Here is a 69,677-nt window from a genome sequence, read left to right as displayed (position 1 = left end):
AAAAACAAGGGAAAATATTGGATGATTTTCAGTCCATTCTCTTCTTCTTCAGGCCCGGCCCGCGAGGGATAGCTCGCCTTTTCCACTTTGAGGAGCCTGAGATCGCCGTGCAGAAAAAGCTGCCTCGGCCCTCGCCCGGTCGCTGTCGCCGCCGGCCGCCGTCGTCGTCAGCGTACCTTTTAACCGAAACAAGATAAGCTGCGGCGCCGAGCAGGGGCAGCAGCACGGGCGCCCTGGACGACGAGCTAGGACGCTAGCGCTCCAGCGGAAGCGCTCGACTGTTTGGAGATCTTGGCACCGAGCGAATTGTAGTGTCAGCGTGCAGTGGGAAAAAGGAAGGTGACGTAGCGGAGGAGGACAAGCGCGCATGGCGACCGGAGAATCCAAGGGACGATTCGTTGCGGAAGCTAACGCGGGCAAAGAAGAGGACCCCGCGGCTCCTCGTGCGCGGCGCGGCGGCGGGGCCGGTGCGGCTGGCTAACTACGTGCTCCGCCGCCGCATTTGGTTGGTCGTCCAACTACTGCGCACATATGAAGCAAATCTGAGGGCTAGTGAGGCCTAAGTTGGGCCGGATCTCGTCCGAGGCCTGTATTCAGCCCATATTTCTCTCTGCCTTTTGTCGTACCATCCGTTGTCTCTTGGTTTGCTAAAAAAAATCCTCCTTTTTCAAAGCTCATGCAGTCATGCTCATTTTTTTTAAAAAACATGGTCCATAAACTATTAAGGGTCTCTCCAGCTCCGGTTCTCGTGGCAGCTCCTGATGGAGCCCTACCAAATGCTTTGGAGGGGGAGCGGCTCCGGCCTATAGCATATGAAAGCTGCAAAAACGGCTTTGCTTGCGAGGAAGTGGAGCAGGTGGAGAAAAAAACAGCTCCGCCTGCTCCAGACTTTTCTGCAGGAGCCGGAGCTCTCCCAAACGGACCCTAAATCCAGATCGTTAAAGTTTTATAGTAACATAGCAGTAGCAGGCTTTAATTAAACTATTAAAATACTAGATAAATTAATTATGATGGCATACGCTTTACACGAAATGCAATTCTAACTTATTTTACATAGTTTGCACAACACCTACATGGAGGGGCTGCCGTGGTGACAAAATGCACCCGGGCAGCGCCAGTACATACATGGAGACTGTACATTTCTTCTGCTGTAGCCTGCAGTGAGTCCGCAGCTCTTCGCGAGTAAGAATAACAAAATAACCGTGTACGAAACCTGATATGTTGGCGTTCACGGATCCGATCCTAGCGCTGAAAAGATTCAGCAGCAAGCCACGCCATCCCCCAGTGGCCGGCACAAAAAGGATGGGCGAGATGCAGGGACGAGCAGAAGAGACACAGGAGCAGGTTAATTCTCTGACGATCGTGCCGGTGGGTGCTGGTTCCATGCACGCTAGCGTTACATGGCAAGTACAACGCTACACACCCAAGCCATGTGTTCGATCGACCCATCCATCCTCTCTGGAACAAGGGAACAACGGCATCAGCCCAGTGTCCAAACGCAACAGCTGTGATCGATTCGACGGGAGAGCCGGAGAGGCATACGGGGACGAGTGATTTGAAAGAACGGAAGGGATAGAGCCACAAGACACCAACACGCTCCAGTTGGCACTGTCACCTTCATGTCCGTTGCTGGAAAGGATCGCCCCCCCGACACAAACACCAAACCCCGTGATTGATCCTCCGTATACTGCTCAAAAATCTTTTTGTAGGGCTCGATCTTAAAGCTCATAGTAATTGTTAACAATTTTGAATTTTTTTTATCATACTCCATATTATTATTAGCTGCCACCCAAGAAATGAAAGAATAATCATAACGCATTAACCCCTACTAGTCCCTACACCTACCTTTACAACCTGCATCTGCAACGGACACCCCAAAAAGGTAGATCGAATTACAGTCCCGGATCAATTGATCATCTGCAACCATTGTGCCAATAGCTTTCGCAACCCGATCTATTCCTGATTGCTTCTGATCTCAGCTGCTTGCCGCACGTCCCCTGGCGAAGGCGGCGCCGCCGGCCTTGCGTCCCCGGCGGCGGCCACGGGCGCGAGGCCTCATGACGACGGTCTTGGACTCGCCCCAGGCGGAGAAGTTCTCGCGCTCATCGTCCGAGTTGTCGCACTCCGGGAAGGGGCCCGACGCGTACCGCGCGGCGTCGTAGCACACGGTGTACGTCATGTGCCGCGCCCTGAACGCGCGCATGGCGGCGCGCTTCTGCGGCGTCATGACGGCGTAGTCGGCCGTCATGAGCCCCAGCAGGTCCTGGTCGTCGTCCTGGTCACCCGCGCCGCCGCGGCGGGGGACGCGGAGCACCGGGTCGGCGCGGGGGCCGACGACGGCGAGGTCCGAGAACTCGGACGCGAACGGCGCGTACTTGTAGTTGACCTTGTACTTGCCCCCCTCCGTGGCCCACGCGGAGCCGTCCCAGATGGTGGCGTACACCGCCATCGGCTTCGCCGGGAAGTCACCGCCCATGTCCGGGTGCCGGATCACCTCCCGGATCGGTGTGTCATCGATGTAGAAGCTGCACGAGGCAAAGTACGTCCACTGATCAGTTTTTTTCCGGCGATCCCAGCCGGTATCAATCGACACCGGAAAGTACGTCGCGCTATCTACGTGTTCTCGTAGTGTACTAGCCTGATGGTGATTGGTTGCTTACATGATGTGGGTGGGAGCCCAGAGGACGGAGTAGCGGTGGGCCTCGAGGGTGGGGTCGAAGGGGAGGAGGTAGCGCTCCTCGCGCCCGCGGCTGGTGCTGCCGTTGCCGTAGACGTTGGTCTGCACGCGCCACTGGCCGCCCCACCGGCTGCCCAGGAACTCGAAGTCCAGCTCGTCGTGCGTCTTCTCGTACACGTCCCCGTTCGACAGCTGCAGCAGCAGAAGAATTTCACAAACGTCACACACTGATGCTCCTCCATCAAAGACAGTCGCAAGGATGGAAGTCATGGGCTCATGGCAACTGAAAAATGCAGCCGTGTGTTAGTTGGAATTTGTGTACTGTACGTTGCAAGCTCCATCAACAATAGAGCAGTTGAATATTCCATCTACCGCAAGAACATCATCCACAGCAACCCCTGGCGTGTGAACATCATCCACAGCAACCAAACACGGAGTACTAACAAATTCAGCAGCATTAACTATTGGTTTCTGGTGCGCCTAATAATCGATCGGCAATCAGTGCGTGACTGGCTGACTGGAGCGGGAACATTTATTCCCCGGGGCAGGCGGCGCAGCCTTTCTTCTGGGCTCCAAAGTCCAAACAGCCCATGTGGGTCGCGCTGTTGCCTTGCTCTGCGGCGCAGGACATGGGCGCACCCGCAACTTGCGACGGCTCGCCGGTTTCGGCAGCCGCGGCGGCGGTTGCCGAATCCGTGTTGACGCGCCATGTGACCCGGCAAGAACCAACGGCTCGAAAGAGCGGCAGGGATACGCTACGATACTATACTAGTAAAAAGCCTTTCTTTGGGCAGGAATGTTCCGAGATGAAATCGAAATTTCTACAGCATGGATTGCGGGTGCTTACGTAGAAGGCGACGACGACGCCGGCCGTGTAGTCCTTGGGCAGCTTGATGGAGGCGCTGAAGAAGCCGTGGAGGTAGTAGTCCGAGGACATGAACCCGGAACCTGCGAAAAACGAACAGCAGCAGAGCAGGTTGTCTCAGTCAGAGACCGCATGAACGGCAGGAACGGGGGCATGGGGGACTCGTGCGCGAGCGGAGGTTAAACGGAAAAGGGGGCGGGGGAAAGGGTGGGAGGAAGAAGATGCACCGGCGCCAGCGCCACGTACCGGAGCGGCGGTCGAGCAGGAGGCGGACGCTCCTGTCGTCGGAGGAGCGGACGAGGTTGCCGTCGCCGAACAGCGACGAGAACCGCTCGTCGAAGGCTGCGGTCGGCACGTCGTCGAAGGCGGAGGCGGACACAGCCGATAGGCACACCCACGCCGCGGCGGCGAGCAAGAACCCGGCCCTGGCCGCCATGGCTGGCCGTATAGCGGCTGGCTCCCTCTCGGCCCCTGACCTCACCTCCTCCTCCTCCTTCCTCTTCCTCCGCCGCCTCTTCTCTCTCTCTCTTTCTCCTCTCTCTGCCTCTTGCACCGGCGGCGTCCGATCAAGAGCCAAACTCTGACGCGTTTCTTGGCCTGGGGCTCGCTAATAATCTTGGCTTCCTTTATACGCGGTCTCGCTACGCTGGACCTGGAACTGGAAAGGAATGGGAGGCGGTGATCCGATGCGATGCGATGCGATGCGCGGAGCCGCCTTTCCTTTCCGCAGGCCGCGACTCGGTTACTGCCGCGTGCCCCCCCCCCCCCCCCCCCCCCCCCCCCGAACGCCTCCGCTACGCCCCGTCACCAGCCACCAGGTTGACACGGAAAAGGTTGCGCGGACGTGGTGGGTAGTAACGGAAGGGCGGGCGGGCAACAGCTAAGCTTCGCTGGTGACGGGGAGGGGCCTTTGGTCCTTCCTGACGGGCCTGGCCGTTGGTGGCCTCGTCCTGTTTGATTTGTAGCCATCAAAAAGGCTCTACTGCGAAAAAAATGCGCTATTTTCGGGGGGAAATGGCTGGATTTGGAGTTAATGCCCGGAGACTTTCGGGTGGTGATCTATGTGATTGCGTTTGGAGCTGTGGGGGATGGATGGACTCGAGCGGAGGGTGAGGGTGGTTTCGCGCGCAATTACTGGCTTCTGGTGGGATTACTGGCGCCATTACTCGGAGGGTGACGCGCGCGTGGCGAGCTGAGCGGAGCAGGTGGACCGCAACGTCCAGGTGTGATTTGACCGCGTTATTTATTTATTATTACTACCCCGTGTCCTGGCCACCGGTCCGAGCCAACCAATCCTCGATGGCTAGGCTAGTCAGCAGGCGCGCCACTGTGCTGCTGCTTTCCGAGACCGTTTAGTTCCCAAAAAATTTCACCCAAAAATTTTCACCTCCCCTTTAAACACATATATGAAGCACTAAATGTAATTAAATAACAAAACTAATTACACAGTTTGGATGTACATGACGAGACAAATCTTTTAAGCCTAATTAGTGCATGTTTAGTCATAAGTGCTACAGTAACTCGCATGTGCTAATGATGTGGTCAAAGTCCTCAAAAGATTCGTCTCGTGGTTTCCAAGTGAGTTCTGAAATCAGTTTTTTAATTAGTGTCCGAAAAACCCTCCCGACGTCTGATCAAACTATTGACGTGACATAAAAAAAATTTCTGTTTGTAACTAAACGGCCCCTCACCTGCCACCGCCAGGATGGCGCGTAGCGTACCAGCGTGCAACCGCTAGTCTAACGAGGCACCAGCTGTACGCACGTCCGCCGCAACGTCCCCCTCTTCTTCTTCTTTTTTTTTTTGACCGTTCGTCCGCTTGCCCCCTGCACCAGCGCGCCTAAGCTCCTCCCCTCTCGTGGCATCCAAGGCGGCGGTAGCCCTTCGGTTTCCCGACAGTGAACGCGATCAGCCTCCAGCGCATGTACATAACCAAAGACCGTGCGCCATTATCTCGGAGTAGCAAAGCCACTGTAGCCGTAGCGCACAGCTGCCAGCTATGCCAGCAAAAAGGCCATACACGCGTCGACGGATTCATTTAGTTCCCACCATAAACCCTGTAAATAAAAAAAAACATCACATCGAATATTTCGACACATACATGGAGTACTAAATTAAGTTTATTTATAATTTTTTTTGCATAGATTGGCTGTAAATCGCGAGACGAATCTAATGAGCATACTTAATCCATGATTTACAACAGTTATGCTACAGTAACCATCCGCTAATTATTAATTAATCATGGATTAATTAACATCATTAGATTCGTCTCACGATTTACAACTCATCTGTACAAAAAGTTTTATAAATAGATTTCATTTAGTACTTCAAATTAACAAGATTCTAATAAAAAAAATTTTGCATTAACAAGATTCTAATAAAAAAAATTTTGCGCTCCAACTGTAACAGGGCCTCAGCAAAATACTCTCCCCGTCGTCCTCGGCACATGATGATTAGGGTATAGTAGCGGCGGCGCCGGGGCAAGGTGTTTACGCGTAAAGAAAAGATTGGCCCGTGAAGCAGCACATGACGCGACGATTGGGTAATGGCCCGACACGACAGGGCAGGCCCGGCCCCTCCCTTTTTTTTCTCATGTGCGCCGTCCACCCCAGCCAGGAACGACGCACACATGGGTCGCGCTCGCTCGTGCCTGCGCGCGCCGCGCGGCGTCAAAACTCCCGTGCACCCTTCGAAACAGGTACAGGCCGCCGCGCGCTCGCGGACGTGGGGGTCTCACCCGCCCGCCTGTAGGCGGGCAACCCACCGCGGCCGCCGGCCGGCTGTTCCCTTGGCCGTTTGGGCCATTCCGCCGGTAGCTAGCTTGTGGTGGGAAGAGCTTGCGGATGCGCCGGCGGACGGTGGTGGCGCGCTGTTCGCCCTGTGAGTCCGTTTTCGTCCTCGGGCGCGTCTGTGGCCTGTGGCGTCCAGTCGTCTAGACGTACGTGAAGCCATCAGCAGGTCGTGAATCGTGAACTGTTGCGTGGTCAGAGGAGAGCCGAGCGCGTGCGATTTTGGCTTCACGGGCGCGCGTAGGGAGGAGCTAGGAAAGCAGCGCCTGCGCCAGTTCAGCGAGTCAGCACACGCGGCTCGCCATTTTTGTCCGCGCCTCGTTCGTTTTTTGCCCCGGGTTCTGGTCTCCTGGATCTTATCCAATACCGGCCGTCTCAAATCACGCACGCCGTGGCAAAATTTCATCCCGCATGGGCGCCGGAATTTGCTGGCGTCGATCTCAGGCTGATAGCTAGCATCAGTTGGCAAAGGTTTCGTAGACGATTTCTCTTTTCAGTTTCCAACTTTCCATTGCACAGTCTTTTGGAGCCTCTGAAACTCTGAATGGATCGCCTCTCCAACGATCTGGAGCTTACAGCTACCGGGCACGAACGACTGGGACCTGAGCTGCGTCCATCGAGAGGTTTTTTCGCGAGAGGTACCACTAGGCGCAACAATCCTTGTCAGTCCAATAAAGGACCAACGCCATTTGCCCATCCAGGACAGTTTTAACGAGAATTTTATGAAGGGTTTCATGATATTAAATATTATTATTTTTGCTGACATGATAAGAAAAGATAAAAATAGAGTTTCATAGAATATGAGGAGAGTTTCATCACCATAAAACTCATTTGGCACGGTTACCTAGTTCTCAATCTAGGTAACTGTATCCATAAAACTCCCACTGAAACTGGCCTAACGGCCACTGGTCAGCGTTCACTATCCAGCCGCCCCTCCCGTATGCCCATGCTTTGCCCATCGCAGTTTGCATAGCAGGGATAAGAGGATAAGCTTGACCGAGAGCGTGCCCGGATTGGGGACCGGGCACGCAGAACAAAGACAGATCGCATCCTCAAATGTGGAGGCAACCCTACCGCGCCCATCCACGCCCCGGCAAGCTCCCCGCACGGTGCTTTCCCCAAGGCTGCCTAACCTGGGGGCGTCTATTTCGCGCGCGCGGGTGGCCGCGATTGCATCGCACAAGCCACCCGCCGCCGCTCCCACGCCTCCGCCGCTCCCCTGCCTCCGCCGCCGACCACCGACCGCCTCCCACTGCCTCCGGCCGCCTCCGACTCCGACTCCGGCCGCCTCCGACCGTCGCCGCCTCCGCCTCCGCCCCCGGCCGTCCACTCCGGCCGCCTCCGGCCGTCGCCGCCTCCGCCTCCACCTCCGACCGCCTCCGCCTCCGCCTCCGTCCGCTCCGCCTCGCCTCCGCCTCCGGCCGCCTCCATGTGACGGACCCGTCGAGTTAAAACGCTTAATTAAGCGTAACTGCCATTATTTGAACACATCATGCACATTAACCTAATTAAGTGTAACTCGACAGGCTGTTTCCAACCCACAGGCCGATCGAAACACACCAAAAGTCTCACACGAAGGCGAGCACAGAAGGTACCAGCATGATAAAATCTTGCAAAAATTAGTAAATAATATGAAAACTTTTACAAAACAGTTTTAAATTTAAAATTTATAAAAGAAAAAGTAGCAGCGGAAGCGAATCTAACTAGAGGAGCATTATTAATAGAGAACAAATAAAATATACAAAATAAATTGAGAACTACCAAGGCGTGAAGACAGGATGCCACATTGAGCCCACCGATGTGAAACCTAGTTAGCTCCTATACCTGAAATAGGGTAAACAACAAACCCTGAGCAACTAATACTCAGCAAGACCTACCCGAGCAGTGGGTATAACTTAGCCCATATATCTAGACATGCAAGACATCTGGCTGGTGGTTATTTTGCAAAAAAAACAACTAGAGTAATTCCTTACTTTCATCATTTTAGCCCCAGATTCTATATAAATTAACCATAATCTATCATTTGCATAAACTAGCTATAGCAAACATGGTAGAATATTAATCACAATTTAAAGGAGACATCAATATATATAATATAATCCATGTTCATATCATATTACTATGATGTGACGCAGTTGATCAATGTGCTCATATTCGAGAGCGACTGACGGCGAATCGATCCGAACTAACCTTGCTGTCGGTACCCCAGGACTGGGGTACCCCCTCTTGCTGTGTCTAGGCAAGGGCCTTTGTAGTTATCCTTGACTACATCCAAACAGCTGGACCCCTGCGGTCCGAAGTCCTGTTCCCCCGACAACAATCCGGAACTGTTCCACGACTGGGGAAGGTCCGGAGACGCCACGTGTCCCGGGAGAGGCAGGCACTCAAACGCAAGTAGCTGGGGCTCCGGACCTCCTGAGGAGTTCGGACCCCCGCGGAGTCCCGGACCCCTCATGGGGTCCTGGGCCACCTGTATAGTGACCGGACCCCTCTCTGAGGGAAGAAGTCGACGCCCTGCCTTGGGGCGGTCCGGAGCCGACACGTGTCTACAGGCACAAGGCCGCTTACTAAGCCTCACCCACCGCTGCATTCATTGTGGTAGATGGACGTCCGCATTGTTGTAGCAGAAGGCGAGGCGTTTCATTGACCAGGGGACACTATTGATCGCGTATTACCAAGGTAGTGGAGCCGCTGGCGCCGCCCACGCCACGCCTGCCAGTCTGCCATAGCAGATGGATACGACGGCTCGGTTTCGCCCATTATGACGCCTACATAATAGCCTCAGCAGGCCACGCCGCAAGCTACGCTACTCCAACGGGCACCTAGCTGACGGGACAAGGGAAGACCCCCCTGGGTCAGAAGAGCAGCAGTACGCATATCGGAGGAAAAGATTCGTAACCACTGTTGTCTTTTAAGTACTCTGCGCAGTATGCTGCACAGCACGTTGGGCCCACTTGTCGGGGCCCAACGTCCAATGTATCCGCTCCCCCTTGATCTATAAAAGGAGGGGGCGCCGCTAGAAGACCTCAGGCTGGGTGAGTGCCAAGGCCAGCAGAGGATAGGTTCATACACACCACCAAGAACAAAACATCTCCCAGTGGACGTAGGGTATTATGGTCCGGCGGCCCGAACCACTCTAAATCGTGTGTTCTTGAGTCCTTGTCTCAGCATAGATTCAGCCCCATCGCCTAGTACTTCCCCGAGTACTCCCTCACAGAGGAATAGGCGGGTGCGCTCCGCCACCCGGCTGTGGGTACTCCTAGAAACCCCACGACATTTTGGCGCCGTCCGTGGGGAAGAATAGGCGCTGGCTGGATCTTCAGGCTTCTGGGGCCGTGTTCATCCTCGGCAACGACGGACAAGAAGATGAAGAGGGGCATGGTGGCACCCACGCCGCATGCTGTGGCACTAGGGCGCCAGCGCCCTCGGTCCGACGGTGCACGGCAGCTGCGCCTGCTGTGCGTCGCCACTGCGACGCCTCAGAGCCGGCACGGTGGTGCGCGGGGGCGACGCCTGTCGCGTGCTGCCCCGCGCCATCCCAGTGTCGGCTCAAGGTTTTCTCTCAAGCAACGGCCATCCTTCCTCTCCGACGGCATGACGTCGGCTCAAGGCTTTCTCTCAACATGGAGCCTGGAGCCGACGGCCATCCCGGAGGAAGTTGGCCGTGTCGTCCGGCCGTCGCCAGCACCGGAGATCCGCCTCAGCGTAGCTCGGTGCTGCTGCAGACAAGGCCCCGTCACCAGGCGCGGGGACCCCTGGCGCTAGCACCAAGGACAAGCCGGCGAACGACCGCACCTCTCCGCGCTCCACGTCCGGTCCATCTGCTGCGCAAGGGCGTCTGGTTTCCATCGGCAGACGACGGCGACGGCTGGGGGCCTCTCCCACTCAAAGCCAAAGAATTTGTCTCATGCCATATAAGCATGTGACAACTCTTAGGCAAGGAGGGATCCCCCGAGCTCCCGAGGTGATGCTGGATGATGCGGTTCAGGCACATCCAGGGCGCCTTCGCCTCCGACGACTATGAAGAATTCGGGAGTGGTCGCACCACTTCCAACCGGAGAAGGACACGCTGTATAGCATGCAGCCGTAGGTTACTCCTAAGAAAAGACTAAGAGAGAGTTCCTCCTTTGTAAAAACGTGGCGCCTACGTGTGTGTCCAGAGCGGTCAAGGTCCGACCTTGTAAACCCGACCTCTGGCCCTATCACACAAACAAGCAAAAAGCGGTCCGGAGCGGTGGAGGTCCGACCTCGTAATCCCGACCTCTGATGTATACCGTGACAACCACAATAATAAAGGAGATTTTCTTCTCAGTTTTACCTAGGCTCCATCCTGATTACATTTATTCGCCTTGGTTTAACTATTCTTTCCTCTTGAACGGAGTTTCCCTTGTTGCTAACAATCCAAGTTAAGTTGCTGGCTTGTGGTCAGGTGAAGACACCCCTTCTAGCTGGAAGGCAGTCCGGACCCCTAAGGACCTGCTCTGGAGAAGTGGTATTTGTATCCTGGGGTAGAGAAGATCCGCGTAGCTCAGCCTGGTAATGTACCCTAAGTTTACGTACTTCGCTACCCTGATACAAGTGCTCTAGTATCCGAGTCTGCTATCTTTAGGAGTCCCGGGCTCCCTTCTAGTATAAGGCTTGGTTTCTTTGCATCTTACCATGAGGTCCGGTAACATGCTTCATCGGATCGTCAGCAACGACCCAAGTCCACTCCGGTGGCCCGCTCCGGCGGAGACCGCTCGCCACGGTCGCTCCAAGTCCACTCCGGTGCCCCGCTCCGGCGGAGACCGCTCGCCACGGTCGCTCCAAGTCCACTCCGGTGGCCCGCTCCGGCGGAGACCGCTCGCCACGGTCGCTCCAAGTCCACTCCGGTGGCCCGCTCCGGCGGAGACCGCTCGCCACGGTCGACCCAAGTCCACTCCGGCGGCCCGCTCCGGTGGAGACCGCTCGCCACGGTCGCTCCAAGTCCACTCCGGTGGCCCGCTCCGGCGGAGACCGCTCGCCACGGTCGCTCCAAGTCCACTCCGGTGGCCCGCTCCGGCGGAGACCGCTCGCCACGGTCGACCCAAGTCCACTCCGGCGGCCCGCTCCGGTGGAGACCGCTCGCCACGGTCGCTCCAAGTCCACTCCGGTGGCCCGCTTCGGCGGAGACCGCTCGCCACGGTTGCCCCAAGTCCACTCCGGTGGCCCGCTCCGGCGGAGACCGCTCGCCACGGTCGCTCCAAGTCCACTCCGGTGGCCCGCTCCGGCGGAGACCGCTCGCCACGGTCGCTCCAAGTGCCGGGTCCGGAAAGTGGTGCTTGCTCCCTGAGCGATCCGAGGGCTGTGTAGCCGCTTAGCTTGGTTCCGTACCCTAAGCCTACACCCTCGTCGCCCTGAGGAGAGCGCTCTAGTACCTGAACCTGGCAACAGGTGTACCAGCCTCAGGGGTCCGGAGCACCCGCTCTCTGCATGAGCACACCAACGCAATCGAGCTTGCGTGGAAACACATCACGATAGTGGCCCACCCGCGGGTTCGTACCTCTCCCTAGGTGGGCCCGGGGGCCACTGTCGGTACCCCAGGACTGGGGTACCCCCTCTTGCTGTGTCTAGGCAAGGGCCTTTGTAGTTATCCTTGACTACATCCAAACAGCTGGACCCCTGCGGTCCGAAGTCCTGTTCCCCCGACAACAATCCGGAACTGTTCCACGACTGGGGAAGGTCCGGAGACACCACGTGTCCCGGGAGAGGCAGGCACTCAAACGCAAGTAGCTGGGGCTCCGGACCTCCTGAGGAGTCCGGACCCCCGCGGAGTCCCGGACCCATCATGGGGTCCTGGGCCACCTGTATAGTGACCGGACCCCTCTCTGAGGGAAGAAGTCGACGCCCTGCCTCGGGGCGGTCCGGAGCCGACACGTGTCTACAGGCACAAGGCCGCTTACTAAGCCTCACCCACCGCTGCATTCATTGTGGTAGATGGACGTCCGCATTGTTGTAGCAGAAGGCGAGGCGTTTCATTGACCAGGGGACACTATTGATCGCGTATTACCAAGGTAGTGGAGCCGCTGGCGCCGCCCACGCCACGCCTGCCAGTCTGCCATAGCAGATGGATACGACGGCTCGGTTTCGCCCATTATGACGCCTACATAATAGCCTCAGCAGGCCACGCCGCAAGCTACGCTACTCCAACGGGCACCTAGCTGACGGGACAAGGGAAGACCCCCCTGGGTCAGAAGAGCAGCAGTACGCATATCGGAGGAAAAGATTCGTAACCACTGTTGTCTTTTAAGTACTCTGCGCAGTATGCTGCACAGCACGTTGGGCCCACTTGTCGGGGCCCAACGTCCAATGTATCCGCTCCCCCTTGATCTATAAAAGGAGGGGGCGCCGCTAGAAGACCTCAGGCTGGGTGAGTGCCAAGGCCAGCAGAGGATAGGTTCATACACACCACCAAGAACAAAATATCTCCCAGTGGACGTAGGGTATTACGCTCCGGCGGCCTGAACCACTCTAAATCGTGTGTTCTTGAGTCCTTGTCTCAGCATAGATTCAGCCTCATCGCCTAGTACTTCCCCGAGTACTCCCTCACAGGGGAATAGGCGGGTGCGCTCCGCCACCCGGCTGTGGGTACCCCTAGAAACCCCACGACACTTGCAAAATGAACCTAACCAACACGGCATGCGTATGCCCCGTCAGACCATACGCACCAACCATTCCCCTCCCCGCCTCGAACTACAGGAACTAGCCCAACGGCAACAACATATGGTCAGCCGAGCTCAACGTGAGACCACCAAAAGTAAACATATGCATCCCTATATCTCCGCGACTACTCAACTACCCCAGGAGTTGGGTGCGGGTTTCTGTACTTTCGAAGCAAGGCAGTACTCGGCTTACCGGTTTCGACTACCTCCTACCCCTGGCATGCGGCTAGTAGAATTCAAACATGATCAGCAGGGCCAACAACGGTACGGTACTTAACTGACTCAGATGGGACTAAGACAACCAGGAACCCTGTCCTGCTGCCATACCTATATATCATCGTCAATTCCCGTCCGGTCTCAAATTTCCATGCATTCTATTTCAATTTCAACATCTCATGTATTGGAATATAAATATATCTCATAACTCGCGAGTAACCAGAAATTACTCGACTTCTAAATATCCTATATCTCGCGAGTGACATGAAATCACTCGACTTCTACCGAGAACTATTAAGCATAGCATTTCTATCGTCCTATACATACTAGTATAACTCAAGAAAACCTAAGGATCGTGCAACTAGGATTCCAAAGAATTTCTAAACTTAATGCACAAGTAATAGAGACATATATATGTGTCATAATTTGAAATAATAGGACATGCACCGGGGCTTGCCTTCTGGCTGCTGCTCAGTACTATGGTGAACTAGGCCTTGGGCCGGGTGCTCACAAATCTCCTGCTGCGGCGCTTGCTCTTGCGGCTCCTGTGGCTCCGCGATCACCTCATAAACCACCCCCTCCGCTGCGGATGCTGCACGTATGCATATGATATAAGCCAATGTAAATATGATGTGCAACTTTAAAATAAATAACCATTGAACGAGTATACTACTAATGATTTATATTACTTCGAGCAGTTCTGATAAAAAAATCGGTGGCACCGGATTTCCAAAACCGGTGGCACTGGTTTCGGCACCGGTCAGGCTAAAACCGGTGGCACTGGATTTACCAAACTGGTGGCACCGGTTTCAGCCTGTGGCGCACAACTTGGTGCACAGCGCCCAGAACGGAAGAAGGGATTGCTTGGGAAGGTTGAGGGGGACGATGTGATGCTTACCCCATGCTTAGTTTGCACGGCATAGGTCGGAGAATGGAGATCGACGCGTGAGGTGAATCTTCAAGCGGCCACATTGGTGAGGAAGTGGTTTCGGCCGTGGAACGGCTCAAATGAGCTCGGGGATGGGTGGAGGACGAGGCGAGGTAGGTTTGGGTGGGAGGAATCGACGCACGGTGACCGGAGACGGCCGGACGGCGATGGGGGTGGCTCAACCTTGAGCTAGGGCACGGGAGGAGGAGGAGAATTGAGGAGAGAGAGTCATGGCGCCCAAAAGGATAAGCTGAGGCGGGGATAATGCAACGTGGTGCATCCTCGGCGCAGCTCGCCGACGGCGACGCGTGGCACGCCGAGATCCATGCTCTGCCCCTGACCCGCGGAAAAACCGGTGGCACTGGTTTTCAAACCGGTGGCACCGATTTTGGTCCAATCAGACAGAAAAATGCTTAGCTAAGGGTTTTGGTCGTGTAAGTTTAACTAATGGTCGTAATTAGCTTATTCTAGGTGATTAACACCTGAGGTGTTACACTCCACCTCCGCCTCCGGCCGCTGAATCTCGCCGGATCCTGCCAGCGTCGCCGCTTCTGCGACGCGCGCGATTATAATCGCGCGCGCGATGAATAGATGTGCCCGCCAATCGCGCGCGCGATGAATAGACGTGCCCGCCTAACCTCCCCGTCATCGCGCCTGAAAGATGTCATGTGGTGACGCTCCCTCTCGACCTCGGTCATTACTGACGTCTGATTGCCAACTGCCTAGTGCCTACACCATCCATGCATGATTGCTGATGGTTCCCCGGCCCTGCTCGTTTCGTTCTCTCAACAGGTAGATGTAACAATCCTAAAATTAGAATTCAAATAAACAAATTTTCTTACACGTGGCCCCCACGTGTCAGTCTCTCCCTCCCCTCTCCCATACTTCTTCCTGTTCTGCACGTCGCAGTAATGGCCCGAGCTCTCCCGAAGCTCCCCACCGCTGTGCTTGCCGTCGTGGACGCCGATCCCGGTTTCCCGACCGTCGGTGACGCCGCCAAGTCGCCCACGACGTCTCCCGAGCTCGCCACCTGCCCTCACTCCCGTTTACGCCTCGCTCCCCTCCCCTTCTCCTTCCCTGGTCGCCATGAACGGCGAGTGAGCAAGCTCACTGTTTCCCGCCGATTCGCGAGCTCCGCTCCACGGATTTCAAATCCACCGCAACCAAAGCTCGACAACCTTCCTAGCTTCCTCCTCGACCCCTCCTTCGTGAGCCTCATCGACCAAATCGCCGGGAACCGAAGCTTTTCCGGCCGCCAGCCATTAAAGCCGCCCGAGCTCCACTCCGCCGTCGAACTCCCATCTCCGGTCACTGTTTTCTTCGCCCCATAGCTCAAATCGACCCTAGGTGAGCCACTGATTCTCGTGCTCTCCACGTTCCTTCACGTTCGCATTGTTTCCGCACTCGTTCCACGCCATGTCGCCGCCGGCCGTCGTGCTTGCCGCCGCCGCCCGTTGCGCGCCATGCTCGCGCCGCCCCCTGCCACCCTTGCACGCGCACCAAAGCCGCCTGGGGGCGCTGATGCTCGAGCCGCCCCGCCCCGCCGTCGCCTGAGCCCGCCGCCGCCGGCCCAAGCCACGCCGCCGCCGCCTCTGTCTAGCGCCGCCGCCGCTAGGGTTCGCCGAGCCGGCCGCCCTGCTGCCTAGGGCTGTGCGCGCGCGCGGGCCCCACCACCGCGCAGCCGCCGCTGCGCCACCGCGCGGGCCGCCGCCGGTCGCCGCCACCGCGGGCCGCTTGGCCCTGCGCCTGGGCGTTGCGCACGCTGCGGTTTGCGTGGTTGAACGGGGAAGAAGCCCCTCCCACTGACCAGTGGGGCCCGCTGGTCAGTGGGGTAAGGGGGGATTTTAATTATTTTGTGTTTTATTTCGGCTATGAATTGTAAATTCCATATAAATTCGAGGAAAAATGCGAAAAATATGAAATAAATTTTGTTGGATTTGTTAGAGTAAGATCTGTGGAGGAAAAATATCCACAGTGGCAAAATGACCTTTTTACCCCTGCAAGAATTTAGGTTGTGTTTAGTCTTGCTTAATTAGTTTCTATAGATTTGTTAATCTAAAAATTATGAAATTTTTGCAGTAGCCTACTTTAAACATGAGTGATCCACCATAAAATTTTCATACACATAGGACCTAGTTTAGTATATGAATATAATATGTGACCAAACTTAATTATGTGTATAGGTATAATGATATTTATTTTACATGTAGATTTTTATGCAAATTATAAGAGGCAAATAATAATGTCTTTGCTGGTCATATTTTGTTTTATAATAAATCATGCTCTAATTGATAATTTAGCTTCTAATTGTTCCTAGCACTTACGGTTAAAGTTATTTATCACTATATTTGCATCCTTTTATGTAAATTATTAATTTGTTTAATGTTTATCCTCTAGTGGCAAAGTCATGTTAGCATTTACTCATTGTTTCATATGCATACATATAGAATCCGCGACCGAGGAAGTCGTATACGAGGTGATCGCGGAGCCGCAGGAGCAGACGGAGCCAGCCCCGCAGGCGTTTCGTGACGACCCGGCCCAAGGCCCAGTTGACACTAGCTCTGAGCAGCAGCCCGCAGGCAAGCCCCGGAGCATAACCTAATATTTTAACTCATGAAATGTTATTTATGTATTTACTTATTTATGCATTAAGTTTCTAGGCGTTGGATGAAACCTTAGTTGCATAATTCCTAGGTTCCATTGGTCGGAATACTAGTATGTATATGTCGTTATCTATGCCATGCTAAAATAGGATTCGGTAGAAGTCGAGTAATGTCCTGTTACTCGCGAGGTATAGGATGTCTTTAAGATTTGATTATGGATTGTTGGAATATGGAGGAAAGGAAAAGAATTGGAGACCGGACGGGAACTGTCTAGCCCCGTCTGTGTAGGTTAAGGACCGTACCGTTGTCGGCCCTGCTGATCAGGTTTGAATTGTACTAACCGCATACCGGGAGTAGGAGGTAGTCGAAACCGGTAAGCCGAGTACTGCCTTGCTTCGAAAGTACAGGAACCCGCACCCAACTCCTGGGGCGAGTCGAGTAGTCGCGGAGAATTGGGATGCAGATGTTTACTTTTGGTGGTCTCACGTTGAGCTCGGCTGACCATATGTCGTTGGGCTGGTTCCTGTAGTTCGAGGCGGGGAGGGGAATGGTTGGTATGTATAGTCCGACGGGGCAAATACGTGCCGTGTTGGTTAGGTCCACCTTGCAAGGTTAAATCGGATCGATTCGCTATCAGTCGCTCGCGGACATGAGCACCTTGATCCTCGAGTCACATCGTAGTAAGAACATGGAAGTGATTGAGATGATCGGTATAGTTGTACCTAATCAATTGTTTTTCCACACTGATTGTTATAGAAGTACAAACCTTAGAAAATAGGTACTCCTTCTTAATCTTGAGCTAAAATAATGAAAGTAAGGACTCACTCTTAATTGCTTTTCCGCAAAACAACCCACAGCCAGAAAGCCGTGCATGTCTAAATAATGGGCTATGTATACCCATAGTCGGGTAAGCCTTGCGGAGTATTAGTATACTCAGGGTTGTGGCTTAAACCATTTCAGGTCAGGATGGGATCGACTTCTGCCCTTGTTGTGCTAAGTTTATACAGCTTGGCGCGGATGGTTGGGAGGTGGCCGGACCAGATGTTTAGTCTTTGCTGGTTACAAAATCACACACCGTGGGCTGAGTGTGTGATTCGATACTGCGTTTGGTGTAGTATAGTCGTCAGGTTTCCTATATCGGACTTTGTTTTAAAATAAAGTTACTCTTGTATATTGTTATGTATTTTTATGTACTCGTCATGTTTGTACTGCCTGCGCTCACCTTCGCGTGGGGCTACTGGTGTTTGTTTTGATCGGAATGTCGGTTTCGAAAGGACTGTCAAATTAAACCGTTAAGCCAAATGTGCCTGATGTGTTCAAATGATGGCCATTTAGCTTAATTTGAGTTTTAATTTGGCGGTTCTGTCACAGCTGGTATCAGAGCCGAAATACACCAGGGGTAGTATGGATGTGACTATTTTCTAGATTTTCAAGATTAAAAATGAATTTCTGGGGTATAAAGAAAAATCGTTTCAGTCGCGCTTTACGATTAAATCCGTATTAAGCCCTACATAGTATTTGGTTATTTATAAATTGGTGGCAATATTTATATTCACTGACTTCCAGCACATTTCTTTCGGTTAAACCTTAATTTCTTGCACAACCCTTACTTAATGTTGTAACGACGCACCTACGCTGAGGTAAGCAAGGTGAGCATTCTTGGTAGTCCCTTAGAATAGCCCACGTGTTTCATACGTGTGCGGGTCCCGTATGATGAGCATACGAGGAGGTGATAATGCTCCATTCAAATGAGCCTGTCGCTATCTGCCGCCTGATATGGAGCGCGGACTTCCCATCGTGTGATTGTGAGCACGGCCATTTCGTAAGGCAATGTTACGAGATGTAAATCTGTTATATGATTGGTTATGACCGTGTACCTTGGGACACGTGTACCCTTGGGTGTCCCGTAAGGCGATTTGTACGGGAAGTGAATACGTTGCCTCGGTAACGTATGCAGCGCTGTCCATGCAGCGTTAAACGCATGGGCGCCATCTCTATAGTGGATGGTGATGTATGTGTGAATATGTGGGCAACTGCATATGCGTTACCCATGTGGCGTAGGACACATGGGGGCCGTTCGTGTGTGCTGGCACGAAGGGTCCAGTCGTGGATATATGCATATATATGTATATCATGTGCTTTCTGCAGGTACACTAACAAACGAACGTGTAAGTTAAGGCGTGTAGAAATCGATTATATAATTGAGAGCGTATGTTGCCACCGAAAGACCACGTATATTGCCCTATTATTGTCGGCGATTTTCGTTGGAAGAGTGACGTAGGACGATCATGCATAATACCATTCATTGCATTATAAGAGTGGAGTAGCGAGTGATTTGTGTTGTGAGTTTTTGTTGGAAGTTTGAAATTAAAAGAATTTATGTTTCTCTAGAGTGCTGTAAATGTTTACAGTTTTATGAGTTATGAGTTCGTATTTTCTGTTGGGAATGTTCCTTACCGCTGTCGGCGTTTTTCGCAGATGGCAGCCTTGTCGGACTTCCACTTTGACGAGGACGGGTGGGTGCGTTCCACTTGTCTTCACCGTGAGGGCCTTCCCGTGCTGCTATGGGAGGTGCTCCAGGAGTTTGGCTACACTGAGTCTCCCCAGTACTACGGTCGCGTGTCCTCCGAGGGGGGCATCTCTGGTTGGGAGGCTCGCCTGCGAGTTCCGGCACGCCTCGGTCTCTTTCCGTCAGACTCTTGGGAGGTGCACACTGAGGGTGCTGAGATTTTGAGCGTCTGGGATCGTGCAGCTGCGATGGCTATTACCCAGTTTTGTGAGCAGGAGCCCATCTTTGCGAGTTACTCTGCTTCGACGGTTGGTTTTCCTGTCAGAGTGACTTCTGAGTACTCGAGGCAGCGGTTTTCTCTTCTGTTGGACTCTACTCTTCCAGGCCACGTCCCAGCTTTGGCTAGGATCGCCCGCTACGCCGCCGGTATGTTGGGTGTGTGCGACCAGTTTAGGAGTGAGAACACACTCTACCGGCAGGGACTTCGGACAGCTCACGCCACAGCACAGGAGTAGACTCAGCAGATCTTAGGACAGAGCCAGCAGCTCGCAGAGCAGAGTCAGCAGGTAGTGGGGTTGGCACAGCAGTTCTGGGAGCAGGAGCAGAGGATAGTTGAGCAGGCTCAGCAGATTTTGGAGCAGTCACAGCAGTTAGAGGAGCAGTCACAGCAGCTAGCGGAGCAGACAGAGCAGCTAGCGGAGCAGGCTCAGCAGATTGAGGAGTTGACTGAGCAGGTGGACGACCAGGAGGCTCTAGCTGACCACTTACAGGACGCGCTTCAGGTTGCACTAGGGAACGTGCACCAGTTGCAGCTTCAGCAGCAGCAGGCCGCAGCCCCACCTGAGCCACCACCTCAGGTGTCAGGTGTTGAGTCAGGAGTTGGGCCTCAGGAGATGTCTGATGCAGAGAGTTCCGTCGATCAGAACGACGTTCCACCTCAGGCAGGGTCCACAGCCATCTTAGTGAACGAGCAGAACGTGGGACGCCTGCAGGAGGAGTTACGCGCGCGTGGGATCGAGGTTGAGCGTGTCTTCGAGTACCAGCCGCCGCGTTGAGTAGCTAGATTTCGGATGTAGGAAGGGCTGACATAGTATTGTAGTTTGGTAAATGTATGAGAGACAACTAGATCTTGTAGTATGATAGAATAACTCTGATGTAAGATAGGACGGTGGTTTGTATATGTTTGGACTGAGTTTGTAGGTGTGTAATCCCATTGTAAAATATCATCTTAGCGTTCGACTTATGGTAATTCCGAAGTTTAGTACGTAAAAACTCGTGAAGACAGTCCATGCGGTAAACGCGCGTTATACAAAAGTTGTAGAGTATTCCGATAACCACTCACTTGCAAAAGTTATGAATTTTTGGACGTATAGTTTGGGAGATACTGTCAAATTTATACCGCGAAGATTTGTGATATTGAGATTTTGTTGGGGCCTATTTTGTATTCACTAGTTGATGCAAAAATGGTTTTACCTCCCTCATGCATGATCCAGTTATTCTTAATCCCATTTTGGGGCATAAAAGTGGTGATACAATTGTTGAGTTATTTAATCGGTGTTCTAAATTCAGTATTTTTCATGAATTGAATATTAGTTGCTATCGTGATTATTTAATTTAATCAAGGTATTGGGACTAATCAATTCATGATTAATTGCAGAATGCCGAACACCGATAATGACTCCTCTGCGCCCAATGGTGCTAATGCGCTGCCACCGCCTCCCAATTTGGTTGAGGCAATCGCGGCCATGTTGACTGGGCGCGATGAACAGACGGAACTGCTCCATCAGCTCGTTCATCAGGGTGCTGCACCGCGGTATGGAAATCATAATCATCACCAGCCGCCTGTCCCTGGGTATCAGGAGTTCTTGGGTACTCAGCCACCGCTTTTCCATAAGGCGGATGAGCCACTGGAAGCTGACAGTTGGCTCCGGACCATTGAGTCCAAGTTCACTCTATATCGGTATGATGACAATGACAAGGCATCATTTGCAGCTCAGCAACTCAGAGGTCCTGCACGTACGTGGTGGGATAATCGCGTAGCTATGTTCCCTGCAGGCACTCGATTTCCTTGGGATGAGTTCAAGGAAGCTTTCAGGGCACATCATATCCCTGCAGGGGTGATTCGCAGGAAGCTCAATGAGTTCTTGGCTCTGAAACAGGGCAATAATACTGTGACACAATATGCTCAAGCTTTTAACACTTTGTCTCAATATGCTGGATATCATGTGGAAACAGATGAAAAGAAACAAGCATGCTTCAGGCAGGGGCTTAGCAGCAAGCTCCAGGAACGCTTGATTATGTTCAAATTCAACACCTTTAGTGAGCTGGTCAATGGGGCTATCACTCAAGAGGATGCCCGTATAGCTCACTAGGCAGAGAAAAAGAGGAAGGCACCAATGGGTGGGTCTTCTAGTCAGGCTAATCAGAGGTTTCGTCTGATTCAGGCCGGACCCCCTCGTGCGCCTTATCAGCATCGGCCAGTGTACCGACCAATACAATATCAGACCACATATCGGCCTCCGCAACAGCAGTCAAGTTATAGGCCAACACAGTACCAGTCGGGATATAGACCACCGCAGTACCCACAACCTCAAGGAGTAACCAGATCTCCGGTGCCTCAGCAAAATGTGCAGAAGACGTGGGTGCAGCCACAGGGTGTACGCCCTAATTTCCCTCCCTGTTACAACTGTGGTCAAGTTGGTCATTTTGCGCGTGAATGCCCTATGCCACCTAAACAAGTTCAGGGTTCTAATCAGCACAATCAGAAGCCGAAAGTGGCTCATTTCAAGCCAGGACGCGTGCATTATACCACGCTAGAGGATGTTCCTGAGGGAGCTCAAGTGATGGCGGAATCCGCGACCGAGGAAGTCGTATACGAGGTGATCGCGGAGCCGCAGGAATAGACGGAGCCAGCCCCGCAGGAGTTTCGTGACGACCCGGCCCAAGGCCCAGTGGACACTAGTTCTGAGCAGCAGCCCGTAGGCAAGCCCCGGTGCACATCCGTTTATTTCAAACTATGACACCTATATTATGTTTCTATTACTTGTGCATTAGGTTCAGGAATTATTTGAAACCCTAGTTGCATGATCCCTAGGTCTCCTCGAGTTATACTAGTATATAGAGGACGATAGAAATGCTATGCTTAATAGAACTCGGTAGAAGACGAGTGATTTCGGGTCACTCGCGAGATATAGGTTATCTCGTTATTTTGAGTATATGGAATATTGGAATAGGTTGGATAAGGAAAAGAAAATGGAGACCGGGCGGGGAAAGGTTAGCCCCGCCTGTGTCGGTTAAGGACCGTTCGTTGCCTGGCCCTGTGATCGAGTTTGAATTGTACTAACCGCATGCCGGGAGTAGGAGGTAGTCGAAACCGGTAAGCCGAGTACTGCCTTGTTTCGAAAGTACAGAACTTCATCACCACCCCTTAGGGCGAGTCGGGTAGTCGCGGAGAATTGGGATGCCTATGTTTACTTTTGGTGGTCTCTCGTTGAGCCCGGCTGACTATATGTAGGTGGGGCGGTTCTGTAGTTCGAGGCGGGGAGGGGAATGGTTGGTTTGTATTGTCCGACGGGGCAAATACGTGCCGTGTTGGTTAGGTCCACCTTGCAAGGTTAAATCGGATCGATCCGCCGTACGTCGCATCTCGGATATGAGCACCTTGATCACGGCACCACATCGTAGTGATGCTATATAGATTTTAAGTGATGAGTAGTAGGGTCTACCATGAATTATTACTCCATGTTGTTATGATTGCTTAGCAGGTGCAAATAATAGTTAATGATTTATGAATATAGAATTTGGAGCTAAAAGAGGGAAAATAAGGACTCGTTTCTAGAGCTTTTTCTGCAAAAGTAACCAACAGCCAAAAGCCTTGCATGTCTAGTTATGTGGGCTAAGTTATACCCACTGGTCGGGTAAGCCTTGCGGAGTATTAGTATACTCAGGGTTGTGGCTCAAACTATTTCAGGTCAGTATGAGGTAGACTTCTGCCCTTGTTGTGCTAAGTTCATCCAGCTTGGCGCGGATGGTTGGGAGGTGGCCGGACCAGATGCTTAGTCATTGCTAGTTTCCAAATCACACAACCGTGGGCTGAGTGTGTGATTCGATACGGCACTTCGTGTATTATAGACGTCAGGTTTCTATATTGGACTTGTTTTAAAATAAAGTTGCTCTTGTATATTACATATGTAATTAAACCAGGTCTGTAGAACTTAGTGTACTCTACTCAGTATTGTAATCGTATTTATATGTACTCGTCATATTTGTACTGCCTGCGCTCACCTTCGCGTGGGACTACTGGTGTGTGTTTCGATCGGAATGTCGGTTTCGAAAGGACTGTCAAATTAAACCGTTAAGCCAAATGTGCTTGATGTGTTCAAATGATGGCCATTTAGCTTAATTTGAGTTTTAATTTGGCGGTTCTGTCACAGTAGACACCAGTAATTAAGCATATATCTAAATAAAGCAAGCATGTGGTGGGGCTATACAAGTGCCAGTATACTAGTAACCAGCATTCCGTTTCCAAAGTACTCCAGCAAGGATTAGAAGCTTCTACTGCGTTCTTAGATTGTAACTGCGGACCTGGGTCACCCCTGTGTCTTTTGGCGCTAGCTTTGCTTAATCTCGACCGCGCTGGTCCATGCTTAGCCGGATAGAGCCGGGTGATTGGGGTTTGAGCTCAGCTGCTCGACGGGGCGTGCGTGGGCTGGTTTCCACTAGCGTACAGCTGTGCCACGTGCGGCAGTGCGAGCAGGCACGCCGGGGCGTTGGACAGCTTGTCATAGTGCCATTACGTGGATTACACGTAACCGCCCTTGATCACTCCTTGATGGGTCGTCATCAACAACGTCGTCCGCGAGGAGAGACGACGCGGGTAGTGCTCGCAGGCATGCAAGCGGAGCACGGCAAGGGTCAGGTGGCACTGGCGCGCGTGGTGGGCTCCTGGAACCGAAGTGGCTAGCCTCCGATACACAGTGTTTTGGTCAGGGGATGAACGTGACAGAAGCATTAGGGCGCCCGCAACGGGCCGATAACAGCTGCCGATAGTCCACCACGTAGGAGAGAGTAGAAGAGAGAGAAGGAGCTGCCGATACACCCATCGACACTCAAAATTCAAGGAACGTGGCCGGCTCCGCCTACACAGCCCGCAGGGATTGGGGCAGGTGTGCAGCCGGCAGGGAGAAACATGAAGAAAGAGGGAGGAGATGGCCCCACATGATTAGAAAATTATAGCACTATAGATAGTTTAGTGGGCAAATATGCTATAATGCATGCTATATCTTACGTGGATCCTATATGTACTCTTCTATAGTAAGCTGTTTACTATAACCATTGCGGGTGCCCTTAGAGCAACTCAGTAGAACTTCTAAATTTGAGTGAGCAAATATCTATTTAGAAGCCCACTTTTAAATTTTACTCAATCAAATATGGGTCTCCACTCCAGCAGGCTGAGGAAATTTGGCTTCTATTTTTTCAACTGACAACTGAACCCCACCTGTTCACAGCTAGATGTTCATGTAACTTTTGCGTTCTAGACTAGAATTTCTATTTTCCTTGCATCCAGGCCCTTGGCCGAACTTGAGGAACAGGGGACGCGGCGGCCGGCCCGTTTCCGGCGAACCTCGTCGCCGGCAGCGGGGGCCCCGTGTGGGAAAATGGAGAGAAGGTCTAGACGCACCTTTGGGTGGCTTGGATTGGATCGGGACGGCCGGAGGAGGCGCATCCACAGCGAGCAAAGGGCAGCGGCGGTGGTGCTCGCCGTCGGCGGCACTCCGGATGTTTGGAGGGGCCGCCCAGGTTGCATTGGGTACCTTCAGGAGGAGGAGGAGGAGAAGGTTGCTGGGGCGCTGGATTTGGGAGGGAGAGGGCGGAGGCACGGGGCGCTGCCTTCGCGGCCTCCGTGCGTGCGCTCGTCGCCATTCCGCGGCCTCCGCGCGCAGCCTCCGCGGCCTCAACGCGACGCACGCCGTCGCCATTCCGCGGCCTCCGCGCGCTCGCCGCCGGGCGCGACGCACGCCGCCATCATTCCGCGGCCTCCGCGTGCTACCTCCGCGGCCTCCGCGCGCGTGCTCGCCGCTGCTCCGTGGCCACCGCAGCCGTCGAAAGGGATTGGGATAAAAAAAAAGAAAATGGTGGGGCCCATAATTGGCAGCCCAAATAGGGGGCCACCAAATTGGTGGGGTGGGGGAGAAATTTGGAAGGCCTATAAAAATAGAAGCACATTTGCTCCCTCTGTTGGAGATCTATTTTTGATGTCTACCGACTAAATTTTTATTTGAAAGCCCGTTTAGTCACTCCACTGGAGTTCTTAGCATGAAGGAATGGAAGTGGGGTGCTGTTACTGTTTAGACGCCCCATGCAGGAAACTCGCATAGTCACTTCCGCTAACATCCAATCCAACGGCCAAATGATATAAAGGGTCACGGCCGATTAGAGGATCCAATCGATCAAAAAACACATCAATACATTACTTTTCTTTATGTTTATTGTTCCTATTTTTATCTCCAAACCCTAGCCGCTTCCAATCCTTTTCTGCTATTCTTCGTCTCCACGACGTCTGAAGGCGTTATAGGTGGCCTGCCGATCCTAGAACAACTCTACGCGCGCTTGCCCTGACGGGGTCCCTCCTGGGTGAGCATTCGTCGGATTTCGCCGTTCTGCACCGGCAAACCGGTCTGACCGGTTACCCCTACCGGTCTGACCGGTCTGACCATCGGCGCTGCAATTGTGCCGTCGCTCACCGCACGATCAAGCGCATTCGTGTGTTGCCCTAGATTGGCGCCAACATATTTTGGCGACTCCGCTGGGGAAGAAAGATCTTGGTTATGCAAAACCGATCTAATCTACACCACATACTACCATGGTGAAGTTGTCAAGTAGTGATGTTGATGCCAGCAACATCGTTAGGCCGAGTCCTGATCAACTGTCGGCTGAAGATCGTCAAGCTTACGAAGCCTTCATCAAGGAGTGCGAAGAGGAGAACACACGGCGCAAAGAGAAAGAAATGGAAGAGAAGCGTCAGTGGTTCTTGTCTCACTTCTCCAGGAACCGGAAGGGTTAAGTCTTCAAGGATAAGGAAGTGGTCATTCTTTCGGATGAAGAAGAACAAGCCAAAGCAAATAATAATGTAAGTACTTCAGCATCGCCTGATATTTTGGAGCAATTTACTCAATTAATGGTTGATGGTCAAGAAAAGGTGCTTGCTACTATTCAAAATATGATTGATAAGTCTTTAGGAAAGCAACTCTTGGCCAATGATAGTAGTGCTCCTATGTCTAGTGTTGCTGGTACTTTTCAAAATCACTCATTGCCTCCTGAATCATCGGCGATACCTGCACCACAGTACGACATGCCGATGAATTTTTATGATAGTCAGAAACCTCCAGAGCAGTACGTGAATGGAACGGTCAGACCGGTTGCACAAACCGGTCAGACCGGTTGCACAAACCGGTCAGACCGGTCTCGGTGGACTGGTTCCAACCGGTCAGACCGGTCCTGGTGCTCTGGTGGCGTATCAGTCATCTCCTGAACCTATTACTAGTATGCCTCCTGTTCAGGCTGATTTTAGCCGAATAAATGGGTTTACTGGTTATGGTGTTCCTCCATACGCCACTATGACTTATAATCCGTATACTATGCCTCCCCAAAGTTTGGCCTATTCATATGGTGCAATGCCAAACCATGGTTATTCGCAGCAAACACCATATACACAGCCGAATCATGCACCGCAAATGCCGAATAGTTCTAGCGCCAATGTTCAGAGGCCAAATGATTCTTATTTTAATCAAATACTTGAGAAACATAAGAAAGATTTGGCTGTTATGTTTAAAGAGTCTTTCGGCATAGAACTTAAGGATAAAACTCTTGGTTGTCAAAAACCATATCCTGAGAGTTTTGATTCCATACCATATCCTCAGAATTTCAAGGTGCCTGAATTTATTAAATTCACTGGAGATGATAGTAGAACTACATGGGAGCATGTTAGTCAGTTTAATGCACAAATGGGAATTTATGGGAGTCTTGATCATTTGAAAATTAGAATGTTCCCTTTGTCTTTATCTGGCACTGCTTTTTCATGGTTTTCGGCATTAGCTCCTAATTCTATCCAAACATGGTCTCAATTAGAACATAAATTTCATGAGCATTTTTCAATGGTGATAATGAATTGAGGCTATGTCATTTAACATTAGTTAAGCAAAAACATGATGAATCTATTGCTGAATTTGTTAGAAGATTTAGAGATACAAAAAACCGATGTTATAGTTTGGTTATTTCTGAAAAGGATCTTGTCGAATTAGCTCTTAATGGTTTGAGATCTCATATTAAAAAAAAATTAGAAGGATATGAGTTTCTAACCGTTAATCAAGTGTTGCAAAGGGCTTTGGCTCAAGAAAGCCGAAGTAAAGATGCAAAATTTAAACCCGATCGTCTTAATATGCATATGTTACAAGGAGAATCTTCAGACGATTAGGGTAATGAAGTATATGCTGCTGAATTTGTATAGTCATCTAGTGATAAGCCCAGCACTTGTACTTCTTTAAAACCGATTTCTAAAAATCGGCAAGATGAGATTAAATTCACTTTTGATGTGACAAAGTGTGATAGAATTTTTGATAAATTGGCAAAGCTTGGGAAGATTAAGTTCTCTCACACTATTCCATCAATGGAGGAATTGAAGCGGCGTGCATATTGTAAGTTACACAATAATTTTTCTCATGCCACTAATGATTGCAATGTTCTTCGTAGACAAATACAATCAGCTATAAATGAAGGACGATTGGTTGTTCATGCGATACAAATTGATCAAAATCCTTTTTCCGTTCATACACTTGAGTTGTCAAATCCAAAAGTATTGATTCGGCCGCATCAAGCCGAATCGACTAAAGGGAAAAATGTGGTGGTTGGTGAGGAAAGGCATGAGAAAAAAGTGCTGCAGAGCAAGACTCCTCGAGTTGCAATAGAGGCTTCAATGCTCGGGGGGCAAGACAAGAAGAAGAAGGCTGACAACAAGTCGACCGGTCTGACCGGCCATAGCGGCGGTCTGACTGGTGCGACCGGTCTAACCGGTTATGGGATCGGTCTGACCGGTGCGCCCAATAAATCTGGGAATTCCTCCAAAATCAAGACAAGGCCGAGTTTTAAGGAACTCTTGGCTAAATATGAAAATGAATGGAGTGCTCAGAGACAAAAGGGGCGATCAAGCGAAGTCAAGGATACATGATCATCGTCAAGACATCAAGAGCAATCGATTCAAGATAATTATACTTCATCTAGTGGACCGATTGCTCCACGGTATTGCTGGTATCCTTACTTTATACACCTATGGATTATAGTAGGATGCATATGCAATCATATTATATTCAATATCCTCCTATATATCCAAATCATGCATTACTACAAAGACCGATTGTTTCTAGCAATAATCCGGTCAAGCAAGATGTTAATTACAGCAAAGAGAATGAGAAGAGCAAGGAGCAAGATTCAAAGTATTTACAGCCGAGGTGGTGTCCCTCTGGCTTGTCTCATACTCAGAAGTGAAGGCTGCAATGTATGCGCAAGAAGGAGGCAATGGAACAACAAGTGGAAGCCGTGCCAAAGACGTCAGCGACAATGAAGAAGGTGTGGCGGCCCAAACAAGTTGTTTCAACATCGACTTGAGCAAAACATGGCCGATAGTTGTTTATCGCCTTTAGTAAAAAAATGGCCGATGTTGTGTTAATCATCGCCCTTAGACAATTTTGGCTCAGAAGAATGTTTTATGGCAAGCAAGCTTTACCAAAAAAACATGGGGGCATATGTTGACAGTCGAAATTGGCACCAACCGGTTTGACCGGTCTGATCAAGCGGTCTGACCGATCGAGGCAATGTGGCCTGTCCGGCAGGGACCGACCGGTCTGACCGGTCCATGTAGAGTCCGAGTACAACTAGGGTTTTTCATATATTTAGATCTGTAAACAGGATTTCTTACGGGATAAGTCCACCCCACCCTATAAATATAAATGGTCACGGCCGATTAGAGGATCCAATCGATCAAAAAACACATCAATACATTATTTTTCTTTATGTTTATTATTTCTATTTTTATCTCCAAACCCTAGCTCCTTCCAACCCTTTTCTGCTGTTCTTCCTTTGTCTCCGCGACGTCTAAAGGCGTTCTAGGTGGCCTGCCGATCCTAGAACAACCCTACGCGCGCTTGTCCTGACAGGGTCCCTCTCGGGCGAGCATTCGTCGGATTTCGTCATTCTTCGGCGAACCGGTCTGATCGGTTACCCCTACCGGTCTGACCGGTCTAGGCATTGGCACTACAATTGTACCATCGCTCACCGCACAATCAAATGCATTCGTGTGTTGACTCTAAATCGGCGACACCAACACCTCGACGTGCCGGTCAGATACATCAGATGCTGATCGGTGGAGCCGGGAGCCAACGGGCAACGCCCCCGCCCCCACCCCCGCGGCTGTCTGTCCACGCGGCTCGGGACAACTTGAAAGTGGGCCGGCGTCGCCGCAACCGTCGTGGGCTCTACCTGGATGGGGCCCCGGGGACACTTAACTTAACATGTCTATAATTGGGGGCCCTCTGCACGCTCGCCCAACGGCGCCGCGTCTCGCGTGAATTTGCGCGCTGGTGGGCCTCGGATCACAGAACATGGGCCTGAGCATCAAAACTACGGCCTGGCCTGTGAATCTGTGATCGAAGAGACCGGATCCTCCTCGGGTTTGATTGGTAGCCTGGATATCTCTCGACCTGGCTAGCATGGCCTTGTTTGATGCGCGCTGGAATACTAGCGCCAGAAAATAATCTTTTCGGCATGAAAGACTGAATGAAGTCTATTTGTAAAAAAATTTTAGGAGAGGGTGTAACTTTTCGCGATGAATCTAATGACGGTAATTAATCGATGATTGCTACAGTGATGTTACAGTAACCATCCTCTAATCGCGCGGTCAAAAGCCGCGTTAGATTCTTCAGGGTCACTAGCGCGGGGTTCTGGAGTTGGTTTTGTAAACTGACTTTGTTTGACACTAGCGCGCTACAAAACCAAAAAGAGCCATATAAAGCAGCCCAACGTAAGCCTGTATCTAGGAAGGAAATAGCGTCATATTTGGTTGGCCACATAGAGGTAAGCTTGACTTCGCTCTTATGTGATTGGTTTCTTGTATTGAGGCCGGATATGCTTCCGTCAGTGGCACAAAGGGTCTGTTTAGTTCCCACTCCGTAAACACAAAAAAACCGTAAACGCATTAAAGTGAAAAGTAATCTTGCTAATTTGAAGTACTAAATAAAGTCTATTTACAAAACTTTTTATATGGTTGGGTTGTAAATCGCGAGACGAATCTAATGAGCTTACTTAATCCATAAGCTGCAACAGTGATGCTACAGTAACCAACCGCTAATTATTGATTAATCATGGATTAATTAGCATCATTAGATTCGTCTCGCGATTTACAACCCATCCATGCAAAAAGTTTTGTAAATAAACTTCATTTACCATTTCAAATTGGGAAGATTCGGACGCAAATTTTTTTTGCATTTACAGGCCTCACGAACTAAACACGGCCCAACAAGCATGCGGAGCCAGGCGCTTGGCGCTTGGTCAGCAGGAGCGCAAACCAGCCTGCATTGCTGGAGATGCTCGCGAATCGCGTTTACAGCAATGCAGGTTGGAAGGGCCGTTTTGCACTATTGAGATCAGGCTTAGGGTCTATACACCCTATTAAATATGGCTGGAGCGCATTAGGTAAGCCTGGCTAGAGTCCTATGCATGCTACCAATCACACCCCTCGTGAATTCTGGAAGCCAGCCAGCCCCGAGCGACCGACACCGACGCGGAGTCGTGGTCCAACCCGGCTGGCGGGGCTGGGCTAACCTTAACCACCAAGGCACGCCGCGACCCGCCTCTCCATCAAATCATAAATACCCTCCCATCGCGACGCCAGGCTCAGATCAGATTCCGATCACCCGTGTTCCGCCCCCAATCTCCTCGTGTTCGCTTGTGTCGCTGTTTCCAGGGACGCCTCCGGCTCGTCGCTCCACAGAGATCTCCGCCTCCCACAAGGTATCGACCCAGTTCCTTGCTCCTTGCTCCGATCCCCATCTGGTAGAGATGCTGCTCCGATCGATGCGATTTCTGCGGTCTGAACCGGATCTAGCCTATAGTTTCTCGAGTGACTCAGTTATTTGCGATTTGTGATTTGCTTATTCATCGCGCCTCATCATTTATGCCTGGAGAAATCGAGGATTCGTATGCGGCGTCGGCGCTACTTGTTGATTTTAGAATTTAGATTAGGTCAGTGCGTTCTTGGTGCCGTTCGGTGCCTATCGAGTAGGGTTTTTTTTATTCATGTACAAATTACTTGCGAATCCGGTCCAATACTCGTACCTTGACATGCTTTTTGCCTGTGATTCTAGCAAATAAGTGGTCCTGGTATCGTGACATGCTTTTGGTACAATCTTAATAGCGTATTGGGACAAGTAGATGTAGTGCTATATGTTGTGTAGATCTGTGATACTTTTATCTGTTTCCACTGGTCTATAAGTGCTTCTGAGAATCATGGAAGATGAGACTAGTTTGATCATGGAGTTTATTGTGACTAGGAATACATGATTTGGTATCTTTTGATCAGATCATTTTATTTGTGAACGGAATCGTTATATGCCAATGAAGCTAGTTGAGGGAATAATGCAATATGATTTTGTATTTTATAAAATCTTAAGACTGCTGTTATTCATTAATGCTTCCAGAGACATTATAATCCATGAGTTCTATCTAAATTTAGTCTAGCCCTCTCGATGAGACTAGTTTGTTGCCTCGCATTCCGTCATCACTAGGAAGAACAAAACTTATTGTGCTGTGTACTTTTGGCATTTCTGTCTTATTTCCATCCTTTGTTGGATCATGTTAGTCTGTTCGATCAAATCCTGTTGTAGTTACTTTGCCCTGTATGGAGCATATGGACTTTTGTGATGTTGCATTTCAATATGCTCAAATACAAATCATATCATATCTCTACATAAACTCATGTTTGCAAGCTTTCTGATATTATTCTATTTGTCTGACACAGATGCAGATCTTTGTTAAGACCCTGACTGGCAAGACCATCACTCTTGAGGTCGAGAGCTCAGACACCATTGACAATGTCAAAGCCAAGATCCAGGACAAGGAGGGCATCCCCCCGGACCAGCAGAGGCTCATTTTCGCTGGGAAGCAGCTAAAGGATGGTCGCACCCTGGCTGACTACAACATCCAAAAGGAGTCGACTCTCCACCTTGTCCTGCGTCTGAGGGGTGGCATGCAGATTTTTGTGAAGACTCACTGGGAAGACCATCACTCTCGAGGTTGAGAGCTCCGACACCATCGACAATGTCAAGGCCAAGATTCAGGATAAGGAGGGCATCCCCCCGGACCAGCAGAGGCTCATCTTTGCTGGCAAGCAGCTTGAGGATGGTCGTACGCTAGCTGACTATAACATCCAGAAGGAGTCCACCCTCCACCTTGTCCTGCGTCTGAGGGGTGGCATGCAGATATTTGTGAAGACCCTCACCGGGAAGACCATAACTCTTGAGGTTGAGAGCTCCGACACCATCGACAATGTCAAGGCAAAGATTCAGGACAAAGAGGGAATCCCACCTGATCAGCAGAGGCTCATCTTTGCCGGAAAGCAACTTGAGGATGGGCGCACTCTGGCTGACTACAATATCCAGAAGGAATCTACTCTTCACTTGGTCCTCCGCCTCCGAGGAGGGATGCAGATCTTTGTAAAGACACTTACTGGGAAGACAATCACGCTGGAGGTCGAGAGCTCTGACACAATTGACAATGTTAAGGCCAAGATCCAGGACAAGGAGGGCATCCCACCAGACCAGCAGCGACTTATCTTTGCTGGGAAGCAGCTTGAGGATGGGCGCACATTGGCGGACTACAATATTCAGAAGGAATCTACACTTCATCTTGTCCTGCGTCTCAGGGGAGGGATGCAGATCTTTGTCAAGACATTGACTGGCAAGACAATCACCCTGGAGGTGGAGAGCTCCGACACCATTGATAATGTGAAGGCCAAAATCCAGGACAAGGAGGGAATTCCTCCAGATCAGCAGAGGCTTATCTTTGCCGGGAAGCAGCTGGAGGATGGACGTACCTTGGCAGATTACAACATCCAGAAGGAATCCACTCTTCATCTGGTCCTGCGGCTCCGTGGTGGCCTTGTTAACTAAGGGATCAAGCGGGAGTGCCCTGCTGTGGAGTTGATGTGGTTGGAACTTGTAGTTGTGATACCCTAGTACCTCGTAGTATTCTGTGTTTGGTCGTGTAAACTCTGCTATTACTTTCGCTTGGTCATGTAAACTCTGCTATTACTTTCGCATTCGTACTCAGTATTCCCAGTTTCTGTGTTCATTGATTGCAGTTTTTTCTTCCCCTGGCAACAATAGTTGCTTTTGTGCTCACTTTTGTCTAGATCCAGAAGCTAGAGGGAGTGTGTAGTATTCAACATGAATGCATTAGCTTGCCTGATCAATGTGTTTGTGCTGCTAGTAAGTTCTCCAAGTATCTGATGTTTGGAAGTAGTCATTTAGGATATTCGTTTGCTTCAGTTTGTGCTTGCTTGATCAGCTTTCGACTATGATGTTTGTGGCACGGTCTGGTGGGGCACACTAGCCAATTTACGGGCATATTTATCATTCACTTTTACTGTTCGGATTGTGCTTGGGTTTAACGTTTAACGTGTGAATTACTAAAAAAAAACGTTTAACGTGTGAATATCACTGCCCATTTGAACGCGGGCTACAGTACAGTAGTGGTAGTATATGACTTATGGAGTAATGTGGGGCTGGAGAGTTGCTAGCATGAAAACATGACTGCAAAGCATGACTTAAATGGAGCTTGAAAACTTCACTGCCAAACATACTTGTAGCGGGTTGGCTAGTCTAGCACTGTAGCGCTGCAACTTCTGGCCACTTGATATTTAGGGAAGCTGTGAATCACAGCCTGTGATACCCAACCTAGCTGCCATGCCAACAAGAGAACATGGGGGAGAAGAATGTGAAGGCGTACCAAATATCAAATATCGGCTTTGGTACCCGCTGGCCAGCAGGTACAGCTCGCCTTGCTGCATCTGCGCCCTGCCTTCAGCCTACCGCTACCAGTGTATCCGTCCAAATACCATGTCAGGCGGCAGCCACACTAGCAGAACATTCAGTGCTCCTGAACTTGCATTGGAATCGAGCTTTTATCCATCCACACCAGACGGAACTTTTCTTTGCGTCAAGGGCGAACCCAAATCCCCAGTGCGCAACTTGAATCAACTTGTTGCAAGACCAATCGGACAGCTTGGATTTATCTATGCGTTCCGTTTCGTCTTGCTCCTTGTGTAGGTCAAGGCCCAATCTGAAAGCAAGCGCGCTCGCTGCCTGCGAAGTCCTCCCCTAGTCCCCTCCAAATTTGTGGCTTCATTGCCAGCAGCTGTAAGTTACATGCTGCGCCAGTGGAAGAGCGAGGCAACGGAGACAGCGACGCTTGTTTGCAAAGCCTGCTGAACAGGGAACCCGATTCAAGGCGGCGTCCATTGAGCATCCACCCGTCGTCGTTTTGGGGGTGTTCGATCGGGTGTTGGTTGTTCAGTTACTAATCACACTTAGCTTCACTAGTCTGAATGTCTGACCCAATTTAGCCTGGGCCTGGGGTTGCATGCGTTTCCTATTTCCCCTCGTTTCCGGCTGCCGGAACCGCCGCTGGCGGCGGTGATGTCCATACAAACCCCACCGCATGCTCCCAGGCACGAATTTTGTCCGTCAATCTAGGCAGGAACGAGTCAACCCCCGTCCTTGCTGGTCGTCGTAGGAACCAACCATTCGAGCGTCGGGACGCCGTGTCTCTTCTTCGGAGGTCGATGTGCGCGTACGTAGCCCCGTTTGGTCGCACTCGCACCAGAATACAGCTAGCGAAAACTTGTAACCAGTTTCCGGAAACTTACTCGCAAGTAGAAGCCTATTAGCACTACGTTTTCAGATCTTCTCCATCGATCCTAGCTTAGTATTACTTTGTTTTATTCATGTCACAACTGCTAGCTTCACCGGAAGGCTTTGTGCTCGGCGGAGTCGGAGATTTATTTTGCAGGGATCCTTGGAGACCATATTCTTGTGAACAGCCGTGATACAAAAAAAAAACACCACGAGCTACCTTCTCGATCCTACCGAAGGACTCACGTGGATGCGGTCAGAGACTGAGAGCCAACTAACCGAGCCCTAGTACACGTGATTAGCACAAGAACAACTCAGACAAACCGGATATGAAAAGCTTGATCAGCCAATCCTCGGGAGCCTCGCATCTCGGGAACGACGTCCCCGTCCACCGGTCTGGATCCAGGCTGCGGCGCCGTGCTGCTCCGGCGGCGGGGCATGCAAGTCGCGCTCAGATTCCTCCGGAAAACAGGCGGCAAAACCGCCCAATGCAAGAGAGAACACGCCAGCGAGCAGGTTGCTTTCGCCCCGCCGGTAGGCCGTAGCTGGATGACCACTCCCGTGTGGCCCGGGTGACAGCGGCTCAGTCCTCCTGCAGTTACTGTAGACGATTTGTTTCGGCCGTAGCTGAGCCTCCCCGTCGCCGACTACCGCAGCCTCGCGGTCGCGATCTAGCGACCAATACCTTGGAGCTAGCTAGCCGCTAGCCGGCCGTGTGACGCGACGCGGACGGCGACGGGCGGCGGCAATGCCGCGCCCGTGCGGTCCTATCACGGAGGCCGAACACGCCGCACCGCAGCGGCGCCGGTGCGTTCACTCGTCAAGAACTCGCGCACTATGCATTCACATGGAGCAAAGCGATCTGCAGCGTCGCCATGGTTGTGGCTGGCTGCTACCGTGGCGACAATCTTGGGAACCGGCCATCCGGGTAGTCAGCAAAAGGTTGGCACGGGCGCAGGGCAATCAGATTCCGGCCGGATTCCATCGGGTTTCCTTCGACAAAATACTCCTCCTTTTATCGCGTCATAAAAGGCAGCCACGTGACGCGGCGCCAATTAAATTACACAGTGATAACTCGGCACCGCCGTGCTCGAAGAATCGATATATACGCTCCCACGCGCGCGCGCCTCATTCAAGTCACAAGCCGCGCGGCGCGGAAAGCTCTTCCTCGCGCTCGCGCTCAAAAGCGCAGCGACACGCGCGGGCAGCTGGGCCGCCGGCATTATTCAATCCGCCCACGCGCGATGGGTGAGATCGGCGCGGACGACCGCGGCTTGGCGGCGCCCGGCAAGGAGGAGGAGGGCGTCGCCGCCGGCGGCGAGGAGGAGGAGGAGGAGTCGCCGATCGAGCAGGTGCGGCTGACGGTGCCGCCGACCGACGACCCGTCGCTGCCGGTGTGGACGTTCCGGATGTGGAGCATCGGGCTGCTGTCGTGCGCGCTCATGAGCTTCCTCAACCAGTTCTTCACCTACCGGACGGAGCCCCTCATCGTGACGCAGGTCACGGTGCAGGTGGCGTCGCTGCCCGTGGGCCACTTCATGGCCCGGGTGCTGCCGCGCACCAGGCGCCGGGCGCCCGCGCTGCTCGGCGGCGGCGAGTGGAGCCTCAACCCGGGGCCCTTCAACATGAAGGAGCACGTGCTCATCTCCATCTTCGCCAACGCCGGCTTCGCCTTCGGCGGCGGCAACGCCTACGCCGTCGGCATCATCGACATCATCCGCGCCTTCTACCACCGCCACATCTCATTCCACACCGCCTGGCTCCTCGTCATCACCACGCAGGTACCCAGCTAGCTAGCTTCGGCGAGGTTTCTTTCATCGTTACTGTTCTTGCCGCCAACTAACTGTGCCGTCAACTTGCTTGTTCGTGGAATTTCTTGCTCTTGCTTCATCAATGGCTGCTTCAATTCAAGGTGCTCGGATACGGGTGGGCGGGGCTGATGCGCAAGTACGTGGTGGAACCCGCGCACATGTGGTGGCCGAGCACGCTCGTCCAGGTCTCCCTCTTCCGGTGAGCGCCAGTTTTACTGCCACACTACTTACTCCGCTTCAGTAAAACCAAGCTGGTGCTGTGCTTCCTTTCTGTGATCTTGCCTTCGGTTTTCTAAATGTTCTTTTCCTCAATTACCGCGTTCTTCAGTTTGGTCAGATTTTGGTTGCCGTTTGCGTTTGGATTTTCGGAGGCCGGCGAGACTATCGCGTTCGTTGGTTCTTTAAATTTTACTGCTCTTCACCTCGGGTTGGTCGTTTGGTTTGGTTTGGTTTCTCCTACAGGTACAGCCACGCCAGCTCGCGTGCGTCTGTACTCTGTAGCTTTGCATAGAGCATCTAGTAGTACATGTACAACTTTTAAGTCACTTTCTGACTTTTTTTTTTGCCAACAAGGAGTTAAAATATAGAGAGAGCTGAGAACTATGGGCGCATAGTAAACTGACAAAACTTGCGATGGAATCCAAACCTAGGTGTTTGGTTTAGCGATCTTTGACACATTCATGTGAGCTTACCAATCTTTGACAGCATATAGGAGGATGGATGACATGTTGGCATGTTGCCGTTCTTCTTTCCTGGAGACAAGCGTTACATGGGGTTGTCACGAAAGCGTTGTTTTGACGTAGGGGAATCTAATCTGGCTTTCCGATGACATTAACAAGACAAAAACAAAGTTAAACGGATAAAATTTTAAAGAGGAAGAATCTTGAGAGCATCATGATGCATGAGTTGGACGATCTCTTTCTCTTCACACGATAGATGGTCCTCTCGACCTCTCAGCAACTGACTCAAGAATGGATGGGCTTTAGTACCCCACCACGAACATGGTAGTGTGCAGGCACTGGATTGAGTGATGGATTACGGATTGGCCGCTGATGGGTGCCTGATGGGATCCTCAATAATTGCAGAGAAAATTTCAGCTTAGGAATCTGTGTCCCCACACGCACCAAGGACAAGGTTGTTCGGTCCAAAAAAGAAGCGGACGGAGTTTTGTTTTCAGACATGCATTGCTTGCAAAACTTTTTTCTTTTCGTATCAACTCTGGTATCAGTAGGCGTTATCCAGGCCGAATGATATGGAGGTACATGGTTGAGGTTGTGAGGTTGATTTTCTTTAGAAAAGAAAGCTAGGACTAGCTAGTGCGGGTGGGGAAGATTTTGCCCTTAGGTACTCGTCGCAAGATCTTTTGACGAGCGCACAAGAGAAAAGAGTGGCCCAGCTTTTGTGTTATACCTGTGCAGCGGTGACAGGTCATCGATCTGTACTGCAAACCTGCAATTTTACCTGCACTTCAAAGAGAGTAGAGTATTGTTTGCCCTTGCATATCAGCAGCTCAGTGTCCTTTTGGGCCGACTACACCTGTTATTGCTCTTTGCTAATCCCATCACAGTTCGTACTAGTTTTCTTGACTAGCTCCACCTATAACTGAACTAACCAAGGCACTATTATCTAGACACTAGGTGATACTGAATGTCTGAATCTTGTCAACCTGTATTGCAGTGCAGCTCGTTAGAGGTTTGTCTGTTGTTATTTGATACCTCTTACCTGAAAGATCAGCATCTCTTTTCTATCAGAACGCGAGATCCCAAAGCGATATAGCCCATGATTGCGGTGGCGTCACTCTGACGGCCCCGCTTCGTCGTCCCGGCATCACGAGTCCCGTTCGCGACGTTGTTTCCCCTGCATCGCTAGATTTTTTTAGGGGGGGGGGGGGGGGGGGGGGGGGGGGGGGGGGACGAAGAATTTTTATTCCACAGATCCCGGCAAGCCGGTGATGTTAGAGGTTTGTCCGTTGTTATTTGATACCTCTTACCTGAAAGATCAGCATCTCTTTTCTATCAGAACGCGAGATCCCAAAGCGATATAGCCCATGATTGCGGTGGCGTCACTCTGACGGCCCCGCTTCGTCGTCCCGGCATCACGAGTCCCGTTCGCGACGTTGTTTCCCCTGCATCGCTAGATTTTTTTAGGGGGGGGGGACGAAGAATTTTTATTCCACAGATCCCGGCAAGCCGGTGATGGAAGGGTGCAAGGCACCAACTTTAAGGCCCTCGGCCGAGTTACAAGAAATTTGGGAGAGACTAGAGACAATATGAACAACAGAGATACACAAAGAAGCAGAAGAACACAACTCACTAGCAAATCAAAGGCTAGCTAAGACCGAAGCTGACGACAAGCCACCGATCATCTGCTAGCACCACCACCGAAACAGCATGCTTGCCGGAGTCATTGGGATCATTGCATCCACACCACCTCTTGTATCTACACCGCTCCGCTCTCACCCTCCATCTGAGGGACCGCCCTGCGGAGTGGGGACTAAAGGAGGTGCAGACCGCGCAAGCAACAACTCGCCGGAGAACGACGACCTTCCTTGGGAATGATGGTGACACCTGCGGCACATCCGAGCTCCACGTACTACCATCCGACGCCATCCAAGGGGAGGAAGCCTTGAAGGGGAATGACGGAAGAGGTGGAAACGCCACTCGGCATTAGATTTGATGGAACCACCAGGAAGAGCGCCGACGAAGCAGAGGCACCGGGAGAGGATACTAGTCGAGCCACAGCAACCGCCTGCAGCTAGAGCAAGCAAACCAAGAGGAGTAGCGAGTACGAAGACCCCTGAAAACTGCCAACCCGCTGCAAGATCTTCAAAGACGGTGCCCACAGCTAGGACACGACATCAGGGATGCCGCCACCGCCCGTCCGGTAGAACCGGAGCAAGGGTTTTCACCCGAAGATCAAGCGAGAAGGAGCAAGACGGCGCCTCCAGGGAGGATTGCGGCGCCAAAGGCATCGCCGCCGTCAGCCCGAGAGCGAGCAAGGCTTTCGCCAAGAACTCCTTCACGCCGAGATGCGAGAGCAATGGAACAGGGGGCTTCAGAACCATCTACCTCACCAGCACCGGGGATTCGGGAGGCCTGCTTGGCCCGCCACATGGGGTCGTCCGGCCGCCGCGGACACAGGACAGGCTGTGCAAGCTGCCGCACGGGAGGAGGCTGCCGTCACGGACCACCTCCATAGCCACTCGTCGCCCGATGCGCGGGCCGTTGCCGCGCCGCAGCACCCCATGGGGACCCGGATCCTGGCGCGAAGCATGGGGCCGCCGCCCAGAGGTTGGGGCCGCCGCCGGTTCAGGCTGCACGCTCGCAGCCGCTCTGCCGCAGCGGGGGAGCCTGGACGCCTGCGGCCGTCGCCGCGGGGAGGCAACCGCCAGATCCGGGGCAGGAGGCGCGAGATCCGGCCAACGAGGGCCCGGATCTGCCCGCCGGCCACCGGAGTTGAGGGAGAAGTGGAGAGGAGGTGAGGGGTGGAGATGCGGAGAGGAGAGGGGTTGTGGGGACTGCGGACGTAGCTCACTTGAGCGCCGCCGCTGCCGCCGCCCGCCGGAGAGCGGCGGCGGCCGGAGGGGAGGTGGGAGGGGGCGGCGGGGAGGGGAGCGGTGGTCGCCTCGCGAGGGAGACGACGCGGAGGTTTCTCCTTTCTTCGCCCCGATTTGTTTTTCAATATGTCTTCCCTGCATCGCTAGATGATAAAGAGGATGTCTCTCTTACCAATTTGGCAGCTAGTTTATTGATACTCAGACTCAGCTAGCGCCCATCTATACAGAAACAACAACTTGTTGCACTGTGTGGCTAGCTGAGCCTCTGAACCTGGTTATCTTCACCTCCCTGTATCCAGACGCTAGACCGAACGATCAAGTCTCCGTGGAATATACAGAAGAAAAGCCAAGCTATAGCCTTGAGTCGCCCGATGGGCTGCTCCGTTTGTGCCATGGGGGCCGGTCCAAGTCCAGGAGAACGGAACGGGTGGGGACAGCGACGCCCGGGTCGGCGCTTCTCTGCCAGTTCTAGACGAAGACGAACTCGCTTGGTGTTTCCTAGTCACTGAACCAGTTGAACGAATGTGAACGGTTGAACGAATGAACACGCCCGCGGCCCGCCCACACCCCGCGCATGGCTGCGAGTCTGCGAGGCCTGACTGCTCGCGCCGTCGCGCGTGGTCCGGGCGCGCGTCCAAGTGGCCCTGAAAAGTCGGGCGCGCCAGCAATCCTTGCACATGCTCGCACACTTGCGTTCCTGGCCATGCGTGTTAGGCTTGGGGCTTGGGCTTGGATGTTTGCATACGCGCTCTGAAAGAGACGCCGCGTGTTACTGACAACAGATAAGAAACATGCATTGTATTGTATTCTGGTATAGCTAAACAGGATTTGAAATGTGATCCTCGCAGTGCCGACCTGCCATTCCGCACTGCGGTTGCTTAACGAGGTGATCAGCTATGCTATGTAGTATTGGGTTGCACCCACTGTTTGATGGGAGAAAGAAATCTGAAGATTTGCTCTAAGGTTCTGTATCCAAATTTCTGCACTGCTTCTACGGCTGCAGTATATACATTTGGTCTGGTAAAACTGCGGGTGGGTTAGTCCGAGTCCGAGCATGCCATTCAGGACTAGTATCTTGTTTACATAAGCAAACTTGTGAATCAAATACGATGAATTGGTTGCCTCAAACCACGAGGCAACCGTGGTTAGCAATCAACAATCATCGCAACAATTGGTTGCCTCAAAATGAAACATAATTGATTTGTTAGCACGATGATACAGTCTGATTCAAGACCAGCTATAGTTACAGCACCCGCTGCATATTTTCATGTTTCAGCTGTAGAAATGCTACTAACAACAGCTCTGATCATGTCCTCAATGTTGAAACAGGGCACTGCACGAGAAGGACGATGCTGCCGCCGCAGGTTCGCGCCAGATCTCCCGCTCCAAGTTCTTCATGGTGGCGCTTGCGTGCAGCTTCGCATGGTACGCCGTTCCAGGCTACCTCTTCCCGGCACTGACATCCATCTCATGGGTGTGCTGGGTGTTCTCCAAGTCCGTGACGGCGCAGCAGCTGGGGTCGGGCATGAGGGGCCTTGGCCTCGGCGCCTTCACACTCGACTGGTCCACGGTCTCCTCCTTCCTCTTCAGTCCCCTCATCTCGCCCTTCTTCGCCATCGTCAACATCTTCTTTGGCTATGTGTTCTTCGTCTACCTGATCATGCCGATAGCATACTGGGGGTTCAACCTGTACAATGCCAAGACATTCCCCATCTTCTCCTCGCACCTGTTCATGTCAAACGGCACCAAGTACGACATCCCTTCAATTGTCAACAGTCAGTTTCAGCTTGATAAGGATGCGTACAATGAGCGTGGCAAAGTCAACCTCAGCATATTCTTCGCACTTACTTATGGGTTCAGCTTCGCCACCATTGCAGCCACCATAACGCATGTCGGGCTCTTCTATGGAAAGTATGACATCTCAACTTAGTACATGGGAAACAAACACATGCTCTGATTGCGTGTGGCTTCCGAACTGAAATGCATGTTTTTTCTCTAAGACGGGACATACCTATGTGCAGGGAAATCTACCGCCGCTTCAAAGCATCTCAGAATGAGAAGCCTGACATCCACACAAAGTTGATGAAGAAGTATGATGACATCCCTGCGTGGTGGTTCTACTCGCTGATGGCGCTTTCCGTTACAGTGTCCCTCCTCCTCTGCACTGTACTGAAGCGTGAGGTCCAGCTCCCTTGGTGGGGCCTTATCTTCGCGTGTGGCATGGCATTCATCTTCACCCTTCCCATCAGCATCATCACTGCGACAACCAACCAGGCAAGTAGCAGATTAGCATGTTCAGATGTTTTCTACAAAATAAAAATAAAAATGAGAGATGCTTCAGATATTGTCTTGCATTGTGATCATTTACTTAAAAAAGTTGACAGACCCTCCAAAATGCATTGTGCAGACACCTGGTCTGAATGTGATCACTGAGTATGTCATGGGACTAATTATGCCGGGCTATCCTATTGCGAACGTCTGCTTCAAGGTTTATGGCTACATGAGCATGTCACAGGCTGTTGCTTTCCTCTCAGACTTCAAGCTTGGCCACTATATGAAGATCCCTCCCAAGTCCATGTTCCTTGTTCAGGTAATAAATGGAAGTCCCTAATGCATTGTTCTTGCAAGTAAATTGGTGACATGTATAAAAAACAAAAGGTACTAACCTTCAGGTTCTGTATTTGCTTAGTTTGTTGGTACTATCGTGGCTGGCACGGTTAACATTGGGACGGCATGGTGGCTGCTCGGCTCCATCAAGGACATCTGCTCAGATTCACTCCCACCAGACAGCCCATGGACATGCCCTGGTGACCGTGTGTTCTTCGATGCATCAGTGATCTGGGGCCTTGTTGGTCCGATGCGCATCTTTGGGTCAGCTGGGAATTACAGCGTCCTCAACTGGTTTTTCCTCATTGGCGCAGCAGGCCCAGTTATTGTATACGCTCTCCACAGGATGTTCCCCAACCAGAGGTGGATACCATTGATCAATCTGCCAGTACTCCTTGGTGCAACGGCCTTCATGCCCCCAGCAACGCCTGTGAACTATAACTCATGGCTGTTCATTGGCACCATCTTCAATTTCTTTGTGTTCCGGTACCGGAAGAAGTGGTGGACAAGGTACAACTACATTCTCTCTGCTGCGCTTGACGCTGGAGTTGCATTCATGGGGGTGGTGCTGTACTTCTCACTGACAATGGAGAAGAAAAGCATCGATTGGTGGGGCACAGCTGGAGAACACTGTCCCCTAGCCTCGTGCCCTACAGCTAAAGGGGTGGACTTGGGTCCCGATAGTGTCTGCCCAGTGTTCTAAGTTTGGATCTATAGGTACAGCTGCAAGATTAGTTGATCAATTCAAGTCATGTTGGGCCGTAAATTTGTGCTGTGTAAACATCATAGCCTGTATACTTATAGTCGATTTCACAGAAGGAAAGATCTAAACAACTGCCAACAACAGTGGTGTTAGTGTAACATGTTTGTCATTTGGGCAATGCAAATGCATGCTAGTTCCTGAATGCTAAAAATTTGCTCATCCCTCCAAAACCATGTACCTGTAAGAGAAGAACAATTTCACATAAGGAAAGATCTAAACAACTGCCAATATTAATGGTTTTAGTGTAACATGTTTGTCATTTGGGCAATGCAAAGGCATGGTAGGTCTTGAATGCTAAAAATTTACTCATGCATGGGACATGCCCTCCAAAACCATGCAGTATCAGTTTATATGATGACAGCGGATTTACACAGCGGAAAAATGGTTTGCAACAACAATATATATGTTCTGCAGGGTACACAGAGAAATTACTAGGGAAATGATACTGATTTAGGGCATTCATCTACGCAAAGGTGAACCATGCCTACAATAGTGCCCTCTGGGTTCTGGCCTCATCCCCTACTGCTAAAGGCATGCTACGTTCTAGGCTAGGAGTCTAACAGACCAAGAAATGGCTGCAATATCAGTTATGAACTTATTCTCCATTCCAGTTATGTTAGCGCCACAAATGATGTAAGGCATCAATCATTTGGATAGCACAAAGTCATGCTACTGATGCCAATACCTGGATGCTACAATTTTACTCAATCCTTGCACCAAAAACCATGCATAAGAATCTCAAATTTACGAAGGGCACCACCAAATATTCAATAATTCAAGTGACAGCACATTCACAGCTGAAAAACTTCATTTCGATTTGCAAGTTAGAGTACATACGTTCTGCAGTCTGCATAATAGTCCGCATAGAGAAACAAGCCCACATATGGTACCTTACTCGAACATACGACACCAATCTAGCCATTTATCGGCACGGAGAACAACAAAATTTCACAATTGGGACTATAAAAAGGAAGCTGAGAGATGCGATACCCATGGGGATTGGGAACAGCGACTCGCGAGACTCTTCGTTCCGCTCTACGGGAGGCGGCCGCGGTTGAGGAGGCCGAGTGTGTGGCGCGCGGCGTCGAGTAGGTCCCTGATGTTGTGGAGCGACCTCTCCTCGGCGCCGAAGAGGAAGATGGCGCGGCACTCCGCCTTCTTCGCCATCCGCGCCGCGTACCCCAGCGGCAGCTCCGGCGAGTTCAGCGCCCGCAGGATCTGCCTGTACAGCGACAGCACCACCGGCCGGTTCCGCGCCAGATCCTCCGCCGTCGCCCAGATCAGCCCGCTGCCACCGCCTCCCTTCGCCATCCTTCCGCCGCCGTGTTTGCCTCGCCGCACCACTGGAAACGAGAGGGTTTGGGTTGGGAATTGGTAGCCGTCGGGGGAAGAAGACTAGAGCGAGGCGCCACGCTATTGGGCCCACAACCCACTATATCTTCGTGGGGAGTAAATGGGCTTGATAGTCCATGACAGCCCAGGGGTTTGTGGTCCCACAAGTCGCCACGTCATAGTTCTCCAGGTTTAGGCACCGCACCACCGGCATCAGATCAGCCTTGTGCTCCTACGAAACCGCCACCAAAATGCGCGCGCGACGGTTCCATTTCTGCCGCCCCATTTCGTTCCCGTTCCCAGACGGAGGGCGAGGCCGTTGGGATCGCATCCGCGGAGGTGAGCACTCAGATTTTGAAATTCCTTCCGTTTGCGATTAAGCGTGTTTCTTATTTTCCCTGAGCAACTATGCTAGGTTATTTCACAGATGTATTTGGGGATCTTGATTAGGATTAGCTTGGTTGCAGATTGATGCCTGATAGATTGTGCTATAGGGTCTCTTGTTCGTGGTTGTCTGAATCTTGTTCATCGTTCTGGTTTGCGAATGCCTAGAATTTCGAAGCCTGTCCGTTTGTAGATTCAGACATTTCAGATTTCCTACCAAAGGCAACACAACGTTCTCTTTGATTTATTTAAATCATGTGTTATTGCTTCAAGTGGTACTGTTCAGATGCCCTTCGCCAAAGTGGATGCTTGCAATTTCTGTAAAGAAACATTTGTAGTCATTTCCGCACCCCCGCCCCCCCCCCCCCCCCCCCCCCCCCCCCCCCCCCCCCCGCCCCCAAAAAAAATGCTTAGCAACTTCATATTGAGATCGAGATACTTTATCTGGGCAAGGAATGGATTGTGTTTTCTGCGTTCCTCCCGTTCACTAGCTGTGCCAACCATTAATTTACAATCAAACTGCTGATTATTCTTTTCGTTTCATTTTTTTTTGAAGGCAAGCATGACTGGCACAATAAAGGTCCACAATGTCTCGCTTAATGCATCAGAGCAAGATATTAGCGAGTTCTTTTCTTTCTCTGGTGACATAGTATACGTCGAACTGCAAAGGTTAGTGCCGTATGATCTCCATGATATCATTTGTACAAAACACGCATTATTTAACCAAGAATGCTTTGTAGTTGTGATGAGCGGTCACAGTTTGCCTACATCACGTTTGGAGATAATCAAGGAGCAGAGAGGGCTATGCTTCTTACGGTATTGGACTATTGGTTCTTCCATTAGTTAACAGTCTTTGCTACAAACTACTGACGATTATGCTGATCCTAATACGCTTTAACTGTTGAATAAGTAGTGGGAATTACATAATGATTTTGTTGACAGAAAGATAGCTACACCAATGCTTTTCTTTTTCTAGCTTTTGAGTCCTATATTCGATATGAACATACAGCCTGCGTATATGGTTTCTGCCATGAAACTGCGATGCCATGTGTAGTGTGTTTATGTTGTCATTGGTCGCTAAGTATGAGTTTTTCCATCTTTCCTTGGATTTCCCTTTTGTGCCATAATATCTTTTCCTGTATTAATAATAAACTTTGTGACTTCGTACACTGTTTCTCTATCATGCAAATATGTGCTTTTGTGCAGGGTGCGACGATAGCAGATATGGCTGTCATCATCACACCAGCCACTGATTACAAGCTGCCGACATCTGTTTTAGCTGATTTAGAGGTAGAACCATGCCATAATAAAATCTCCCATTAGCAAATTACTTTCAGCAATCTCAAACTCCTAATACTGCTTCCGCATTATCAGTCAAAAAATGCTGGTGGCATGGAATCTGCCCTTCGGAAGGCAGAGGATATTGTCGGTTCTATGCTAGCCAAAGGATTTGTTCTTGGCATGGATGCTGTTGAAAAGGCGAAGGCTTTTGATGAAAAGCATCAGCTCACATCGACTGCAACTGCCAAAGTCGCTTCCCTTGACAAAACAATGGGCCTAAGCCAGAAATTCAACACCAGTACCATAGTTGTGAATGAGAAAATGAAGGAAATGGATGAGAAATACCAGGTTGCAGAGAAGACCAAGTCAGCAATAGCTGCTGCTGAACAGACCGTCTCAACTGCCAGTTCTGCTATCATGAGCAACAGGTATGTCCTTACAGGGGCAGCATGGGTAACTGGTGCCTACAACAAGGTTGCAACCACGGCAACTGATGTTGGCGCTAAGGCAAAGGAAAGGATGGTGGCCGAGCAGGAGGGAGAGCATCGAGACCGTGAACTCGATAGGACTCATTTGCCTGAAAGCTCCGAAGCGTATGAGCAAGAGTGCAGGCTTCAGGAAGGCTCTGGAAATCTAGGAAGTCCTGAAACAACTCAGCAGGAGAGCAAGCACCAAGAGGGTGAACGTCAAATGAGTAACGTGCCAGGCAACACTGAAACGGTTAAAGACCAGCCCAAAAATCAGGAGGGTGAAATCGCAGTGGCCCATGTGCAAGAAAACACTGATATAGTTGAGGAGCCTAACCACAATGAGACTGAACTATGCAAGTCCAATATTCCAGACAGCCTTCTGATGGCTGAACAAACTGAGCAGGAGCACAAGCAACCGAGTGGTGAGTTTGCCAAGACCCACGTCCCTGGAAGCCCTGTCACTATTCCAGTCACCATGGCCACTATTGACGGAAATTCTAGCAACAGTCCCAAGAAGCCTGAATCTGCCCAGGGATTTCTGTAATATACATACGATTAGAGTGACAACAATAGTTTCTTTCAGTTCTTGCTATTGGATCTGCTATCCTACAGGCTTAATTGTTTTCAGGCAATGTTAGTTTTCCTTCAGCTTTTGATGTTGGATTTGCCATCCTTTAGTGTTGTTTTTAGGCAATGATAGTTTCATTTAGCTCTTAGCTGTTGAATGTGTCATCCTTCAATGATGTTTTCAGACATAATGGAGGTGATAATTTTGTACTAACAATCAATTGGTGTTCTTTGGGTATTATTATCGTGAAGCTGCAACTTGAGTTGTCTTCTAAAGTCTTTTCTTTGGTGATGAATTGTTTTAGCATCTGTGCTGGGACTATGCCAGTACCTGTCCATTTCAACCTTGTTCTGAGGCTGATTCAACTTTGGGATCTTGCTAAAAAGGGGCATTTTGTATGCAAAACATGTCTCAGCTGGAAGGTTGTGAATTTGGACCATTATCCACTGCTTGAAGTGTGGGCAATGCTAGGTTCGTTGGACCATCACCCTCCATCAAGCAGGACCTTACATTGGACATGATAGTTGTGCCATGTGGTCACAAATATCAGCCATGGTGTCACCATATTATCCCAACTCCAAGGGCCCCCTTATCTTCACGTTATACCATCTCTTCATGTCTTGTTTCTGTGATGTGTGTTATCCTTAATTATCTTGTTAAGACAACTCTGATGATAAGGAAAATGCTGATAGTTAGAATTACCACCAAGGAAAGAAACCAGTGGCATGAAGCCCAATGCTTTCTTACAGGCTTATTACTGCTGGACAAGTACAGCTTTAGATGCTGCTCCATATATGAGCGCAAGATACATTGCAATATCGGATTCAAAATGGAAAACACTCCACGAACACGCATCTGATAATTGCTAAGAGGTCTATAGCATCATCTTCAACCTCCGGCTCCCAGATCTCACTCCTTCGCCGCCGGCGAAGCTCGACATATCTTGAAACGAACAGAAAGCGAAATCGCAAACCATACATCAGACGAGCAAATCATCACGCGCGCGGAGGCGCGGCGAGGAAGGGGGAGGGGGGAAACGTACCGGAGGCGGAGGGGTCGCGCGAGCAGAGGAAGAGCAGGAGGAAGCAGAGGAAGGTGAGCAGCGGGATGAGGTGGATGACCCTCTCCTCCCTCGCCGGCCGCGCCCTGTCGGCCTTGGAGTGCGAGGCCGACTCGTCCCCGGTGGCCGCCATTGCCTGCGCCGCCGCGTTGCCGGCGCCGTCCTGCTGCTGCTGCTGCCTCGGCGAGCTCGCTGACGCTGACGCTGAGAGGCTGAGCTGCCTGTGCATTTTTGTTGGCGCGCGCTGGTGCGGGGTGGCCCGAAGCTTTCCGCCAGTGCGGTTGGGGGCAGGCGCGCTTAAATGCGGGCGAAAGGGATTGGAGCGGGCGCTTTGTTTGGTTTGGTTTGAACTGCAAGCAAAGGGAGGGAGGGGGCACGCAAATATCTCGCAGGTGAGGTGGTGGATGGGGGGTCAGCTGAAGCCGAACCGCGCCAAACTAACCAACCAAAAGCTGGGCAGCCATGGTTCACTGGTTCGGTTCGTACCTCTCACGACTCAGCGAGCAGCGGCTTGGCATGGAGGTGCTTGCGCGAGTGCGCGACCGCTCCTGCGGGATGTGCACATGCAGGCCTTCTGTTCCCGCTGCTGCCACGACAGTCCACCACTGGAGATGGCCGTGTGCGCCGTCGTCCCCGTCGGCGTGGACGCCGCCGGCAGCCAGCTAGTCTTGTAGACGCGCTACCCGGCGCCGGACGGGGAACCGATCGAGGCCGAGGGCCACCTCATCATCAGCCGCATCGTCCAGCACGGGCATATGCGGTCACCGCCACCACACCTGTGGCCGTGACCTCATTCGTCCGCCCGCCGCGTCGAGGAGCGCGGCGGCCGGCACTACGTCCGCTGCAGGGGCGACGAGAAGTGGCACGCCGACCTTGAGAGCATCATGAGCATGCTAGGTGATCCTGTGGTGGGCGAGGACTATGGCGACCTGCTGCCCTCGCTGTCGCTGAGAAGGGAGCCGGACACATGCGTGCAGTGCGGCGGCCCGGTGCCGACCCCGGTCTGGGCGCGGTGCTCACTGGCGTGTTGATGACGGATCGAATCGAACTACCCCGACTACGGGGCGGGGCCGCTATTAGGCGAGCATTCGCCGCAACTTCTACTGGCGAACGAAATCTGGAAACACTTGGCAACGCACGTGCGTACAAATTAGCTAGCAGCGCTTGTTTTAGCTTCCACATTCCCCTGTCAAGCTTCTTTAAATTGTTTTTGTGCGTCCGTACGAATGAGATGGCTAGCAACGATACTTTCAACTCAGCACAAAAGTGATTTTAGCGCCCTTTTTTCTTCTCATTTCGGGATAGCGGGTGAGGAGGGTAGAGTACACAGGCGGGGAGTTTATTTCTACATCTATATGAAGGCAAAAGCAGCGTAGAGAAAATATCATGCCCATCCATATAATTAAATGGAAACCTAACGGATAGGAAATCGTAGCTCAGTGCATGATCTATAATATTCTTTTACACCAGAAATGCAAAAAAAAAACTTTGGAAAAGATCATCAGCCATGTGCAGGATATGTAATATTCAAATTACATGCTTAAGATCTTTCTAATTATAGTTTAGAAATACACATAGATTCTTTGTATTCTCAAGTTTCAAGCTACAATACAAAACTTCAATATTGAATATGAAAAGCTTTTAGCATACTTAACCAGAACTTTCTATATCCTATATTTCAATTCAACCATTCAAAGATCCATACAGAACATTTAAAAACTTTCAAACCTTGTACACAGAACTGTTCCTTATACCTAACTATGATTTCATACATTCAAAACATCACATTTGATTACTAAAAACTTTTCAAACCATGTGTACATAACTTTTTCTAAACTTACAACATGGAGATGACAACTTTCTATTTGTAGTTTAGGAGTAAAATTTTTTTAAGAAGTTCACCATAAAGAGTTGCATATTCAAAATAATTTATTATTGAACTAAAAAACTTTATCCCTTATTAAATCTTCTTATATCTACATATCTTAACTTTGTACAATGTACTAAAAATATTTCCAATCATATATTGAAAAAGTTTTTGCATTCTCAACTTTTTTATGAAACAAACTTTGGAACCGAGTAAACTACATCCTTCTCGATCCATTTGAAAATGATAACACAGTAGATACTTGTTCCATTGTAAATCATCTACAATAATAATATAGAACATAATTAGTATTAATATTTATGAAAAAAGAGATATAACAATATATGGAAATTATAACTCTCTGTATTCTTGCAAACTTACAAATTACATATTCAAAACTCATAATGGAATTATGGAAAACTTTTTGCCTCACATGTCCAAAACTTTATATGTCCTATTCAACTCACATATTCTAAACTTCATACTCAAATATCACAAACATACAAAAGAATCATGTATACTGAACTTTCTACATCCATTTATTTCAAATATTTAAAACTTCATACTCGGATTTCAAAAACTTTTGAATCATGTGCATTATTCTTTCTGCATTCCATCTTTCAATTCACATATTGAAAACTTCACAATTGACTTTCAGATACTCTCAGATCATGTATACAAAATTTTATAGATCTCTAACTTTCAATTCATATATTTTAAATATCATATATCCGAATTCCAAAAACTTCAAAATCACTTTATATGGTGTACTTACAAAATAACTTCAATGCAAGATCTGAGACTCAAGAAGTCAATTATTGAATAAATTATACACTAGTATGAAAAGTGTTGAAGCGTCCCCTCTAAAGAGGTGACTTAAATGTGATACAAATATCAGTTCCAGGAGGCTGATAACACATTTATTATATCAGATGGTACATCACCGTACAACTCTACACGATGGTGGGCAAAGGAGTGTCACTGTCGCGAGAACAAGAACTACAAACCAAACGTAAAAGCTAACTATATAGAGGTCATCATAGTCTTACGCCATGCGAAACTTCCTGCGGGTGACCCTAATCCACAGGCAAAGCTGGGTGCAAAATGAAACCCCCTACTCAACGTCCTCGGGAAGGAGCTCTGGATCTTCCTCTGTAAATATTAAGCAAGGGTGAATACTCAGCAAGTTCAACCACACCCACGGAGGGGGTATAAACAGAATATATGCACAGGATAAATCAAGGATAAGATTAAAATTTAATTTGCGAAAAGCTAATTTTTATGTATTGGTTTATTTTGAAAGAAAAGAGTTTTCAGAGTAATTATTTTGTACCGAGTAACACGTAGGATTGATCCACGCAGGATCCAGGTTTATAAGTTGCTGACTAAGAATTTCGCCCCGACTAGCCTACTGACCATCACAACCGTGCAGGCATGCAGCACAGCAGACGTATACGCTTGTACTGCTTAAAAAAAGTTAAGCTCCTGATTAATAATTTTCTTGGCTTTTAATACTTCTTGCGCACTTTACGCATCTCATCTCACTTGTCGCATTTTTCTTGCTGGAACATTGTCGAGGTACACTCCCGTCACGGGGGTAAGTGTGCATGTTTTGGTCAGAATGCTAGCCGTACGTTCAAAACTTCCAGGGGTACAGGCTGTATATATACACGATGAGAATATATTCCACCAAATACTAAAGGAAGCAAAACTGTGGATCATAAGGAATCTACGGTTTATAAGATGTAGTTTATCCAAACATAGTTCGTCAGAATTGGGGGAGAGATTTGGATGGATTTCGGATAGAATTTGGGAAGTTTGGGGAAGAACTCGGGAGAAGTGCTGAAGAGAAGAGGTGTGGTTGGGTTCAGAGTTTTTTTTTGAAGCTTCTCATCTGGATACAGTTGTAGTATCTGTTCATATATGTACTCACACGCACGTCTCACTCACACCACACATGTACAAATAAACCTACAACTACACTCAGATACGAAGACCGCGTCCTTCTTGAGATCACCGGAATCTTCTGACTCCGTAGGCAACGGACACATCACATTCTCATTGTGGGTCCATGCGTGGGCCCGTCACATTCTCATTGTGGGTCCACGCGTGAGAGACAAACATTTGAGCAGAGATCGGTGTGTAGCATCTGTTCATATATGTACTCACACGCACGTCTCACTCACACCACACATGTACAAATAAACCTACAACTACACTCAGATACGAAGACGCATCTGTTCATATATGTACTCACACGCACGTCTCACTCACACCACACATGTACAAATAAACCTACAACTACACTCAGATACGAAGACCGCGTCCTTCTTGATCACCGGAATCTTCCGACTCCGTAGGCAACGGGCACGTCACATTCTCATTGTGGGTTCATGCGTGGGCCCGTCATATTCTCATTGTGGGTCCACGCGTGAGAGACAAACATTTGAGCAGAGACTGCACAACAGAGAACACTGTTCTCGGTGGGAGAATCACGCGTTCGAGCACGCTCGAACCGTGACCGGCGGCCTCCACACCCGGAGGTCACGCCACGCAAGCTACGCTCGGTCCCCCGGTTGGGTTCAGAGTTTTCAGTTCTGCAGTATCGCTCGCGCCGAAGGCCCAACATCAGTTCTGCCCTCGGTACAAGAATGGGCCAAGGCCCAACATCAGCCGTTGCACGGCCCAAACACCACCACCTCTCGCGCCCAACACACACACGACGCAGTTCGAACTCGCTGCTTTCACTGATGCCGTTCAAGTTCTTCCTCGTACTCTGGTTTGGATGTGCTGCTGTTCCAGCACTGCTATTCTCTAGTGTCGTGCAAGCACGGACGTACTCCTTCCGTCCGAAAAAAGAACGTAATTCTTTGACTCTTAGAAACTACGTTTGACTGCTCGTCTTATTCAATTTTCTTCTTACAAATATTATCACTTTTATTATGATTTTTATTAGTGATGTAATAAGTCATAATAAAAGTAATAAAAGTTCCCAAAAATTTTCACCCAAAAATTTTCACCTCCCCTTTAAACACATGTATGAAGTACTAAATATAATTAAATAACAAAACTAATTACACAGTTTAGATGTACACGACGAGACGAATCTTTTAAGTCTAATTAGTACATGATTAGCTATAAGTGCTATAGTAACCCACATGTGCTAATGATGCGGTCAAAGGCCTCAAAAGATTCGTCTCGTGATTTCCAAGTGAGTTCTGAAATTAGTTTTTTAATTAGTATCCGAAAAACCCTCCCGACATCTGGCCAAACTATTAACGTGATATCCAAAATTTCTCTTGTTTGGAACTAAACGGGGTCTAAAAGAGCTAAAAGCTGATACTAGCGTCAGAGGTCTGACCATCTCACCATCTCACAATGGCACCATCTCTCTCCTCCCTCTCCATTTTTTATTCAACCGGGCACCGGTTAATGTTTTTGCACTGCTTCTAATTTTTCAAGCGTTGGCACCGTGTGTTGTAGTGGTGGGAGTGATGCTTATATGTTCTCTCTCCATTCCAGGTATCACTCAAAGCCCACACTGTGGAAGGCCTTAGTGTTGCAGCAGGTAAGCGTATACTTGTACACTTATCCAGATCGTTGTGCCATCAGAAAACAAGCAGGGCAAAAAGTAGCTACTAAAGAGTTTAGATCGCCTCAAAAAAAAATTCGCCTAAAAAAAGAGTTTTGAGTTTTGAGCCACAATTACCGGTGGGGGAAAGGGTGACGCTCCATCCATTCACTGTGCCTACGACGCAAAAGCCTCAAAACTCACATCATCATTCACCAATCACCAGCTCTCCCTTTGCACTTGCAGATCCTCCTGCACACTCAAAGGTGCCATCCTTTTAGTTCCCTGTCACAGAAACAATAAGACCAAAGGTACCTTTGGAGAGAGCCCAGTGACGGCCACGGCGGCCTCACACGTGCGAGTCGTGACGGCAGCCGCACCGCGCTTTGTCCCGGCGTCCCGTCCGCCGACGCCGAAGCCCCCGTTTCGTCAGTACCGACGCCCGGCTGACAGCAGCAACAACGGTCACATCTATCCTCCGTCCAAGCGAAACTGCAAACCAGGCCACACACACACCCTACCAATATTTTCTCCACAGCGACGGGTGCTCTGAACTTAAACCTAGTCTAGACCCCAGCTTTACAAACTGCTAGGTGGTTAGATAAAAAAAAAGCCAAAATAGTCATATTGCCCCTCAACTTTACTGTAAGGATCAAATTCGTGTCTCAACTTTCAAATTGGTTAATATAGTCCCTCAAATTTCATTTTAGATCATACCCGTCCTTATGGTGATATTATACTCCATAATAAAATAAAATAAATGCAAAAGGTCATTTTTACCTTTGGCTTCTTCCCCTCCTTAATTTTTACTCTTCATATGTCTGCAATACAATGCGACGCATGGATAAATAAAATTTTATATTCCAAATTTAAAACTTGTGATGTTCACCTCCTAAATACATTGATACTCAACCACTATACTAATTGCTTGCATTGGCTAAATATTTTTTTAGTAATAATAAACAGTTGAGAAATTTAGAAGAGAAAAGAGATAAGGTAAAAAGAATTTTTTGCATAAACCTCATATTATTATGGAGTATAATATAGCACAAGGATGAGTTTGTTGAGGGACCATATTGGGCTATCTAAAAGTTGAGGGATGAACTTGACTCTCAAATTAAAGTTGAGGGACCAAAATACCTATTTTGCCATAAAAAAGGCGGGGCGTGCGGGGCCTTTCGTTCGAAACCAAAAGCGACACAAGCTGGAGATGGGTTGCGCTCTGTGTGTGTGTGTGTATTGCTTGTCTGAGCCTGCTTTTCTTCTGAACCAAGTAAACCGAGCAGTTGATGACTTCAGTTGCGAGTAACAGGCTAGCACTCGTAGCCCTCGTTTAGCATACTCGTGTTGTGCATTATTTGTTGTGGATTCGGAGAAAAATGGCGTGCATTTGCAGCGTGGCCTTCTTGCTCGTATTTCATCTTACATTCTTTGCCATGGATGCACCTGGATGGCCGGACTGGTTGACACCATGAAAGAAGGGAAAGGTTCCCAACTTACGAATTACGATCTCCTTGTACTGCTTTTCGTGGGTCTTCTTTCTCTACTTTTTTTTTTAATCTTCTTTCCCTACTTTTCCGTTCATAGTCCAACTTCTCAGAAAAGCCTCGTTTTCTGAATATTCAGTGGCATTCAGTTATTGGGTTGCAGACAGAGCGAGCCATCAAATTCTGCGGAGCCACATATCAAGAACTGCATTTGCTTGCGAGTTTTACCATATATATCAGCATCATGATTTAAAATGTTTCTTTCCACGTCAATAGGCTACTTTTGAGTTTTTGCAAAGTCAATATATAAACTCAATTGACTGGATTAGCATTTCAACGTCAATAGGCTAGACTTTTGGTGTTTCTCACAAACGAGGAGGATCCCAAGCTTTTCTTACGTTTGATTATTTCCATTTGCAGCTATCTCTTCAACCGTCAAATAGTAGTAGTAGAATTGTAGTAATTATCAGGACGCATGATCAAACAATAATACGACAGAAACAGTGGCCTATCGGAGTAGGGTGGGGGGGGATAGGATTTTTATGTAAAATTATCCATTTTTTGTATGAAGTCAAAAGTCAAAACATACAAAGGTTCCACAATTTTCACTACTCGATCATGACAGGCTATACAGTATACATAGGCCTGTGTTAAATATGCTCTTATCAACGACCATTGTTAACAGCATGTGAAATCCCAAGTAGCTCGTCAACATCCACCGCAAAATCCTACATGATGGTTCACACTTGCTTAGTTGCTTATGCTTACCTTTTTTATTTTTTAGGTTACGGAGTATCCCTTGAAACCTATGTAATCATGTGTACGACCCATTGCTTCAAAACCAAATGCATACCAAGTTAACGACGACTACTCACACCACACTCATCATTAGATCGCCCATGTTTCAATGATGGGCAGCTTATTATTACTTGTGAGATCGGCATGACATCATACATGTTGGTGATATGCCCAAGAGTCCATCATCACAATACGGTTTAAAGGCCCAAAAGGATATTGATCCAAGAGGGATTAGGGTTACTAATGGGCCTATGAGATAGAAGCTTATTAGTACGCCCTATATATACGAGGGAGGGGCTAGGGGGGCGAGACCCCTGTGAGCCGCGCCACCTCCTAGCCGCCGCCCCTCCCTCTCTCTCTCAGCCGCCGCCCATGCCGTGCGTGTGGTGCTAGCACACCGAAGCCCGGCGTTTCATCCCCGTACGTGTGGACTCCGTGGAGGCGCTGCTGCGACTGCTGTGCTGATCGGCTGCTGGGATAAGTACGAGGAGCTCGGTTCGTGGGACGTGATCGACTACTTCCTCTACATCGACGCGCGACTTCTTTCGCTGCGCTGCGCGTCTAGTGGTAACGATCTATGATCTTCTACTCGCAAGCATCTTGGGTATATGCGGTAGTGATGCTAGCGTAGCCTACCCGTTTACCTACAGTGGTACCGGAGCCATCTTGCGTAGTTTTTGGTCTGGATCATTAGCATATAGGTGATATGTTGTTGTAATAGATTGGATCTATTACTTTTGCACGGTTTGATTAGATCAAATGGTCATAAGGGGTTAAAACTAGAGTGAGTTGATTGTACGGCATGTGACAAAAGATTAGTTCGTGTTCTTTCTCTATTATGCATACGACATGTCCCTACCGGCTGGAATCATCATCAGGGACTAACTGTGTGCATAGTCAACAGATTGAACCAACAGATCGAGGTCATGTGTAGATGCACTCTTCTCAAGTGCAAAATTTGCACGGTCAATGTGATTGGCCTAGTGAAAATTGAGGCATTATGAATGGCTCGGATTTGAGCCGTTGCTTTCTCGCTGTAGCGGCTTCCTAAGCGCTACTTTGGTAGAACACGTCGTACGCCTAACTTGTTTTTGCAGGGTGTGATGTGAATGGTATGGCCTCAATGTCATGTGATGATCTATGTGATGATTTGTGCGGCCTGCGTGTCGCAAGTTAACACAACCGGGTTGAGGTTGCACCATTATTGTATAACGACCTGCGTGTCGACTTGTGATGTTTGAATCCTCATGTAATTATTTCACTAGCTATTAGATGTAGTAGCTTAGTATCTTTTCATGGAGGCTTCAATCATGATGGCGATGATGATCACCACAAGACAGGACGGATGGCAATGGAGGTCACCTTGGAGCCATGGCGATGGAGCCCATTGTGATGCAAGAGGCCATACTATTCACAATATAATATGATTATATGCCTGTGATGTTTATTTTCCTGTCATACTATTCTTTCATGCTTTTACATATGGTGGATGCTTTAATCATGATAGAATAGCTTCCCTCAGAAAATGTTGAGTTTTTTATGCCTTTTACCAATAGCTGCACCTATAAATTTTGATCGTTGTGTGGTAGGTTTACCAAAGTAGAGTACCCTCAGCTATCACTTTTGTATAGGGTGGATGTCGGACATTCACAAGCATAGTATTGGTCTACTCAGCAAAGCTATCAAAACAGTTTTGGGCTTTAAGGTATAGGGTTGGGGCCGGGGCATTGGATGCCACCCAACAAACAAGAGTCGCATAGAGATGTGATTAGTAATTTGTTACTTACCTGTATCACTACTTTTCTAGCCGTGATGCTAAAGCTCAGTAGAATTTTAGTGATTATGGATCTTGAACCACTATATGTCATTAGAGGGAAGATGACTTTAATATAGTAGGTTGTCTTTTGTTAAATCAGTTAATGAAAGTCTTTACATAAACTTAGTGTTAAAATCTTGCTTTACTTTAATGTTGTAGATCATGTCTGCCAATAACAATTCCGCTTTCAATTTGCGTTCTGTTCTTGAGAAAGAAAAGTTGAATGGAACAAACTTTATTGATTGGTACCGCAACCTGAGAATTGTTCTCAGACAAGAGAAAAAGGAGTATGTTCTTGAGCAGCCATATGCTGATGATCTCCCTGATAATGCAACTGCTACTGATCGCAGAGCTTAAGAGAAGCACTGCAATGACTCACTTGATGTCAGCTGTCTGATGCTCGCCACCATGTCCCCCTGATCTGCAGAAGCAGTATGAGCATGCGGATGCTCACACCATGATCGAGGGCTGCGTGGGATGTTTCAGAACCAAGGCAGGACTGAGAGGTTCAATATCTCAAAGTCCTTGTTTGCGTGCAAGCTGCCAGAAGGTAGCCCAGTCAGTCCTCATGTGATCAAAATGATTAGTTACATTGAGACTTTGGACAGACTTGGTTCTGAACTTCACCAAGACTTGGCTACTAATGTTATTCTCCAGTCGCACCCGGCGAGCTATGAGCCTTTTATCACGAACTTTCAGATGAATTGCTTGGATAAAACATTGAGTGAGTTGCATGGGATGCTAAAGACAGCAGAGGAGAGCATTAAGAAGAATCCCAATCATGTGATGATGATTCAGAAGGGGAACAAAAAGAGTAAGCGTTGGACGCCGCCTAATCCCAAAGGTAAAGGCAAGGAAAAGAGTTCCGGTGGTGAGTCCTCGGGCTCTAAGCTAAAGCCAGCACCTAAGGCCAAATCTGGCCCTACTTCTGAGGATGAATGCTTCCACTGTCATGAAAAGGGATATTGGTCTAGGAACTGCAAGAAGTACTTGGAAGAAAAGAAGAAGAAGGGAAGTGAGACTTCCACTTCAGGTATAAATGTTATAGAAATAAATATTGCATTATCTTCTAGTGAATCATGAGTATTTGATACTGGATCGATGATTCACACTTGCAAATTGTTGCAGGGTCTAAGTGAGACTAGAAGATTTGCAAGAGGCGAGTTGGACGTCCGTGTCGGCAATGGCGCAAAGGTTGCGGTGTTGGCGGTCGGCACCTACCACTTGTCTCTACCCTCCGGATTAGTTTTGAATTAAATAATTGTTATTGCATTCCTGCTTTGAGCAAGAATATTATTTCTTCTTCATGTTTGGAAGAAGTTGATGATTTTAATATTGTAATAGAGAACAAACGTTGTTCTATTTTTTGCAATGGTATTTTTTATGCTCATTGTCCATTGGTGAATGGATTATATGTTTTTGATCTTGAGGATAAATCTGTCTGTAACATTAATACTAAGAGGCTTAGACCAAATGATTTGAATCCCACTTTTATTTGGCATTGTCGCTTAGGTCATATAAATGAGAAGCGCATTGAACAACTCCATAAAGATGGATTGTTAAGCTCATTTGATTTTGAATCATTTGACACATGTGAGTCTTGTTTGCTTGGAAAGATGACCAAAGCGTCTTTCGCTGGTCATAGTGAGAGGGCGAGTGACTTGTTGGGACTTGTACATACCGATGTATGTGGACCAATGACCTCAATAGCCAGAGGTGGTTTTCAGTACTTCATTACTTTCACTGATGACTTTAGTAGATATGGCTATATCTACTTAATGAGGCACAAGTCTGAATCATTTGAAAAGTTCAAAGAATTTCAGAATGAAATACAAAATCAATTAGGCAAGACAATTAAATTTCCGCGATCTGATCATGGAGGAGAATATTTGAGCCTTGAATTTGGTGGTCATTTGAAGCAATGTGGAATTATTCCGCAGCTAACTCCGCCCGGAACGCCTCAATGGAATGGGGTATCCGAACGGAGGAACCAAACCTTGTTGGACATGGTTAGGTCCATGATGAGCCAAGCTGATCTTCCATTGTCATTTTGGGTTATGCTCTTGAAACTGCTGCGTTCACACTGAATAGGATTCCAAGTAAGTCTGTTGAGAAGACAACATATGAGATATGGACTGGGAAGCGTCCCGGATTATCTTTTCTCAAAGTTTGGGGATGTGAGGCTTATGTCAAACGTTTGATGTCAGATAAGCTCACTCCAAAGTCAGACAAATGCTTCTTTGTGGGGTATCTTAGGGAAACCAAAGGATATTATTTTTACAATAAGGTGGAAGACAAAGTGTTTGTCGCTCGCAATGGTGTTTTCTTAGAAAAGGAGTTTCTCTCAAAAAGATTTAGTGGGAGCAAGGTGCAACTTGAAGAAATTCAGGAAACACCCGAAACTGTTTCAGCAACCACTGAACATCCACGGGATGTGCAAGATGTTGCACAACCCGTAGTTGAGGCACCAGCCCCACGAAGGTCTATAAGGGTACGTCGCGCTACTGACAAGCTCAACCTTCTTATTACGGAGGAGCGCCACGTATTATTGATGGAAAATGATGAGCCCTTGACCTACAAAGAAGCAATGATGGGACCCGACTCCGACAAATGGCTTGAAGCCATGGAATCCGAGTTAAAATCCATGCATGATAATCAAGTTTGGAACTTGGTCGATCAAATTGACAGTGTAAGACCTGTCGACTGTAAGTGGATTTTTAAGAAAAAATTAGACATGGATGGAAATGTTCACATCTATAAGGCACGATTGGTGGCGAAAGGTTTCCGACAAATTCAAGGTGTTGACTATGAGGAAACCTTTTCGCCCGTCACAATGCTAAAGTCTGTTCGTATTCTCCTAGCAATTGCCGCATATTATGACTATGAGATATGGCAAATGGATGTCAAAACCGCTTTCCTTAATGGACATCTAAGTGAGGATGTGTATATGACACAGCCTGAAGGTTTTGTCGATCCTAAAAAATGCTGGGAAAATATGTAAGCTTCAGAGGTCCATCTATGGATTGAAGCAAGCATCTCGGAGTTGGAATATTCGTTTTGATGAAGTAGTCAAAGGGTTTGGCTTCATCAAGAATGAAGATGAGCCTTGTGTTTATAAAAAGGCTAGTGGGAGCGCACTTGTGTTCCTGGTCCTATATGTGGATGACATATTACTGATCGGAAATGATATTCCAATGCTTGAAGCCGTTAAAACCTCATTGAAAAAGAGTTTTTCGATAAAGGATTTAGGAGATGCGGCTTATATTCTGGGTATTAGGATCTATAGAGATAGATCAAAAAGACTAATTGGATTAAGCCAAGACACGTACATTGACAAGATATTGAATCGGTTCAATATGCAAGATTCCAAGAAAGGTTTCTTGCCAATGTCACATGGCATTACTCTAAGCAAGAGTCAGTGTGCTACGACACCTGATGAGCAAAAGAGGACGAGTACGATTCCTTATGCTTCAGCCATAGGGTCGATCATGTATGCTATGCTTTGCACGTGCCCAAATGTTTCCTTTGCTCTAAGTGTTACGAGCAGGTATCAATCAGATTTCGGTGAAGCTCACTGGACAATTGTAAAGAGTATTCTTAAGTACTTGAGAAGAACTAAGGATATGTTCCTAATATTTGGAGGCGAATATGAGCTCCTTGTAAAGGGTTACACGGATGCTAGTTTTCAAACAGACAAAGATGACTCCAAATCGCAATCCGGTTTTGTTTTCTGCCTCAATGGTGGGGCAGTGAGCTAGAAAAGTTCCAAGCAAGATACGGTGGCTGATTCGACGACAGAGCCCGAGTATATTGCAGCTTCCGAAGCTGCAAAAGAAGCTGTTTGGATCAGAAAGTTTGTTTCTGACTTGGGTGTTATTCCTAGTGCGTCCAGTCTAGTGGACCTCTATTGTGATAATAGTGGTGCCGTTGCACTAGCAAAGGAGCCTAGAACAACTAAAAAGTCCGGACATATACTGCGAAAGTATCATCTCATCCGTAACTTTGTTGAGAGAGGTGATGTGAAGGTTTGCAAGGTGCACACGGATTCAAACGTTGCTGATCCGTTGACGAAGCCTCTCCCACAACCAAAGCATGAGGCGCACATGAGATCTATAGGTATTAGATACTTACATCAGTGATTCTAGTGTGCGAGGGAGATTTTTGTGTCATGAGTATGTTTATGTAATGATAAATAATTGTTATTTGTTCCATGGATGATTATTTTTTTACATTGATTATCAAGTATGTGACTTGTTCGTGAAACTCTTTGTTGACAATGATATGATTCTAAATTATCCCTAGTTTATGTCGTTGTGTGGGACAACAACGACGTTGAGACTAGCACATGCATTAATTGATGATCATGTTTCACGGATCATGGATATGGAGATATCGGATTAATGATGTGGACACATGTTGGTGAACATGATGTTGGATTGACCCACTCCAAGACAATGTTGGGATTGTTATTTTGTATGTGCCATCAATTGTTCTTGAGTGGTATACCTACTGGATCCTTAGACCTGAGATCGCCATTGTTTCTCACTGTGTGTAGTGGTGCATCTTGGGGCTGCTAAACGCTACTCCGTGACTGGGTAGTTACAAAAATAGCTTACAGGTGTGTCATGAAACATGGAATGGGATGTGAGCGGATCAAGATGGAATTTGCCCCTCCTAGATAATGGGAGAGATATCTCTGGCCCCTCGAGATAGTTGGATTTGAAAGTGCATGGCCATGCCAAAGTGATTAAAGAGTTAATCATGATGACTAAAGGTTAGTTATGAACAGAATCCACTATTAGATCGAGAGAATGGTCGAGCTATCACAAAGGTGGCACGCATCTCGCTTTGAGCTTGACTGGTATCGTGTGGCAAAGGGATCGGTGTATGAGTATATCTAAAGTTCGGCCGATATGATCTTTATGTGTATTAGTGAGTCACTATGCCCTGCTAGGTGCCGCTATTGACTTGTGATTCGGAAATGATTTCCAATCACGACCACCTACACATGAACCTAACGGGTCACACACTTAAGGGGTTTGGAATGTTGGAAAGCTTGCCTGTATGATTGTCTCTAGTGCAAGTGGGAGATTGTTGGTGATATGCCCAAGAGTCCATCATCATAATACGGTTTAAAGGCCCAAGAGGATATTGATCCAAGAGGGATTAGGGTTATTAATGGGCCTATGAGATAGAAGCTCATTAGTACGCCCTATATATACGAGGGAGGGGCTAGGGGGGCGAGACCCCTGTGAGCCGCGCCACCTCCTAGCCGCCGCCCCTCCCTCTCTCTCTCGGCCGTCGCCCATGCCGTGCGTGCGGTGCTAGCACACCGACGCCCGGCGTTTCATCCCCGTACGTGTGGACTCCGTGGAGGCGCTGCTGCGACTGCTGCGTTGATCGGCTGCTGGGATCAAGTACGAGGAGCTCGGTTCGTGGGACGTGATCGACTACTTTCTCTACATCGACGCGCGACTTCTTCCGCTGCGCTGCGCGTCTAGTGGTAACGATCTATGATCTTCTACTCGCAAGTATCTTGGGTATATACGGTAGTGATGCTAGCGTAGCCTACCCATTTACCTACGATACAGTCTAGCGAGTGTGTGATGCAGAACTGCAGACTATAGTGTGCTATGTCTACGCCTGCGAGGTCCTCCGTTTAGACTGCACTGTCTACTTGCTCCACACTTGGATGGAGTAAAAAATTGTACTTGACAGCCAAAATATCTGACGATAAGCTTACTTGTACTAGTATCTGTACTTAAGACTTTTATACTTGTACTAGTATCTGTACTTAAGACTTTTACTTCTACCTTAAGACATTTACCAAACGTACCCGTGCAGATGTTGACATGGTTTTTTTATCTTTGACCCGCACGGAAATCTCCAGAACGTTCTGCCCACGAAGAAAGTGGAGCACGCTATTTGTTTATCCGAATTATTGTCAAATTATATGATTGAGGAAACTTTTTCAATCAAGCAAGGCAAGCATTTGTTTACACCAAATTCAAAGTTCAAACATCTCCTTGTCAATGCTAAATCAGCTGGATCGGACCGGCCACTTGTTCAGAATTTTGTTAGTTGGAGAGCAAGTAAGATATCTATCTATCCTTGAAGACTTGCTGTGCCGAAGAGACAGGCAAACGAAGTCAGTCAAATGAAGAAACGGGCCCCTGATAGCTATTACTACTTGCAACAAGCCAACAAGACAGGCAGCCATGCGTGCAACTGGTTCAGTAGTATCTTCTCTCTGGATACGGATTCAGCAGCAGTTTCTTCAGAAAAGACAAGCGCGCTGATTCAAGATGCTCCAACAATCTTCACGATTTCACATGGACATGGGGGGCTCGGCCGGGCTTCAGCTTCTTTACTGGAAACATGGCGGCAGTGGCAGCGATCAACAAAAGGCAGGAAGGCACCCAATGCCAATGCCGCCTCAGTGGAGAGACAGATAGTCCGGCCGGGACACCGGTTTGGCAGCTCGGCGCGCCTCCGGAATCTCGATCGAGATGCGCCGAATCAAGACGCCGTGGTTTACCGGTACACAGGTCACTAGGTCAGGCAGCAGTTGGAGTATCCATGTTGAGAAAAGAAAACATCCCCGTTTCTGACTGTTCTCGGCTAGCAGCCTTTCGCATCGCAGCCAGGTACCCATCGGGGGCTCCAGCCTACTTCGGCGACTTGGGCGAAGCTAGTGACTGCGAGCGATGTCCTCTCGAGAATGCAAGATCTATATCTATCTGTCAGCAAGACATGTCTAGCTAGTTATTATCGCGGCCTTGAGGACGACATGGCGAGCGCGGGTCGCCGGGAGCAAGGCGCGGCCGGGCTCCTGAGACGCGTGAGCGAAGTGAACCGCTTGGAGCGAGCACGAGCCGGCCGGCGACCCGCATCCGGCGAGAAAGCCAGTGCGGTCGTGTGGGAGGCGGATTCATTGATGATGGGAATGGACAATCCTACTGCTGGTAGGAGTATCTCGGTGCACAGTGCAGTTGGGTCGTCGGCACGCAAGCAGCCGGACAGAGATCTATCGGCCTCGTCCTTGTATCTCCGAATGTCGGATGAACTGGTGAACCTACTCCGGTCTTTTCGGATGTCTTGTACGCTCGCTGCCCGTTCCGGGTTCAAAAAGCCAGTGTGTATAGGCTACAGACTTCAGGTTGGAGAACCGCAAAAGGACTAAAGGAGCATCTTTGTTAGTCAGTGCAGTACGATGTACAAACTGCAAAGGCGTCTCGGTTGCAAAATGTCTCGCGTCCTCCTTGCCCATTCACATGTATTTATTCTCATCGTAGTTTGAAGGACAATATATAGCGCAATTTGAAGGACTGTCACATCTATACTTTTTTTTAAGGTAATCGCCTAATCGGTGTGGGTGCTCTGCCTTTTCATCTAAGATAAAAGAAGTAATGTGTACCGGAACTGAATTTTCACGAACAAAAAAGCAGGATCCTAGAAAGACAGGAACCACTGCTACCTACTGTCTGATCATTATTCCCATTTCCATATGGCTATGCATAATGACATGAACTGCTACAGTGCAAACTTAAACCACATTCTTAATGTCGTAAATCCTTTTCAATTTATTATTTTACCGTCGAGATCATTTGAACAATCTCTATCGAACAGGTTCCATCGACCATCGTTCCCTGTTGATCTTTACACGTACACCTCCTGAAATAATAGCACCAAAGGACAGGTGTTTACTTGATATGGACACCAGCACTGTGTCGGGGGACGTCTCTCTCGCTGCTTCGAGTTCACTGATCGCAACCAGGCGTGCTCTGTTCAGGCGCGCGTTCAATGAGGTTTGCTAGAACGTCATCCAGGTGTAGGCAGGGTTTTATTTCCCAACCGGAAACCGGTTAGCGCCGCCCTCCGGTACCGGTTTACCGGACCGGTTAGGCCGGTAACCGGTGGAAACCGATTGAATTCAAATCCAAATTCAAATAAATTCAAATTTTTTCGTGCAACCGGTTCCGACCGGTTTACCGGCCGGTTTGACCGGTTTACCGGCCGGTTTTACCGGTTTGATCGGTGGGCCTTCATGGGCCGGCCCATTTTTTTTCTTTTTCTTTTTTGATTTAACTTTAAATTCCCACAAACTATACTAAATGAATGAATTTTTGAGAAAATTTGACACCATTAGATTCATCACACCTTGAAGTATTTTTAGGAATTTTTTTGGGAATTTTTCATTTTTTGAATTTAAATTTAAAATTTGAATTTTGGCCGGTTGGGTACCGGCCGGAACCGGAACCGGACCGGACCGGTTTGACCGGTAACCGGTCAAACCGGACCGGTTCCCACCGGTTAGGTTAACCTTGGGTGTAGGTAGGGGGACCTGAACTGAACCAAAGCTTGCCTGGATACCTCTGAACTCTGATCCGTGCCCCCTGACCTCTGCAGGACTGCAAGCTGACGAGCGACGTACAGTGGCCTATGCCGTCGCTATTTGGACACATGACGAATTCATACAGGTGCCACCAGATCAATAGGAACCATGTCAAGGGTTTGGTGCGAGAAGGTAAAGCAGCAGCAGGGAGTATTGGTCACCCTAACCCAAACGACTTGCGATCTCGTGCCTCGACCCAATCAGCTGCAGCCATGGATGGCTGGAAAGGGACAGACGGGTGGTTGGGACTCCATACCGGATCGATCGGCACCCACCAGGAGTATGCAGCAAAGTCCATAGGTGAGAACGGGTATTGCGACGGCAGCTGAGGAGCATGTCATGATTGTCATAAACCAGCAACGACTGTAAATGGGACTTCTGCTTGACGACGGCTGTTGCTTTAGCTTGGTACTCCTATATTGATCTTTCGCCGCCGTTGTCGGATTTGCTACATGATCCAGGTTTTGTCGTCCCATTGGTACGCCGTTTTGAAAATGTGGGGCTTGTGGCATAAAGTTTTGGAATTTTGGGAGTTCATGGTCAACTAGGCTCGAGTGACGAATTAGGCGCATTCTTGCCAAAAGCATTACTGAACGTTATATAAATAGGGCTGTCATGCCTAATAGCATGATTATTGATCATTGCGCAGTTAAAATTTTAAGGAAAAAGTCCGTTTACACCCACGAACTATTACAAAAGTCTGATTTTCAATCTTCAACTACAAAACTGGATAACAAAAGTCATCCAACTATTGAAACCAGGCAAATTTAGCCTCTTTGGTGGTTTTTCATTTTGTGTGAATTAAAAAATTCAATTTTAAACTAAAAAAATCATAAGTAATTTATTTTAAATCATAAAAATACGAAATGGGTATCAAAATTTTTCTAAAAATGTAACCTATCTATTGGCATGATACTTTTCAGTTATTCATGTCCAATTTTTTATTTTCATAATATTTGGTTGCTTGTAGTTATGTCTATTATTTTTAAATAACCAAGATTCAAATAGAGCAATAATAGATAGGTTACATTTTTAGAAAAAATTTGATACTAGTTACAATTTTTTTGATTTAAAATGAATTATTTTTTATTTTTTTAGATTTAATTAGAATTTCTTTATTTTTTAAAAAAATACAAAAACCACCTTGGCAACCACCCCAAGGGCCAAATTTACCTAGTTTCGACAGTTGGATGGTCTATATTTTCCGGTTTTGTAGTTGAAGGTTGAAAATTGGACTTCTGCGGTAATTCAGACTTTTTCCAAAATTTAATAGTTAGTTACTTGTACTGACTTAATAACACAAGTAGGTAGTTTGTGTTTTGGACAATGCGTGAGCATGCCAATACAAGTAGGAAGGACAACAGCATGCACCCTCCTATAGAAACTAGATACCGGGAATCTCACTGACGCATGGAGTGACTGTCATCATAACGCAAACTAAGTCACAGTTAGGATATCACATCCATTGCATTTCTTTTCGGAACAAATGCCAATGTCTTGCAGACACGACTGCCAGAAACCTTTAGAAAGACTCTAAAGCTACAGAATCAGTCTGGAAAACGTCTAGCGCATCCAGAAACCATCTCATTCAACGTTCTGAACAGACAGCGTCGTCTGAAAACTAATGTGGACTTGTGGAGAATACTAGTACTGATTGATTTTTCTTTTCTTTTCTTTTCTTTTCTTTTCTTTTCTTTTGGTTTATTCCATTGAAATAAATTAAAGTTCTGCCAGAAGATGCAATCTCTGTGTGTCGGAGGTAGTCCATTATTTCACAATAAACAGTTTTAGAAAGCTGCTGTGCTATTGAAATACAGTAGTAGTCTAAAAGAAGAACAGTAATACCTATAACTATATGGATTTATTTTCAAGCAAACTGACCTAGCTTCATAAGTACTTTTATGGGAGAAACAGTTCCCTTCAGAATTTCCTTTTCTAATAATCTTCCAACGAAAGCATATTTAGGTTTGATGTGATTTAATAAAATTACGTCGCAAGTATACTAAAGGATTCACATTCCTAAAGGAAGCCCCCCAAAAACATTCGGTGGCACCTAAGCATGGTATCTCACTTTAGCTAGATATTCTACTCAAATGCACATTATAGACACAACAGCTCGGGGTGAAAAGCATAAGAAAAATGGAGTTAGATAGCCACAGGCCCCACGAGGTCATGCGGTGACATTTCAGCCAATTGCCCATACCTTTATCACTTGATGGGCACTCTTCTGAGTTAACCAGACCTGATCTTACAGCCATGACAACACTGACAGTAACTTAAGGACGGTTGATGCTACTTGTTAAAGGCCTCACCATTCCATGAACTGACCTTTTTTTTTTCTCTTTCTTATAAGTTCTCTTATACTAGTCGATTGTCGGCACCGATTAACATGTAGTACTTGATGCTACAAGAATCAGACTAATAATAGCGATGATATGAACTCATCTGGAACAACTAAAAGAGGCAATGGGTTTCAAATTAACAAATAGAACTCCAAATACAAATGGCAAAGGATAAACTTGAATAAACACTGCAATCCAGTACAGAAAAAAGCCAAGCTTTTAAATTTTTTTTCCAACTACTCCAAAAAGTCCCTCACGCCAATTTCTTTGACAAGCATTAGGAGCTTATGATTATCCTTAGCCCGTACACGTGTAGGATCCCCAGGCGTACTAACTCCAAACT

The 69,677-nt window shown here is 48.9% G+C and overlaps 5 protein-coding genes and 1 pseudogene across 7 annotated transcripts; 3 read left to right on the top strand and 3 right to left on the bottom strand.

Moving 5' to 3' along the window:
- Window positions 1-1,700: 1,700 nt before the first annotated feature.
- On the bottom strand, window positions 1,701-4,265 carry LOC120639235 (probable xyloglucan endotransglucosylase/hydrolase protein 30). The gene is made up of 4 exons (XM_039915222.1): window positions 3,789-4,265; window positions 3,525-3,625; window positions 2,661-2,869; window positions 1,701-2,525 (listed from the first exon to the last, which is right to left on the bottom strand). Exons 1-4 carry the CDS (start codon window positions 3,976-3,978, stop codon window positions 1,976-1,978), a joined length of 1,050 nt encoding a protein of 349 aa, XP_039771156.1. The 5' UTR covers window positions 3,979-4,265; the 3' UTR covers window positions 1,701-1,975.
- A 26,900-nt stretch (window positions 4,266-31,165) lies between these two features.
- LOC120639226 lies at window positions 31,166-33,673 on the top strand (annotated as a pseudogene). The gene is made up of 2 exons (XR_005661329.1): window positions 31,166-31,327; window positions 32,334-33,673. The product of XR_005661329.1 is annotated as a polyubiquitin-like (transcript).
- Window positions 33,674-36,470: 2,797 nt separating this feature from the next.
- On the top strand, window positions 36,471-44,211 carry LOC120639168 (oligopeptide transporter 4-like). The gene is made up of 6 exons (XM_039915184.1): window positions 36,471-37,007; window positions 37,139-37,236; window positions 41,923-42,504; window positions 42,615-42,867; window positions 43,001-43,183; window positions 43,283-44,211. The coding sequence occupies exons 1-6, from the start codon at window positions 36,471-36,473 to the stop codon at window positions 43,901-43,903; spliced, it is 2,274 nt and encodes a 757-aa protein (XP_039771118.1). The 3' UTR covers window positions 43,904-44,211.
- Window positions 42,712-45,379, bottom strand: LOC120639206. 2 transcript variants are annotated; one of them, XM_039915203.1, is made up of 2 exons: window positions 44,954-45,379; window positions 42,712-42,850 (listed from the first exon to the last, which is right to left on the bottom strand). In XM_039915203.1, exon 1 carries the CDS (start codon window positions 45,272-45,274, stop codon window positions 44,999-45,001), a length of 276 nt encoding a protein of 91 aa, XP_039771137.1. In that variant the 5' UTR covers window positions 45,275-45,379; the 3' UTR covers window positions 42,712-42,850; window positions 44,954-44,998. The 2 variants fall into 2 exon arrangements, with proteins under 2 accessions (XP_039771137.1, XP_039771142.1); XM_039915208.1 differs by lacking the exon at window positions 42,712-42,850 and adding an exon at window positions 43,936-44,141.
- Window positions 45,380-45,470: 91 nt separating this feature from the next.
- Window positions 45,471-48,273, top strand: LOC120639181 (binding partner of ACD11 1-like). The gene is made up of 5 exons (XM_039915192.1): window positions 45,471-45,634; window positions 46,236-46,348; window positions 46,420-46,495; window positions 46,886-46,969; window positions 47,054-48,273. Exons 2-5 carry the CDS (start codon window positions 46,242-46,244, stop codon window positions 47,972-47,974), a joined length of 1,188 nt encoding a protein of 395 aa, XP_039771126.1. The 5' UTR covers window positions 45,471-45,634; window positions 46,236-46,241; the 3' UTR covers window positions 47,975-48,273.
- Window positions 48,274-48,669: 396 nt separating this feature from the next.
- LOC120639192 lies at window positions 48,670-49,413 on the bottom strand. Its single transcript, XM_039915197.1, has 2 exons — window positions 49,041-49,413; window positions 48,670-48,940 (listed from the first exon to the last, which is right to left on the bottom strand). The coding sequence occupies exons 1-2, from the start codon at window positions 49,285-49,287 to the stop codon at window positions 48,873-48,875; spliced, it is 315 nt and encodes a 104-aa protein (XP_039771131.1). The 5' UTR covers window positions 49,288-49,413; the 3' UTR covers window positions 48,670-48,872.
- Window positions 49,414-69,677: the final 20,264 nt, after the last annotated feature.

The sequence above is a fragment of the Panicum virgatum genome, chromosome 1K (genome assembly GCF_016808335.1).
Source record: "Panicum virgatum strain AP13 chromosome 1K, P.virgatum_v5, whole genome shotgun sequence".
Lineage (NCBI taxonomy): Eukaryota > Viridiplantae > Streptophyta > Magnoliopsida > Poales > Poaceae > Panicum > Panicum virgatum.
Note: the sequence above shows the minus strand (reverse complement) of the source record. Positions and strands in the feature narration are given on the sequence as shown.

What these genes read in the sequence shown, in the direction of transcription:
- LOC120639206 (XM_039915203.1), bottom strand. Translation starts at nt 45,274, where the DNA reads ATGGCGAAGGGAGGCGGTGGCAGCGGGCTGATCTGGGCGACGGCGGAG.
- LOC120639168 (XM_039915184.1), top strand. Translation starts at nt 36,471, where the DNA reads ATGGGTGAGATCGGCGCGGACGACCGCGGCTTGGCGGCGCCCGGCAAG. An exon ending in GTCCAGGTCTCCCTCTTCCG is followed by an intron (nt 37,237 to 41,922) that starts GTGAGCGCCAGT and finishes ATGTTGAAACAG; the next exon opens with GGCACTGCACGAGAAGGACG. An exon ending in AGTCCATGTTCCTTGTTCAG is followed by an intron (nt 43,184 to 43,282) that starts GTAATAAATGGA and finishes GTATTTGCTTAG; the next exon opens with TTTGTTGGTACTATCGTGGC.
- LOC120639181 (XM_039915192.1), top strand. Translation starts at nt 46,242, where the DNA reads ATGACTGGCACAATAAAGGTCCACAATGTCTCGCTTAATGCATCAGAG. An exon ending in GTATACGTCGAACTGCAAAG is followed by an intron (nt 46,349 to 46,419) that starts GTTAGTGCCGTA and finishes AATGCTTTGTAG; the next exon opens with TTGTGATGAGCGGTCACAGT. An exon ending in CTGTTTTAGCTGATTTAGAG is followed by an intron (nt 46,970 to 47,053) that starts GTAGAACCATGC and finishes CCGCATTATCAG; the next exon opens with TCAAAAAATGCTGGTGGCAT.
- LOC120639192 (XM_039915197.1), bottom strand. Translation starts at nt 49,287, where the DNA reads ATGCACAGGCAGCTCAGCCTCTCAGCGTCAGCGTCAGCGAGCTCGCCG. An exon ending in GCGCGACCCCTCCGCCTCCG is followed by an intron (nt 48,941 to 49,040) that starts GTACGTTTCCCC and finishes GTTCGTTTCAAG; the next exon opens with ATATGTCGAGCTTCGCCGGC.
- LOC120639235 (XM_039915222.1), bottom strand. Translation starts at nt 3,978, where the DNA reads ATGGCGGCCAGGGCCGGGTTCTTGCTCGCCGCCGCGGCGTGGGTGTGC. An exon ending in GCGTCGTCGTCGCCTTCTAC is followed by an intron (nt 2,870 to 3,524) that starts GTAAGCACCCGC and finishes CTGCTGCTGCAG; the next exon opens with CTGTCGAACGGGGACGTGTA. An exon ending in TGGGCTCCCACCCACATCAT is followed by an intron (nt 2,526 to 2,660) that starts GTAAGCAACCAA and finishes TGCCTCGTGCAG; the next exon opens with CTTCTACATCGATGACACAC.